The 60,948-nt window shown below is 41.9% G+C and overlaps 1 protein-coding gene and 1 non-coding gene across 8 annotated transcripts; one reads left to right on the top strand and one right to left on the bottom strand.

The window, feature by feature from the left end:
• Positions 1-2,125: 2,125 nt before the first annotated feature.
• SERP2 (stress associated endoplasmic reticulum protein family member 2) lies at positions 2,126-34,535 on the bottom strand. 7 transcript variants are annotated; one of them, XR_009550751.1, is made up of 6 exons: positions 34,168-34,533; positions 27,068-27,140; positions 22,273-22,377; positions 12,537-12,627; positions 11,940-12,190; positions 2,126-3,408 (listed from the first exon to the last, which is right to left on the bottom strand). XR_009550751.1 is itself a non-coding variant. In XM_060194806.1 (5 exons), the coding sequence occupies exons 1-5, from the start codon at positions 34,249-34,251 to the stop codon at positions 12,028-12,030; spliced, it is 516 nt and encodes a 171-aa protein (XP_060050789.1). In that variant the 5' UTR covers positions 34,252-34,533; the 3' UTR covers positions 10,488-12,027. The 7 variants fall into 7 exon arrangements, 5 of the variants coding, with proteins under 5 accessions (XP_060050792.1, XP_060050789.1, XP_060050790.1 ...); XR_009550750.1 differs by lacking the exon at positions 2,126-3,408 and adding an exon at positions 3,829-4,258; XM_060194806.1 differs by lacking the exon at positions 2,126-3,408 and having other exon boundaries at positions 10,488-12,190.
• LOC132539605 (U6 spliceosomal RNA) lies at positions 22,896-23,002 on the top strand. The gene has a single exon (XR_009550945.1). It is a non-coding gene; the product is annotated as a U6 spliceosomal RNA (small nuclear RNA).
• Positions 34,536-60,948: the final 26,413 nt, after the last annotated feature.

Here is a 60,948-nt window from a genome sequence, read left to right as displayed (position 1 = left end):
TTCATTATTTATCCATATAGTTGTTTATATTTTATTTTATTTTTGCCTCCAGGGTTATTGCTGGGGCTTGGTGGCAGTACTATGAATCTACTGCTCCTGGTGGTCTTTTTTCCCCCCTTTCATTTTATTGGATATGATAGAAAGAAATTGAGAGAGGAGGGGGAGATTGAGAGGGAGAGAAAAAAATAAGATACCTGCAAACCTGCTTCACTGATTGTGAAACATCCTCCCTGCAGTGGGGATCCAGGGGCTCAAACTCAGATCCTTGTGTGGGTCCTTGCACTTAGTACTATGTGTGCTTAACTGAGTGCACCACCGCCTGCCCCATTTGTTTGTTATTCAATTTTTTTTCAAGTTTATTTGACTTGATAGGGCAGACAGAAGTTGAGAGGGAATGGGAAGATAGGGAGAAAGAGAGACACCCACAGCACTGCTTCACCACTGTTGAAGCTTCCCCCTTGCGATGAGGTCTGGGGCTTGAACATGGGTCCTGGTGCTTGGCTACATGTGTGCCCTACCACGTGCACTATTAACAGAGTGAGGATCTTGCACATATGTGAATTCACTGTTTCCAGGTTACCTTTCAATTCAGAGACAGGGGGAGAGAGAGGGGGGATGGAAGGGAGGGAGAGAGGAAGAGGGAGGATAGAGAGAAATCACAGCTCCCCAGTGTCACAGCATGTATGTGCAACCCAGGTCCGAGCCTGACCCCCACCACACGGGGCGACACCCCAGAGTTATGGTTTCTTTCCCTTTCTCCCTCTGCCTCCATGTGTCTCTGTTTCTATCTGAAAAAGTCATCCTGGAGTAGTAAAGGTCTAGAGAGGACAAAAATAATAACTTGAAGGGTTTTATTAGATAAAGTAATGAACAGGGCTAGGGATGTAGCTCAGTGGTATAGTGTGTGATCTGTATAACACCCTGGGTTCAGTCATGGCACTCACAAAACACCATGACACAACAAAAATCTAGGAGGAAAAATTGAGTGTTCATGCCATGTGCTAAGGATGAGTATTGTTCTGTTCACTTATTTAGCTGGGTGCGGTGAGCTTTGTGTTGCTGTGTAATCCTTACAAGGTGTAGTGGTAGACAGTATTCATCTCTGGCCAGAGTCCCGATCTCTCCAGGGAACATTAAGCTTTTTTTGGAGAGGACAGAGGGAACAACCACCCATAAAGGCAAGCACTGACCATCAGGGAAGCTACTTGGAAACTAGGAGAAAACCAGCAATACTGCTCCTAGGTATGTATTCAGAGGACATGAAAACACTCATGTCAAAGGACATATACACCCCTGTGGTCACTAGCTGCATTATTCACAGCAGCCAAGGGCGGGATGTAACCTAAATGTCCATTAGTGGATGAATAAATAAATAAGGGTTGAGATATATACTCAGTATATAATGGTGTACTCAGTGCACTACAACTCTACAACGAAAAAAAAAAAAGAAAATATTGTGTTCTTCAGGACAAAATGGATGGAACTGGAAGTGATTATGTTTAGTTAAATAACTAAAAGAGCTAAAGACAACTACAGGACAATTCCACTCATACATGGATGGTAGATAATCATGGCACATGAACTTGCAAAACAAAACCATGTAACCAGCTATCTCTCATACCTTGTGAGAACTATGGTGGTAACAGAGCTGAGCGAGACACAGACCTTTGGAGGCTGTGGTGTGGAACTACACCCCTGCTATCTTATAACTTTGTAAACCGTTATTACTAAATCATTAATTAAAAAATGGAAACCAACTTGTGTGTGACCACATAGCCTGGAGGTGACCAAGCAATCCTGACAGCTACTCAGCCACCATACCTGCCACTTGAAGACAGCGGGCTTATCCGAAGCTCAGCTGGTCAACTCTCAGTTTCCCTTTCCTTAATGATTACCCTATGAGGGTCAGGCAGTTAGCATACACAAGGATCTGGGTTCAAGTCCTTGGTGCCCACCTGCCAGGGGCAGGGGAAGCTTCATAAACAGTGAAAAAGTGCCATAGGTCTCTTTGTTTCTTTCTTATCTCTCCTGTATCTCCCTTCCCTTAATTTCTTGTTGTCTTATCAAATAGATAAAGAAAAAAAAGCCGGGGGGGGGGGCAGTGGCACACCTGGTTAAACACATATATTTTTTAATTTTTCAACTTCTTTTTAAATTATTATTATTAGTGATTTAATAATGGTTGACAAGACGGTGGAATAAGAGGGTTACAATTCATACAATTCCCACCATCAGAATAAGCATACATATTACCATGCGTAAGGAGTTGAGTTCAAGCCCCTGCTCCCCACCTGCAGCAGGGATGCTTCATGAGTGGTGAAGCGGGTCTACAGGTATCTTTCTTTCTCTTTCCATACCTCCCCTTCCTATCTCTCAATTTCTCTCTGTCCTATCCAATAAAATAGAAAGAAAAAAAAAACATGAAAAGTAGTAGCTGGGAACAGTGGATTCATAGTGCTGGCACTGAGCCCTAGTGATAAACCTGGTGGCAAAAAAAAAAAAAAAAAAGAAAGAAAGAAAGAAAGAAAGAAAGGGCCCCAGGAGCCCTTTCACAGGCACTGAACCCCAGCAATAACACAGGTGACAATTAAAAAAAAAGTTACCCTATGGAGTACTGCTGTTGTGAGGCAGACCCAGTTGGTGTCTGTGTGTGTGTGTGTGGGGGGGGGTGGCGGTGGTGAAGACTATCCAGTAAACGACAAGCTATACGGTTCAGCCCATCAGGGATCTTTCCTGATGGCTTACTAGCTGACTTATTATTTATTAAAGGGGAGCAAGACAGAGAGGGTGTGTGTAGGAGTGCAAGCCTGTGTCAAGGGGCCTTTTGCCCCTTGATCCAGCACTGGGGCTCAATTGCACTGGGCAGGGTGAGTGCCTGATTTCAGTTTGGCCAGTAGTCTCTTCTGGACATTTCCTTAGGTCCCAGCATAGTCTGAAGTGCAGAGTAGGCTAGAGCTCACTCACTCCTGCTTAAGAGTGAGTGTCTGCTGTTCTCAATGTTTAGGGATAGGATCTGTCTTTCTTGGGCTAAGCACTCTGGGAATTGTAGTCCTCAGTATTTAGAGCACCTAAAACCCTTCATGTAGGGAGCTGTACCAGATGTCTTATTTTGGCCTTGGATTTAGTAGGTATTTGACATTCATCTCCCCAAGCTACCTACCAACCTGGAGAGGGGGAATGCCAGCACAACATAATTTTTAGTGAGGGTGGGGTGGGGCTGGAGGCAGGTTAGAAAGAGCTTTCATCTCTCAGCTCTGGGCTTTACCTGCTTATGCTGCCCATGGACCACCTAGAGCAATGTGACTTTTTGAGGCCCTGAGGCTAGATGAGGCTTCTGCTCTGTGTCGGGTCCCAAGACCAACCACAGAGGTCAGAACGTATCCTGGATCTTAGTATGCATCTTCCTTTCTGGGTGGGGAAAGAAAGTATAATAAACCAATAAGTAAAAATAAGTAAAACATTAAGAAAAGAAAGCTGGGATTGGGTGGTAGCATGCCTGATAGAGCACACATGTAACCATGGGCAAGGAAGGACCTGGGTTCAAGCTCCTGATCACCACCTCCAGGGGGAATCTTCACAAGTGGTGAAACAGTGTTACAGGTATGTGTGTCTCTCTGTCTTCCTCTCTATCTCCTCCTTCCCTAAAATTTCTGTCTCTATGAAGAGGAAGAGAAAAAATAAAGCTAAAAAAAAAAGATCAAATATGTGTAAAATACAAAGCCTTTAGAGCCACCCTGACCTTGAGGGGTTACAGAGAGAGGTAAGTTCTTATGCCCCAAGACAGCTCTGTGTTTTCTTCCATTTTTCCATTGTAACCCACACACAGTGTATGTTTAAAGAGAGACATTTATTTGTAAAAGCAATTCCCAGTAGAGGAGAGGTTGCATTCATGGAAAGTAAACTGGAGGGTCACATGCAAACATTAGAGACTAAGGGAGAAGCAGCAAACAGAGTGACTGAAGATAGATGCCCAGGCAGCCAGCAGCAACGCCAACAGCAAAGCACAATGTCCTTTCCGCTTGAGAACCCGGATGGACCAAGATGTCCTTGTCAGAAGGCAATTTGGCCTGACATCCACGATGAAGTGGCCAGGGAACACTTGAGGAAGCATTTTTTTAAAAAAAAATTCTTTCCTATTGTGTGTGGTTTGCTTGCTTCCCACAGAGACCCAGCTAAAATCTTAAGTGGTCCTCTACCCTCCAGCGGGAGGGGCCTCCTCACATGCCCATCCTTATGCTCTGAATGATCTGAAAGATAGCTGAAAGGAAAACAGAACAGACAGCTCAGAAACCAGGCAGCAAACAGCTGGAAACCCAATCCCACCATGAGCCTGCCTTCTGCTGACCCCAGGGCCCTTGACATGTTAGGCACAGCTGATTAGATATTTCCTAAGAAGGAGTTAAGTTAACAAGAGGTCAGTGAACTTCTTTGAAAAGGCAGCCTTGCTAAGATGCCTCAGGGATTTACAGATAACTCTGGCTAATTCCTCAGGAGATGGGGCTAACGTTTCCTCAGGCACTGAGTGATCTGGTCCCCTTCCCCAGAACTACTCTGTTCCTGTGGAGAAGAGGGGTGCAGGCCTTCTGCAAGGCTACTGTTTTTCAAAATGGCTGCCACCTGGAAAACAAGCAACCCCTGAGCTGGTGAGGAAGGCAGGATTCATGGAGCAGACACAGGAAGTCAGGCCCCTGCTGCAGACAGCCCCACTGCAACCAAGTCCTCTGCCTGTCTGTATCTCAGAAACATGACTGTCATTGACAGAAACTGATTTATCCTGGGCTCAGTCTTCACCAAGTGAGCCTCCTTCCTGTTCTGGGGAGGGGGTGGGTAACTCAGGGAATTCCTGAGTCCTGAGCCCCTCAGCCTAGTTTACATGAGCTGGCTAGATCACTTCCAGTCTACTTTTTCCTACTGGGCTTACATGATTCCAGAAGACAGTCAAAAAGTTTCGGTTTCATTTCCTCTCCAGCTGGCAATATTAGTCCGTTTGGATGAAGATGAGAATGACTGGAATTAGCAGTTACCTGCTCTGAATGACTCTGTGTGTGTGTGTGTGTGTGTGTGTGTGTGTGTGTGTGTGTGTGTGTGTGTGTGTGTGTGTGTGTGTGAAGGCTGTGTACCATCTCATTTACTCATGTGTAAAAGTCAACAGGGCTCCTGAGGTTTCTCTCCAACACACAGTCACTCTGGGATGGATTCAGACTAGAGGTTCGTGAAGGAGCAAAGTGAGAATAGTAATCCAATCAGTCAGAAAAGAAGCTGTGGGGCATGTAACCACATAAGGTTAGTGGGCATACACCAAGTCAGGCACTATGTTTCAGGGATTCAAAGATCAGTGACACCTATCCAATCCATATTATTGCACCGAAGCGAAGGACTCTGGGGAGGCGGGGAAGGAAGGGCTTGGAAAAGACTTTGGGGTCCTGGTACATGTCAGTAGAAAAGTACCCAAGTTGGGAACGAGAGTGTTTTTCAGATAATATCATGGGGAGATGAGAAATTGTATGCTTGTGTAAACAACTGCACTGTAAACATGATTCCTTCCAATTAAAAAAAAATACAGAAAGAAAGATCAGTGACACCAAGGGCCCCAGGGGAGCTCCCTCAGCTAGATCTGAAGAATAGATAAAGCACTCATGTAGTTGCTTTTTTGTTTTCTAACAAAAGAAAATTGCACACACCATCACTGTTTTCCTAAACTGAGTCTATGCCAAACAAGGTTTGATGTTAACCTTTCCTGAATGTTCTGTGTGAGCACAGTAAAATGCAGTAGCTGATGGGACTGACATCCTGCTCTGGAGATCACAAGGCATTTGACCTGACAGGAGAGAGCTCTGGTCATCTGTGCTGTTTGTGTTCAGTCCTGCTTTTTGTCATTTGCTTTTGTCTCAGATTATTGTTTCTGGTCACATCTCTCAGCAGTGACTTTTCTTCTTTTGTTATGTTGCTAAGTTGAAAACCAAGACTGATGGAATTGTATGTAAAACAAGAACAAGTGGGGGCTGGGTGGTAGCGCAGCAGGTTAAGTGCACATGGTGCCAAGCGAGGGACCAGCTTAAGGATCCCGGTTCGAGCCCCCAGAGGGGTCGCTTTACAAGCGGTGAAGCAGGTCTACAGGTGTCTCTCTCTCTCTCTCCCTGATTTGCACTCCTTTCTCGATTTCTCTTTGTCCTATCCAACAACAACAGCAATAACAACAATAATGATAAACAACAAGGGCAAAAATAGCCTCCAAGAACAGTGGATTCTTGGTACAGGCACAGAGCCCCAGCAATAACCCTGGAGGCAAAAAAACAAAAACAAAAAATAAGAGTAAGCTAATTCTATGTGAAAATCCAGATACAGTAATGGGGTAAATTCAGCTACTTGTGATAATTCTGGGTGTATTCAGAAGTTTTCTTAATTTATTCTGGGGTTCTGGGTGGGTAGTGATAGGAGAGGTTGCTAGACGGATGAGAATGGGACTTCACCAAAATGTGTAAACTTAACAGAATAGCTTATGTTCCTGTCTTCCTCTCTTTTCAAGGCTGACTAGCAGCAAACATCAAGCAAACATTCTGTATTCTGGCTGACAGTAGTGCTGAGAGGCAGTAGTATATAGTATATTCAGCAGCATAAGAAAAAACAATCTTCACCTGCAGGCGAGTCGCTTCACAGGCGGTGAAGCAGATCTGCAGGTGTCTATCTTTCTCTCCCCCTCCTCTCTCCATTTCTTTTTTCTTTTTTTTATATTTATTTTATTTATTTATTCCCTTTTGTTGCCCTTGTTTTATTGTTGTAGTTATTATTGTTGTTGTCGTTGTTGGATAGGACAGAGAGAAATGGAGAGAGGAGGGGAAGACAGAGAGGGGGAGAGAAAGATAGACACCTGCAGACCTGCTTCACCGCCTGTGAAGCGACTCCCCTGCAGGTGGGGAGCCGGGGTTCGAACCAGGATCTTTATGCCGGTCCTTGTGCTTTGCGCCACCTGCGCTTAACCCGCTGCGCTACAGCCCGACTCCCTCCTCTCTCCATTTCTCTCTGTCCTATCCAACAATGAACAGCATCAACAATGGCAATAAAAATAACCACAACAATACAACAACAAGGGCAACAAAAAAAAAAGAAAAAACAATCTTGAACCAAAGAGATAACTCACTGGGTAGTGTGAGTACCGTGCCATGTATGTGGCCCAGGTTTAAACTCTGGCGTCACATGGGAGCTGCTGAAGCACCAGGGAAGCTTTTCTATTGTGGTATCTCTTTCCCTTTCTGTGACTCTATGAAAAAAAAAAGTTGCCCTGGGTATTCTGGATGTGCTGAGCCCTGCAATTTCCCAAAATGTGGAAAACTCAGCTGCATAATTTTGGTAGTGGGGAACTACATTTGCCTCAGGTTTTATTCTGAGAATCAGGAAAATACTTCTGATTTTGATGAAGTTATGTTGGAATAGAATGTTAGGGTCAAAGACCTGAGTTTGAATTCCAATTCTTCAATGACTAGATGTGTGACTGGATGGATAATTTAACTTCTTTGAGCTTGCTACTGCTTCTGCTGTGTGTTCAAAATGAAGACCATGGCACTTGTTGGGTTTTGTTTATTTGTTGGTTGGTTGGTTGTTGTTGTTTTTTTAATTGCCACCAGGGACATTGCTATTTCTGGCACTATGAATTCATTTCTTGTGGTGGCTATTTTTTTCTTATTTTATTTTACTTTTTCTATTATATTTGATAGGAAAGAGAGAGACTGAGAGGAGAGAAGGAGAGAAAGATAGATACCTGCAGAACTGATTTCACTTCTTGTGATGTGCCCTCCCCTGCAGGTGGGGAGCAGGGACTCGAACCCTGACCCTGGCACTTGTAATGCTCTTATAGGGAGTGAACCACACAACATATATGAGACTTTTCTCACACTGGGCACATGAATTTTCTCCCACACATAGCATCCAATACATGGGGCTACTGCTTTTGTTACTATGACTGTTCTTACAACAAGTGCTGCTTTTCCTGTGTGAGTGATAAGACCAGAGTGCAGGTTCTAGCCACCAAGCTCTTTGCAGTGAACATGGGGAGTTTGCTAGGCATTCCTGAGCCTTGATTTCTGTGTTTACAATACTGTACAGAATAGCACACTTCAGAGGATCACTAGGAATATGCATGATGACATAAGTAAGAGATCTTCCCATAAGAGATGTGAAGAAATGTTATTTCTCTCTGTTTTATCCCAAGGCAAGTAGTCATTATCAGCAAGATACAAGGTCAGTGAACAGGAAACAAACACCCTGTGCTTTGGCCCATCATACTCCATTAAGTTAACTCATGACTTCAAAATCTCAGCTAATGATAAGACCACTTCATTCTGTCAAATGAACTGCTACAAATTTCTCTAGAGAGTCTTATTTGAAATTTGCTTATCTTAAAGTAGAAACACTCTGAACAACTTACCTATGTCTGAGTTTGCATTTAATGCTAATTAAGCATCACCCCTGACCCTAACTGAACCCATAAATTAACCTGTAACAATTTGTTGGCCCTTAAGATACTTAGCAGTGACTTTTTAAAAAAACTGAACCTTCTTAGAACAATTACTTCAATAAACTCTGCTTTAAGTTCATCATTTGTCTCTATGTCTAAGATAATGGAAAGATGGTTGTGCTTGTCATTCCTTTTTCAATTTAATGGATGTTTCTGAGACACTGTCAATGTCCAATACCAAATGTGTGCATGTCCATAACCACTTGCTGAGTAATCCCAGCCTTCCAAATGCTGGCTTTCTGAAGCAGGGAACAGGAAGAGAGCCAGCAGTGGTGCAGAGTGAGGAAAGGAAGTGAGGAGTCTGGACCCTGACAAGTTAATAACTTAACAGCGGGTGACCAAAGCTGAGAAAACAGCTGAGCAGGCAGTAGGCCAGGACCTGAGGGCAAGAGAGGTCTCAGGGAAGAGTGGTGCCAAGAATGGGAGGGACAGGTGCTCAGGGGGCTCAGGCCCTGGGCAGGTCACAACATTCAGAGAAACCCTGGTTAGAGTGAGAACCACGAATCTGTGAGCCTCTGCACTCTCCCCACCAGTGTCTGGGATCCTGGTGCTCCCTCTCTTATTCAACCAGCCCTTTTCCACTGAACTGCTTGGACTTTGAGAGAACTCCTCCCATATATAGAAAATTACCCGTTCTCCCTCCTTATAACCATTTTAATTTCTTTACTTTTCTATTCTTGCCTCAATTCATTGCATTCTAGTTTCTGCTGTCTCCACACCATTGATTATCTCTTGTTAAAGTCACAAATGAGCCCCCTTAAATCTGACAGGTGAGTTTTAGCTTCCAGTTGCCTTAATTTCCTGTGTGCCAATATGGTACACTCCCTCCTTGAAGCTTTTATTTTTATTTATTTATTTATTTTTGTCTTGGTGACATTCCTCCTTTCTTTTTTTTTTTTTTTTTGGTTTCCAGTTTCCTCCTCCTCTTTAGCTTTAAATATGATTTATGGGGTCATTCTCTTCCATCTGATAATTAGAAAAGAATGCTGAAGCTCCTTGGTGAACAATCTGGATTTCTCTTCATTAAATTCTTTTTTAAAAATTTATTTATCATTGGATAAAGACAGAGAAATTGAGAGGGAAGGGGGAGTTAGAGGGAAAGAGACAAGACACCTGCAGCCTTACTTAACCACTCATGAAGCTTTCACCCTGCAGGTGGGGGCCAGGGTCTTGAACCTGGGTCCTTCTGTACTGTAAAGTATGCACTTAACCAGGTGCCCCATCACCCAGCCCCTCTTCATTAAATTCTTGATCCTTGGACCATCTCATCCTGGTCCACAGTCTCAAGTGGTGCTTAGCTTCTGATGACTCACCAGTGGGTATAACTAGTTCTGAACCTTTCATCCAAGTTCTAGAACCACACCTCCCACCATATAGTTGGCTACGACACTCAGGCGACTCCATAGGACCTTTTCATGACCTCTTTGCTCTCTCAAGTTGGCATCACTATCCTCTATCTTACATGTAAGCCAAAAAATGACAGTCCTCTTCAGCACCTCCAACTGATACCCAAGACCTGTAGATTTTACCTAAGAATATTGTGATTATGCCACACCCTTCTCTCCAGACCCCAGAAACTACCATCAATCACCTTTCTCAAGACCCCTGCAGTGAGCCCCAGCTGGTCTGCTCTTGCTGCTTTTCAGTCCTTTCTCTATACCTTAGGGACTTGAGTTATTCTTTCATCTTTTATTTTTGGTGCTGGGGATCAAATTCAGGACTGTAGACATAGGAAGCATATGCTTTATTGCTGAACTATACCCCAGATCTGCAGTAATTCTCTAAATGAAAACAAATAAGAATTTTGTTATCTTTTTAAACCAGCACATCAAAATTTTCCTGTCCGTTAATCTTTGATTAGGTCCCCATGCCAACCTGTCTACCTTTAGCTCTCACTATTATCTTTAGGCCAATCACCTGTTTTAAAACACTTCCTCCATATATATATATATATATATATATATATATATATATATATATATATACACATATATGAACCAAATCATCATAATTGCTGGGGATGGAACTCAGGACCTCACGCTTGCAAGTCTTGTACCCTTTTGCTACATTAGCTCCAAAAAAGCTCCCTGTTCTTACTGTAGAGCTTTTACACATGCACATGGCATTGTTTCTGTCCAAAGCATTTTTTTCCACCCTTCCCTCCTTGCCTAGTGTGTCCTTCATAATCCTAAAGTCATTTTGTAAAAAAAAAAAAAGAAAGAAAAAGAAAAAAGAAAGAAAGCCTTTTGTGACCACTTGGAATAAGAATTATCAGACATAAGTATGTATATCACAGTCTCACTGATGCTCTCAGTTCAGAGGGTAAGAAGCAAAAACGTGTATTTCTAGGTGTTTCATAGGTCATGTTGAGGCTGATGGATTTAGGAACACACTCTGCTAATCACGCACCCAATGCAGCCCCTTCCACTAAACTGCAGGCCTTTCCTTCAAAGACCTCACAGCTGAAATTTCACATTCTAATTTGATTTTTTTTTTCATCTTTTTTCCTCGCTAGACTTCAAGTTCAGAAGAGTAGGGACTATATGAACAGCTCTGCTTGTTATCTTACTGGATCTTACTAGTTAAACCCTAGGCGCATACTATGTCCTCAGTAAATACAGAATGAATGAGAATGAATAGCCAAGTTTTCAAAGTGCAAAATTTATATTACAGACCTCAAATAATAACCTTGAAAACAAAATAACAACAAAAAAGTATCAAGTGGACACTTTAGACTCAAATGTCCCAAGAGCTCAGACCTAAGGCATCTCAGCCCGCTTTTTCCCTGGGGACTAACTTTCACAGCTCGCTGGAAGTGCCAGGAGACAGGGACAACACAAGTGAGCCCTGGGAAACTGCCAGGAAGCAGGATCCCTGCCCTACAACAAGAGGCTTCAGAAAGTCATTTTCATTGAGAGTAAATAGTTTGTAAGAGAGATGAAAAGAGTAGTTGAGAAGAATGGTTGACAGGTCAGAGGAATATCCTTTAAAGGGATAAGACAATTGTAGAAATCATCCAACTTTGATTATTTTTCATGAAAGAAGATAACAAAAGAAAAAAAAATCTGGTAAGAAAAGTAATCCTGAAGAGAGAAGTAGAAAAACCAGGTGACAGGACATTCTGACATTGCCGAGGTGGTTTGTTAGGCAGAATTGTTATATTCATATAAAAATCAAAGGCAAGACACCAATTTCTGGTGTAATTTCATGGTTGTTTCTCCAGAGATGGAGATGAAGGGAAAGAGAGTGATGCCATGGATAGACAAAGGCAGGAGGCACCATGAAAGGAGTAAATATTGGTAGCCAAGAATGAAGCCCTCTAGCCAAGTTAAAATGGCAGACAGCAGAATGATTCTTCTGAGAAAGAGATACAAGAACCATCTGCTCTGGGAGCACAGAACAACGAGCACAGGAGGCTGAGGATCACCTTGAGTATCCCAATGGCTGGTGAACTGTCTTCTCCAGGTTGTCCATGTCAGATCCCCAGGAGAGAATTCCAGAAGGGGCCTATGTCCTCAGGCCCTCCTTTGTGGTGAAACAGAAGGTTCCCTCCCGGGACTGCTCAGTTCCTTATACCTTCCACATACCAGTCTCAGGGGAGGGTGAACCTCTTTGGATATTATAGCTTCTAGAAGGTTCCAGCAGTCTCCAGGAAAGGCCAGTGTTTGTGTGGTTGACCTGCAAATGTGGTGAAGTCAAGTTTCTCCTGGAGCCAAGTGTCCAGAAAACAATAAGGGGCCAGGGAGCCCCCAGTGTTCAGATTAGGAAGCAGCCCGGGCTGGGCTAAGACTTTCTCTGTCTGGGAGCAGTTCAAGAGGGCTGTTCATCTGGAACTGCTGAACAACTCATCTTTCTAAGCAGAGAAAGGAAGGGACATTTGAACAAGTGCTCTTTTCAAGACAAGTTGGATACTAAAGGCATAGAGGTGTTAGGAGAGTTGTAAGAGAGGAACAATCCAGGCTGACAGAAAGCATGTGGGCTTTGAGTTTAGCTTTGGGCACTAGTTTTTTCTCTCATTTCTTACCTATGGGATGCTGGTCTTTTTCCTCTAAAACCTGGGTTTGGTGAGCTGGGAAAGCAAGTAGTTCCAGGGTGTCTTTGTAGGGACTGCATGGCTAGAAAAGAAATGCATGTGCAGGACCCAGGGTTTTACATACTCCAGAAACAGCAGCTCTGGTGATTGTCTTAGTAGATGCTGCTCATCTAATGGTCTAGTTTATAAAGAGTTTTTTCTATAGGTAGAAAGGAGGAGCCAGGGAACCACTGACATCTGGATGACAAAGCCCTGTGCTCCATCTGTCTAGGTGGTACTGGGCTGGCCCTGTTCCCTCCTGTCTCAGAGTCCAGTTTTCTTACCATTGCAGTCACCAGAAAGGTCAGAATGTTATTTCTGGTTCCTTGGAGGCATGCTTTTGCATTCCTATTCAGAGCCTTCTTAGGGATACCAAGAATTAGGGAGACAGAGCTGGCAAAACAACAAAATAGCTCACTGGGGTAACACACTGTTTTGTTACGTGAACAATCCAGGTTTGAGCCTGGCCCTCACTGTACTAAAGGAAACTTCAGTGCTCTGCTCCCTTTCTGCCTTCTCTATCTCCATGTTAAAAAATAAACAACAACAACAGAAACCTAGGGAAACAGTGTGATCCAAAATGATAATGATGGTGAACACCTGTAAAAGCATCACCATGGCTCCATTAAACATCTGCCATGTGTGCTTTCACTTGATCCCTGGAATTAGCTTTTTTCCTAGGAGTCCAGGAACAACACCACTCCCTTTCGAGACTGTGAGGCCTGAAGGTCAGAGTAATCCAGACAAGGCCACACAGTTTAGAGGAGGCAAAGTCAGGTTTCAAACCCCAAAAGGCTGGTTCTGAGCTACACATGAGACTTAGGCCTGTCCCTCTTTCAACCATCCTTAAAAAAAAAAAAAAAAAACCAGTCAATCCTAGGTGAGGGGTGGGTATGGGCCCATCCAGATGTGAAGAAGCATCTGGCAAATGCATATAGGGAAAGAGCCAGGCCACCTGAGTGGGAGACTGGGAGTTCAGTCCTGCCAAGAACGCTTCAGAGAATCACATCTTCATGAGTGCTCTGAAAAGGCTGTCCTGAGAAAATTGACCTGTCTGTGACTTGTTATCTTTTCCCCCAGCCCTGCAGGCAGAGCCTCTGGACAACATAGGAGAGCAACACAGTCTGTTAATGGGAAAAGACAGTGGCCCTGCCCATAATAGTCCAGAAACTTGCAACTTGGTGCCCAGTAAACCCAGCAGGCTCTTTGCTAAGAAAATCTCTGCTGCTATAGTAGAGGCCAGCTCTGTGCCAGACAAAATGTCTTGCTTGATGGGCACAGAGGACCCAGATGTGTGTTCTCTTCTGGGGAGAGGGAAAAAAAATCAGAATATCCAACAACACAAATAGGCACTGTCAACACACACACACAAACACTCTCTCTCTCTCACTCACTCACATACATGTATATGTAGACACAAACACAGACACACAAGCATTTAGAAAGACATACACACAGTCTACCTATTTCAACTAGAACAGCTGTACTTTCGTTTGTTTTCCTATAAGGTTTAGTCAGACTACTGCTGCTTAAAACAAGACTAAGCTGAACTGAAAACCAGTGGTTGAAAACCTAAAGAATCCAGCAGGAAGCTCTTGGAAATTAACAGGCAATATAGTAAGCTGTCAGGCTACAAAATTAACATACAAAAGTCAGTGGCATTCCTTTATGCAAACACTAAGGTAGCAGAAGAATAAATCCAGAAACCAATCCCTTTTACTACAGCAACAAAAACAATAAAATACCTAGGAATAAACCTAACAAAAGAAGTGAAAGACCTGCATACTGAAAATTATGAGTCACTATTCAAGAAAATATAAGAAGAAACAAAAAAGTGGAGAGATATTCCATGTTCATGGGTTGGAAGAATTAACATTATCAAAATGAATATATAGCCTAGAGCCATATAAAAATTTAATGCAATCCCCATTAAGATCCCACCTAATAGTTTTAGGAGAATAGAACAAAAGCCACAAATATTTATCTGGAACCAGAAAAGGACTAGTTTTGCCAAAACAATCTTGAGAAGAAAACATTCTTGAGAAGGAAGAACAGAACTGGATCTCAAAATTATATTATAGGGCCATTGTAATCAAAAGTTCTTGGTACTGGAACATAACTAGACACACTGACCAGTGGAACAGAATTGAGAGCCCAGAAATAAGCCACCACACCTATGGACATCTAATCTTTGACAAAGCTACCTAGACTATTAAATGGGGAAAGCAGAGTCTCTTCAACAAATGGTGTTGGAAAAATTGGGTTGAAATATGCAGAAGAATGAAACTGAACCACTGTATTTCACCAAACACAAAAATAAATCCCAAATAGATCAAAGACTTGAATGTTAGACCAGAAACTATCAAATACTTAGAGGAAATATTAGCAACACTCTTTTCCATCTACATTTTATCGGTATCCTCAATTATATGAATCCAATTACAAAGAAGACTAAAACAAAAATAAACCAATGGAGCTACCTCAAATTAAAAAGCTTCTGCAGAGCAAAAGAAACCACTACCTAAACAAAGAGACCTCCTTACAAACATGCCATATAGCCGACAAGAGGCTAATAACCAAGTTATATCCAGAGCTTGCCAAACTCAACAACAAGAAAACCAATGACCCCATCCCAAAATGGAGAGAGGATATGAACATTCCCCAAAGAAGACATCAAAAAGGCCAACAAACATGAAAAAAAATGCTTCAAGTCATTGACTGTCAGAGAAATGCAAAGAAATACAACATTGAGATACCACTTCACCCCTGTGAGAATGACATACGTCAGGAAAGGTAGCAGCAACAAATGCTTGAGAGGTTGTGGGGTCAAAGGGACCCTTTTGCACTGCTAGTGGGAATGTCAATTGATCCAACCTCTGTGGAGAGCAGTCTGGAGAACTCTTAGAAGGTTAGAAATGGACCTTCCCTATGAGCCCGCAATTCCTCTCTGGAGGATATATCCTAAGGAACTCAACACACCCATCCAAAACGATTTGTGTCATACCTAAGTTCATAGTAGCACAATTTGTAATAGCCCAAACCTGGAAGCAACCCAGGTGTCCAACAACAGATGAGTGGCTTAGTATGTTGTGATATATATACACAATAGAATATTACTCAGCTATTAAAAATGGTGATTTCACTTTCTTCACCCCATCTTGGATGGAGCTTATAGAAATCATGTTAAGTGAGATAAATCAGAAAAAGAAGGATGAATATAGGATGATCTCACTCATAGACAGAAGTTGAAATATACTAATATGACACTGGCCTGCCTTCTCTGGGCAGATGACCTCACCATGTGTTCTGGAACCCCACCTCCCCAGAGCCCTACCCCACTAGGGAAAATTAGAGACAGACTGGGGGTATGGACTGACCTTTCAACACCCATGTTCAGTGGAGAAGCCATTATAGAAGCCAGACCTCCAACCCTCTGCACCCCTTAGAGATCTTTGCTCCATTTTCCCAGAGGGATAAAAAAAATAGGGAACCTTCTAATGGAAGGGATGGGATATGGCAAACTGATGGTGAGAATTGTGTGACTGTACTCCTCTTATCCCACAGTCTTGTTGATTATTATTAAATCACCAATAATAAATAAAAAAATAAGTTGAAAAATAAGAAAACAAAGCAGAACTTGAATTGGTTTTGGTGTATTGCACCAGTGTAAAGGACTCTAGGGTATGGGGGGAAGGTTCAAGTCCTGGAACATGATGTCAGAGAACCTAGATGGGGCTGAATTGTTATGTAGAAAATTGAGAAATGTTATATATGTACAAACTACCGTATTTTATTTTTTGTTACTGTATTTTATTGTTGACTGTAAATCATTAATACCCCCAATTAAAAAAAACCCACCGTTTGAGATGTTTAATTTTTAAGATACAGTTTTTTTCTCTGATTAAATATTTACTCATTGACAAAATTGGGAAACATATGGAGAAAATAGGAGCCACTAGTTAATCCTATTGCTCTAGCATTTCCCTTTGATGGGTAATGTAACCTGTTGATTTCAAGAATACTCAGGCTTCAATGACCATTGAAATTCTCACACTCTTTCTTTAGGAAACAAATATAAAGCTTGGCCAGAGAGAGAGAAACACAACTGAAATTAAGAATGTAAGCAGGATAAATACTTTGAATGAGAGGACTTAGGAAAGGTTCGGATGTCATAGTTTTCCTCTGAGAACAAAGAATAATGGTAATTCAGTGGGGACTCCACTAATCCCAGCTGAAACTTGAATGTGGGTAAGGACAGAGAGTACAGTAATGTGGCAGAGTGCTGCCTTCACTGCTGCTTTCTGTAACTGTGTTAGAACTCATCCGGCTCTGAAGAGTAAATAATATTACAAGAGCACAAGAAATGCCTATATAGCGAACAACCAAGTTTCTGAAGAGATAGCACTTTTAAATTTCATCATCATCATCATTATTAATTATTATTATTATTAGTGGTAATAGCAAAACCAGCAGCAGCATTTTTACCACCAGAGTTATCACTGTGGCTTGGTACCTGAATGACTCCACCATTCTCAATTACTTTTTTCTTTTTTAAATTTTATTTATTTATTTTCCTTTTTGTTGCCCTTATTGTAGTGGTTATTATTGTTATTGTTGATGTCATTCGTTGTTGGATAGGACAGAGAAATGGAGAGAGGCGGGGAAGACAGAGAGGGGCAGAGAAAGATAGACACCTGCAGATCTGCTTCACCACTTGTGAAGTGATCCCCCCTGCAGGTGGGGAGCTGGGGGCTCGAACCAGGATTCTTATGCCAGTCCTTGTGCTTTGTGCCACGTGCGCTTAACCTGCTGCACTACCGCCCAACTCCCCCTTTTTTTTAACTGAAGATGAGAGACAGAGAGAGAGAAAGAAAGAGAAGGAGAGAAACACTGCTCCACCATTTGTGCAGCTACCCTTCCCACCCCCACTACCTACCTCCCCAGGTGGAGATGAAGGGCTTGATTCCAAGCCCTACTTCATGGTAACGTGTACTCTCCTGCATGAGCCATGAACAACTGGCATTGTAAGGAAAAGACCTACTTTCACAAAGCATTGTAGTCAAAGATGAAAGGTGAAAATGATGAGTATGGGCTGAGAAAATAGCACAGCAATTTATGCAAGTCTTTCACCTGTGAGGCTCCAGAGGTCTCACATTCAATCTCTGGCACCAACTGAAGCCAGAGTTGAGCAGTGCTCTGAAAGAAGCCCAGCCTCCACTGCACAGGGGGAAGCTGCAGTGCTGTGGTGTCTTTCTTTGTTTCTATCTGCCTCTCTGTCTTTGCCTCTTTCAATCTGAAAAACATGGGCCTGGAGTGAGCCTGGAATGATAAAGCCCTAGTGATGCAAAAACAAACTAACAAAAATAAATATATAAATAAAACTGAGGACAGAAAGGAAAGGGGGTCCAGGAATCCAGGAATCTAGGGGCGAGAGCTCTGAGCACAAACAACAGTGAGTGACTGTCTTCAACAGTGGTCTGGGCAGCTGCGAGTGTCTCATGGAGATAGCAGCTCGTATCTGTGTGACAGCATCTCTGCTGTCTCAGACAGACACCCTGGGTCATGCTTGTCTCCAAGTCTTAAGATAAAAGCCTCCAGAAGTGGTCACACAGATCCTTAAAGAGGCAAAATTTTAAAAGTGGGAGTTGAGAGAGCAGGAATGGGCTGTTTATCTGGAAAGAGTTCCACTGCCCACAGAAATGAAAGTTGACTTTTTTTTTTTTAATGAAGAGAGAGAGAGAGAAAGAAAAAAAAAAAGCAATCTTTCAAGAAGTTTCTTATATCCCTTGGGCTTCAGTATGTCTCTGGGAACCCAAAAGACCAAGAAAAGACAAGTGCAACCAGTGAAAAGAGCTCCAGCAAAACTCAGCACCAGGCCAAGGCTGAAATAAGAAAAGGTACTGGTCTGCTGTGAAAAATCCTGAGGGGTGTCTACAACAAGTATGGGACTGAGAACAGGTTGTATTTATTTATTTTTAATATTTACTCACTAGTTTTTGATTTGCTAGGACAGAGAGATATTGAGAGGGGAGGGGGATAGAGAAGGAGAGAGGAGACACACCTACAGCTCTGCTTCACCGCTTGTGAAACTTCCTCCCTTCGGGGGGGCCTGCGGCCTTGAGCCTGGGTCCTCACACATGGTAACATGTGCATTCAACTTGGTACTCCACCACCTGACTCCAGAGAACAGATTTCATGTTCTGACACTGTAATTGTAGCAGCAGCAAAGCTGGCTACCAAGTGACAGAAATTAAAGCATGGGGTGGCTCTGGTGAATAATACTGATTCCAAAAGAACACGCTGTTCTCTGAGCTTCCGGATTTCACCAAGATGACTGTTGCAGAGCTGTGGTGCATTTGGGCTGACTTAAAGAGAGAGAATATTTTTTATTTCTGATAGTTAACATCAAGTACAAACCTCAGCCACTGGTTTTTAGTCTGCATGTGGGTGCTTCCTCTTTGCGGTGTGAGGAAGTCTGAAAGATCTGGATGCTTCATCATGTACCTAGAGTATCAGCACCTAAGTTGCTCACATTCATCTAGAGTTGCGGGGGCAGGGCCTACTGCTTCTGAAGGATGCAGACTTTCGTGAATGGCTGAATCAGTTGGGCTGTTGGAAAAGTCATGACACATCTTTGCACAGAAAAAACAGAAAAACAAACAAACAAACAATCATCATGACTTTTCTAGGAACTCACTATCAATTAAATTGCGCAGGGCTTAACTGGTAGAGCACACGGTTTACTGTTTGTGAGAACCTGGTTCAAGCCCCTAACCACCACACAGAAGCACCTGCATGAGGGAGGCTTCAGGAATGGTGGCAGAGTTGTAGTGTCTCTCCACCTCTCTCCCTCTGTTTCTTTCTCTCTCTCTCTCTCCCTCCCTCTCTGTCTCTTACCTCTCTAATGTTCTCTCTCTAGTCTAAAAAAAGAAAAAAAAACTCCACTAGGAGAGGTGGAATTGCATAGTCACAGAGCCCCAGCAATAACCCTGACAATAAAGAAGATTAAAAAATAAAACAAGGGGAGTCGGGCACAAGGACTGGCATAAGGATCCCGGTTGGAGCTCTCGGCTCCCCATCTGCAGGACAGTCACTTCACAGGTGGTGAAGCAGGTCTGCAGGTCTTTCTCTCCCCCTCTCTGTCTTCCCCTCTTCTCTCCATTTCTCTCTGTCCTATCCAGCAATGGCAACATCAATAACAACAACAATCATAACTACAACAATAAAAAATCAACAAGGGCAACAAAAGGGAATAAATAAATAAATATATATAAAAAAAAAGATGCAGCCAGGGAGTAGACGGCAAATGGAAGTCTAGCCTAAGAAGGACTATTTTCCATGGCCTGTTTTTCATAATTACTGGGACAGAGCTGGTGATGGTGATGACATAAGCTGCAGGTTTCCAGCTTACTAGAGACCAACAGTAATCCCTGTAACCTTTCAATGCCAGGAAAACCTTTGGAGGGGCTCCTGCTTTTCCTGTGAGCTGATAAAGAAATCAGTGCAGAGATAGTGGTTTATGCATCTAAGACTATTCAACTGTCTTTAAGGTTTACATTCCTTACTGTTGTCAAGATCATATCTGACAGATTCCAAAGGTACCATCTCCTCTGAGGTTTCTAATTCCCTTACTGCTAACTGGTCAGGGTTCAAAGAAGTATCTTGCCCAAGAGACCTTTTGCAATCATGGACAGTGGAAATTTCCTTAGCCTAAAGAAGGGAGCTTTTAGAGCACCCCTTCCATCTACATTCAGCAGATCATGGATTAAAGGTTGGCACCATAGTCTTAAGTGGGGTTAAAAGCAGGGCTGGGGGTGTGTGTGGTGGGTGGTAGCACGCTGGGTTAAGCGCACATAGAATGAAGCGCAAGGACTGGAGTAAGTATCCCGGTTTGAGTTCCCAGCTCTCCACCTGCAGCAGAGTCGCTTCACAGGCAGTGAAGCAGGTCTGCAGGTGTCTATCTTTCTTTCCCCCCTCTTGTCTTCCCCTCCTCTATCAATTTCTCTCTGTCCTATCCAACAATGACAATAGCAGCAACAACAATAGTGTAAAAAAGATGGCCTCCAGGAGCAGTGGATTCGTAGTGCAGGCACCATGTCCCAGCAACAACCCTGGGGCAAACAAAACAAACAAACAAACAAACAAGCAGGGTTGACATGGAGTAGGGTCTGCTTGGGGGCCTGAGAACAATCCCAGGAGACCCTGCACTCTTGTCTGCTTTCCTGGGGAGTTGGCATTGCCTGTGTGTATTGTTTGTTTGCTGTACCCTTGCTGCTCTCATGGCTCCTCTTCCTTTCTTTTCCTGTCTCCCTCTTATCAGCACCCTAGGCATGAAAGGTATGTGCAGTGGAGGAGGAAGGCCAGGAAAGGAGGTGAGAAGCAGGGGCCAAGAATCTGTTGGGACACATCACATATCATAAGAAGTGGGTCTGGGACCTGTTGGAGATTGATCAGCCTGCTTTCCCACATACAACAGAGCAATGGTACCCAAGAACTTAGCATAGAGTCAAATGTCCACATTTTACCATCTCTGATTCTTTCCCAGAACATAGCTAGGAAAACAGATAAAAGGAACATCCCTGACTGCTGTCCAGTCCTGGATATGCATTTGCCCTTGGCAAATTGACACTGCTTCCAAAAAGAACTGTCTGTCCAATTGATTATCAATTAGTAAAGTGGGTTAATAGAGTAGGAGAATGAAAGTGAGTCTTTCTAGAGGGGCAGATCAAGAATCAATGCCTTCAGGGCTGGGTACTGGCTCATGCAGTACAGCACACACAGTAACAGTACCATGCACAAGAGCCTAAACTCAAGCCCCTGGCCCCCACCTGCAAAGGGGAAGCTCCATGAACACTGAAGCAGGAATGCAGGTGTCCAGGTGTCTCTTTTTTTCTTTCTCTCTCATTTCCCTCTCAAATTTTCTGTCTACCAAAATGAGAAAAGAGGTGTGTTGGTAGTATAGTTGTGAGCATAGCTGCCTTCCTAAAAGGAAAAAAAAAAGGCTGCTAGGAATGGTGCAGTCATTGTATTGTACAGGCATTGAACTCCAGTAATAAACTTGGTGGCAAAAAAAAAAAAAAAAAAAAGAAAGAATACCTTCATCCACATTAGAAAGATTTATAGTCTTCCTTAGTGTCTGTATAAAAAGAAACAAAGGAATAATGAAAATAATGTAGTAATGTTATTTTCATCAGAGGACAAGTGACTTCAGAGGTATCACTGGCACATGGTGACTGAAAACTGAAAACTGTTGTGTGGGTCTGTCCTGTTCCAAGGGAAGAGGCCTGGCAGAAAGGATGGGTGGGGGACCTGCAGAGGTCTGGGTTATGTTACATGAGAGGTGTAGGTGAGGGCAGGAGGGAAGGTTCTGGGGCACATACTTTAGCAGGATATGCAGAGGGTCTTAGCTACTCTAGATTATGAAAGTCGGGGATGGAGAGGGAGAGAGAGAGGAAGAGGGAAAAGGAGAGGAAAAGGGAGGGGGGAGAGAGAGAGAGAAGAAGAAGAAGGAGGAGGAGGAGGAGGAAGAGGAGGAGGGGAGGACACCTGTAGCACTGCTCCATTGCTTTTGAAGCTTCCCCCTGCAGGTGAGAACTGGTGAGTTTCAGAAAACAATTTCTCTTCAAAATTTCATGACCTTTTATGATCCTGATGGAATCTCTATGCTAGAAGGCAGAACAATGGTTACCTGGATATGGTGGGCAGCGGAGTTGCAGATGACTAAGAGAACACACAGGGAGGCTTGAGGGGAGGGTGATATCAAGAGGCCACAGGATGCCAGTGCAGGTGGTATCTGGATATATACATTTGTAAAAATTCATTAAACTCTACAATTAAGAGAAAGAAAGAAAAGAAAAGGACATGTACAAAGATAGACAGAAGGACACATTGAGAAGAGTGACACATTTCTGTGAGAACAGTGCCTGACTTTAGCTGAAGCTTGCAAAAATAAATGCCAAAAAAATGCTTGGTCAAAGAGAGAACAGGGGAGGGGAGGGCAGAGCAGGGAAATAGCTCACCTAATAAAGTGCAAACATTATCATGCATGAGGATCCAGGTTTAATCCCCCAGTTACCACCCAAGGGGGGATGCTTCATGAATGGTGGAGCAATGACCCCCTCCTTATTAAGAAAAAAATAAAAATAAAAGGTTGCTCCACAACTGTGGATTTCTGTGATCACTGAGTCCCAGTGATAACCCCTGGTGGCAAAAAAAAAAAAAAAAAAAAGGAAACAAGATTTTAAAATAAAGGATGAATATTATTTGGTTGCTGTAAAAGCCATGACACATTTTTGCATAGAAAAACACAAAGTGCTTGCTTTAGCAGCACATATACTTTAATTGGAACCAAACAGAGAAGATTAGCATGGCTCCTGCACAAGGATGACGTGCAGGCTCGTGAAGCATTCCATATTGTTTATAAAAAACTCACCAAACTTAGCAACAACAACAACAAACACAAATGACCCCACCTCAAAGTGGGAAGAGGATATGAATTGAATATCTCACCAAAGAAGATATCCAAAAGGCCAAAAGACATATGAAGTATACTCTAAGTCATTGATTGTCAGAGAAATGCAAATAAAGACAACAATGAGATACCACTTTATTCCTGTGAGAATGTCATATAGCAGAAACAATAGTAACAAGTGCTGGAGAGATTACAGGAGTATAGGACCCTCCTGCACTGCTGGTGGGAATGTCAATTGATCCAACTTTTGTGGAGACAGTCTGGAGAACTCTCACAAGCCTAAAAAGGACCTACCCTATGACCCAACAATTCCTCTCCTGGGGATATATCCTAAGGAATCAAACATGCCCATCCAAAAAGATCTGTGTATATCTGTGTACATAGCAGCACAATTTGTAATAGCCCAAACCTGGAATCTGCCTAGATGTAAAACAACAGATGAGTGGCTGACTAGATTGTGGTATATACACATGATGGAACAGTCTCAGCTATTAGGAGTGACAAATTCACCTTCCTGACTTGGACTGGAGCTTGAAGGAATCATGTTAAGTGAGATAAGCCAGCGAAAGAAGGATGAATATGGGTTGATCTCACATACAGACAGAAGTTGAGAAATAAGAACAGAAAAGGAAACACAAAGCAGAACTTGGACTGGGTTTGCTGTATTGCACCAAAGTATAGGGCTCTGGATGTGTGGGGCTTTCATTACCTGGTGCATGATGGTGGAGGAGGAGCTGGACTGGGGATGAGAGGATTATGTAGAAAACAGGAATTTTCCACATATACCAATAACTGCATTTACTGTAAACCATTAACCCCCGAATTGAAATATATTAAAAAGAACATAGAAAAGTATGAAAATATGTCATGCCTTTTCTGACAACCTAATAATATCTAGTAGAATTGGCATGGGCTTGAAAAAGCATACCAGACCAATAACTTGATTGATTTTGTGCTCTCATAGACTACTTAAGGGCACAAAGTGGGGAGGAACCAATAACTGTAGCTTGAGGTGAAAAGGGGGGGAACCACCACCACTAACAACAACAAAACCAACTGGCTCTGTATCTGTTTAGACCCTGATAACTTGGGCTGCAGATGGCAGAGCCCACAGGAACCAGTGATTGGGCTTTCATACTTGAGCCCAGGGCACTATCTCATGTCTTCCAGCTTCATCACATAGTGCTCCTTCATGAGGAATAACCTCCCTCACATCCTTGGTCTTGCTGTTGTTCATCTTTCTAAATTTAGCTGCACTGGCAACACCTCTGGGTAACTTTCTCCTGCTAGGACTGAAAGTGAGTGCCCCTGCAAAGCTTCCTTGTTAGAATTCCAACCAGGGATTGTTGTGATATTCTTAGAAGGTGGAGTGGTTAAGTCAATGAAGTCCTCACAATTGAGGTTAATGCTCTCATAAAGATGCCCTACAAAGGCCTCAGCTCCATCCCCACTGAGGTTACCACATGAGGACACAAGGAAAAACATCTGTGACTGGGCACAGGGCTTCTACCCAGCCATGCTGATACCTCCAATCCGACTTTCAACTTCCAGACCTATGAGCAAGAAATGCCTGCTGATTTTTGAGCCATGGGCTTGAGGTGTTTTGTTTCAATAGCTCGAATGGAGTAAGCTGCTCTCTTATCCAGGCTTTCCCAGTGCTCTGGACACTCCACTATCTCAGTGCTCTCTCCTGGGCCTACAACTGACATTCTCCTTATCTGCCTCCCCCAGTGCCCACAGGCTCTTGAATAGCTTTGTGCTTCCAAAGCCTGGCACTGTGCCAGGCACATGGGGGCATCTGGGAGGGTAGCCCTCAAGACAGGATGGTTGTTTGAATGGGTTTTGCCAAGAGGTTCAAAGGCAGCCTGAAAGGCACTCACTGCCTATAACTGTGCTCCGTGGGCTTCTCTAAGTTTAGAATTTTATCAGTGATTCTGAAGTCTACTTTCAGGGACTACAAAGCTGGGAATAAAAGATAATCAGATGAAGGCTCAAGATTCACAATCTGACAGTCTATAGGCTGGTCACATAGATGCCATTCTTACAGAGATCACTATCATCCCCCTATCCTTCCTCATGGCCTGGTAAAGGCACCGTTTTTTTATTATTACTTTTGTTTAGGGGGACAGATCAAGCGACAGCTCCTCTGAGGCCATGTGCTACAGACAGGTGTGCAAAGAACAACAGGAATCTGCGGTAATTGGTGCAGCTGTGTGCAGTGCATCGAGTTATGCATTGTGACCATATTACACATTGTAATGCAATGCTAGTAAACCACTGTGTATGTCAGTCTGTCTCCAGACTTAATGGCTCCCCTGAAGAGAGACAACCAGTAATAACATTTGTTTTCTCCCCCCCGCCCAGGGTTATTATGGGGTTTGGGTCCTTCACAACAAATTCACTTCTCCCACTGCCATTATTTTCCCTTCTTTTTCTCTCCTTCCTTCCTTCCTCCCTTCCTTCCTTCCTTCCTTCCTTCCTTCCTTCCTTCCTTCTTCCCTTCCTTCCTTCCTTTCTTCCTTCCTTCCTTCCTTCCTTCCTTCTTCCTTTCCTTCCTCCTTCCCTTATTGGATATGACAGAGAGAAACTTAGAAGGGAGGAAGAGATAGAGAGGGAGAAAGAGAGACACCCGCAGCCCTACTTCATCACTTATGAAGCTTCTCCCTTGCAGGTGGGGGTTGAGGGCTTGAACTTAGGTCTTTGTACATGGCACTGTGTGCACTCTACTGGATATACCACTGCCTGGTTCCAGTCAGCAATAAAATTATAATAGAAATGAAGCTTATGGTGTATTACACCAAAGGAAAAGACACTGGGATGAGGGGAGGGTTCAGGTCCTGGAATATGATGGTAGAGGAGGACCTAGTGGGGGGTGAATTGTTATGTGGAAAACTGGGAAATGTTATGCATGTCTATTATGTTTTGCTGTCAACTGTAAACCATTAATCTCCCAATAAAGAAATATTAAAAAAAAAGAAATGAAGCTTAATATTAGCCTCTCACCCCCCCCAACTGGATATTGAAGGCATGAGAAAATGGCTGGCTTTATTTATCCACCTAGCCCTTCTCTCATATCAAACATTCACTGTGTACTAAATGCTGTGCTAGGCTTTACACATTAAGTGGAAAATAAATGCAATCTTTTCTAAGCTTATCCAACTGGATAATAAAATAAGCAAAGAAGGTGATTTCAAATGCTAATAAAGGCCATGAAGAAAAAAAAAAAAGGAAATGATGTGTGACAGAAATAGTTGACAACGTCGGATGGGAGTGGGGGGCATGTAGAGCATCTCTGCAGTTTGCTGGAAGTTTGTGTGAAGAAGAGCTTGATGGTGATGGTGGTGAGGGCGATGGCTGGCCATATGAAGTCAAGGCAAGCTGAGGATATGCTGTAACTGTTGAAAAGCAACTGCAAGCCCACTTGCAATAACAGAAGCAGAATGATATGACAAGGGCAGCGACGTCGCCACCTCTCTGGAGGTATCTCACCCCTTGCAGGCCAACTTTTGTAGATGCAAATGCTTTTACTTAAGAGAATCATGGAGTGTATGCAGAAGAGGGGATTGGAAACCACAGATGATGAAACTAGGCTGAGCGAAGGAGGGAAGTTTGGTATTCCGAAGGAACCACTAGGAAGACATGCTTCAATTCAAGAAGTCCAAAAGACGATGAGTCTATTCTGTGTGATTCTATAATTCCATACCTGAACTATCAAGTAGATGGTACAATGTAGCGTCAAAGAGAAGAAACAATTCTAGTATTGGGTTGTCAGAAAAGTTACGACACGTTTTTGCTCATCATAACCACCTGATTATGATTAATGACTGGTAGTCTATCAGTTCTCTCTCTACCCACACTTGGTCTTCTAAAATAGTAAGAAAATAACCAAAATGCATGACAACAGTGCTTCAGGCAGCTATTGAGTTTGATCTTGGACTAATAAGTGCTTTGTCTATTTACCTTGTAACATGTGTTTCTGAAGGACAGGGAGAAGTCAGTGAAAAACCCATACCTGAACCACAGACAACAAAAACAAACAGCGCCAACAGCCATGGTCCCACAGGATACTTCTCTTCTTGTGGCCTCTAAAATGGAATGGGAGAAAGTAAGACCAGTTCATTCTCACAATAAGCAAATATTAAGTACCATTAGGGGCTGTGCTAGGGGCTGGGGACCTCATGGTAGGTGACACAGGCCCAGGTTCAATGCCAAATGGGTGGGTCTGGATATCTAGTGTAAAGGAAGGAGATGAGCTTGAAAAATCAATCCATCACCATATTAACTCAATGACCTAGGCTACCTTAAATATGTTGGGGACAGATGGGGTTATAAGTACGTAAATGAGTGGAGTTATTTGGGAGTAAAAATAAGAATATTACTAATAATTGCTTCAATTTGTTGAAAGCATACACTCTTTTTTTTTGAAAGTCCCCAGTCAAAATTTTAATGAAATGAATATTCACTTTGATTACATATGTTCAATGTATTTACTAAAGTGGAGAGCACTCCCTGCACTCTCTGCAGGCCGTACACTAGCAGTCTATAACCACTGCTTTCAGCTTCCATCACTCCATGCAGGGCAAGCATTAGCAGCTCCAATTTGTAGTTGAGAAACTGAGGCTCAGGGCTGGGCGGTGGCTCACCCAGTCAAGAATACATGTTATAGTGTGCAAGGACCTAGGGAGAAGCTTCACAAGCAGTTAAGTAGTGTTTTAGGTATCTTTTTTTCCTCCCTCCCTCCCTATTTCCTCCTTCTCTTTCAATTTATGTTTCTACCCAATTAAAAAGAAAAAGATAAGAGAGAGAAAAAGGAAAGTAAATAAAGAAGGAAGAAACGAAAGAAGGAGAATAACAGCCACCAGGAGCAGTGGATTTATTGGGTAGGCACTGAGCCCCAGGAATAACCCTGGTGGCAATAAAAACAAAACAAAAACAACCAAAAGCATCATTGGAAATACATTATTTTTCTGAGAAGGACATTTGAAAAAGAAGTAAAATTTGAAGATGGGAGATGGCAGAAAGAAAGAAACAACAAAACCAGAACTCACTCATTCATGTGAGCCAAAAATAGGTTGTGGCTATTATAAGTTAAGGAATCCATTTTATTACAGATAAGCAGTAAGCCTTTGGTTCTTGACCTACCTGATACATTTTTTAAAGTTATTTATTGATGAAAGGGAGATTGGGGAGGGGGGTGCGCACAGGGAAGAGAAAGAGAGAGAGTGTGTGTGTCAGGGAGAGGGAGAGGGAGAGAGAGAGTGTGACTGTGTCAGACAGACACAGACCTCAGAGCACTATTCAACTCTGGCCTCAGGTGGTGCTGGGGACTGAACCTGGAACCTCCAGAGCCTCAGGCATGAAAGTCCTTTTGCATAACAACTGTGCTATCTTCCTAGTCCCTGCAACATTCTTAGCCTTCTTTTTTTGAACCTCAACCAGATTCACTTATCACTTATAGTACTGTGTACTTTTTCTTGATAGCATCTGTCTCAGCTTGTAGCTTTATATGTATTCCTGTGATAATGTGTTTACTGTCTGTTTCTCCACTAGTCGATGGGCCACATAATGGCAGGCACTATTTCTCTTTCATGTATTGATGTATAGCGGTTTCTGACATGGGATTTAAATATAGTAGATGCTCAGTAAATGTTTTTTGAATAATGAACAAGCATGCAAGTTTCATTAAGTACTATTTTTTTTTCATTGAGCAAAAGCTAGGAAGGATGTTAGTATTTTTTATTAATGCTTCCTAGCTGCTGGTAGGGATTCTGCTGCATTTTTGCTACTATAGAATTGTGGGTAAAAATGTAGATTTTGACATCCACATCGCTGTCTTTGACAAGCCTGTATACCTCTGACCACTGCTGGGTGACAAAATCACACAGCAAGGGTTTCAACAGTTGGTCTCAACCAGAGGATACAATCACTCTTTAATTGTTGCTTAAGATCATTCTAATCAGTTTTTTTTTTTTTTTTCCTTTCAGGGTTATTGCTGGGGCTCGGTGCCTGCACTATGAATCCACTGCTCCTGGCAGCCATCTTTTTTCCACAGTTGTTACTGCTGTTATTGCTACTGCTGTTGTTGTTGGATAGGATAGAGAGAAATTGAGAGAAGAGGGGAAGATATAAAGGGGGAGAGAAAGATAGACACCTGCAGACCTGCGTGAATTCACCCCTTGCAAAGTGACCTTCCTGCAGGTGGGGAGCCAGGGGCTCAAACCGGGATCCTTGCACCAGTCCTTGTGCTTTGCATTATGTGCACTTACCCCTGTGCTATATTGTCCCCACCCCCATTTTAACCAGTTTTTTACTGTCATTCCTTGCCACTGAAGACCAGGTCAAGGTCAGATAAAGTAAATAACAGAGATATCATTTAAATAAGTTTTCCTGAACTGAGTGTGCCATTCACCTCTCCCCACCATCTTTCACCGACTCCCCAACAATCTGTCATAGCTGACCAGAAGCCAGTTGTGTTGGTGTCTTCCCTCCAATACTATATACAAAGGTCATTTAGCTGCGCCTTCAGCAAAGCCAACAAGTGAATGAAGGGGTCTGTAAATGAATTATTGGTCTTGAGCAGATGACAAATGAAGTCCTTTATTTGTAGAAAAATACAAGTTATCAGCATTCAGAGCTTGAAGCATATGCATGAAAGTCTTTTAATTATTATTTTTAAAATAACATTTCCCAGTCAATTGATGTAATTTGGGAACTTTCAGAGTTTAAGAACACCTGGCTCATCACAAGACCAATAGGTTCTTTTAGAAAGCTTTGGGTTGCTTCTTTTGGGAATAGGAGCCCAACATAACTTCATTGGAATGATACAGGTAAGCCTGAATTGTCGCTGGGGAGGGTTTAAGAAAAATTAGTTAAAAAAAATTAGTATAGCCACTGGCCCTTTGGAATATAACTAAAATATGCCTACTAGCTAGCTACAAAACAGAGACCCCCCCAACTCTTCATCTGCACTACTCCAACCTTTAGGTTCATGATTAGTCAACAACTTGCTTGGCTTTATATGTTAACTCTATTTTCAGCCACCAGGTTTCAGATGCTACCATGATGCCAACTAGACTTCTTCCTTGGACAGACATCCCCACCAATGTGTCCTGGAGCCCCACTTCCCCAGAGACCTGACCCACTAGGGAAAGAGAGAGACAGGCTGGGAGTATGGATCGACCTGCTAATGCCCATGTTCAGCGGGGAAGCAATTCCAGAAGCCAGACCTTCCACCTTCTGCACCCCACAATGACCTTGGGTCCATACTCCCAGAAGGTTAAAGAACAGGAAAACTATCAGAGGAGGGGATGGGATATGGAGTTCTGGTGTTGGGAACTGTGTAGAGTTGTATCCCTCTTATCCTATGGTTTTGTCAGTGTTTCCTTTTTATAAATAAATGAAAAAAAAAAAAAGAAAGAAAGAAAAGAAAAAAAAAAAGCAGTAGTGAAAAGGACCTAAGCTGGGGGTGAGAGTGTTCTGCAGACACCTGTCATGGGAAGATGAGAAATTGTGCCCATATGTCAACAACTGTACTACATACCATTAACCTCTCAGTAAAATAATAAAAAAAGAAAGAAAAACGGTAGCAATTTTGGAATTGACATGGTTCATTTCAAATAGAAGTTTGCCACTTCTCAAGGTTCCAAAATGTCAGTTCTGATACTTCTCTGCTAAGATACCAGCAGGGTAACTCAGATGTCTCAAGTCTAAACTGCTCATTCATTCTGAAGAAACTACTATTGTATAATCATGAAATGATTATTCAATTATCTGTTTCTTGGATTTAACTGCTGTCTGGGAGAAAAATACTGACTTACCTTACTGTTACTAGCTGATAATGAACACCATAGCATCTGCATACAATTGCTCATTTCAAAGTACTTATTAGAATGGGTAGTTAGAATCTGTTTGTATTCCCCATTTACTGAATTTCATCCTAACAAGTTATTTCTTGCGGATTAATGTCTTTCAAGAGCTAAACACATGTGACTGCAATTGGGGCTATGGAGCTTAAAGTGTAAAGTTTCTGTATGGCAACCCATTTTACATTAAAGTTAATACAAAGTCCTTTTAATCAGTTGAAAAGTACACCTACATTGTGGCTTGGTTTGGAAACCTTTTAACTACAAATTTTGTAGAGCCATTTAAAAACTTCACAGGCGCCAGGCACTGTTGAAGGGCCTGCCTCATGGTATATCAGAACCCAATAAAATTCACTCATATAGTACATTAAATATAATTTGAATGTAGCTCTAAAAGTTGATTTGAGCTGAAATGAGTTGCATGTGACTGCATCATTTAAATATTTACCCCCCCCCAATTTTTTCATTTTCTTTCTTCATTTTGAAGCCAATAATTTTTGTTTCAGGTACCACATATTTCCCAGTGGTCTTGAAAAGCTAGAGATGGCAGACACTACTTTTACCAAGCCTAATAGATAAGACAGTTCTGAAAATAGTTCCTGTATGGTTGCTACTTTTTGCAGTCAGATATGTTGTAAATTGAGTTCAGTTCAAAACTAAACTGATTTTTTGGTTTGTTGAAAAGCCCCAAGCAACTAATGGCTTTCCAGTAATATCCTGGTTTACATAATATTGTGGAAAAAGGTAACTTTCCAGAAATATAAAACCTCAGATGCTTTAACTTAAATAAAAAAATACTTTTAAAGAACTAGGAGCTAACATGAAAAAATGCTCCAAGCCTTTGATTGTCAGAGAAATACAAATCAAGACAATGAGATACCACTTCTCCCCTGTGAGAATGTCATACATCAGGAAAGGTAGCAGCAGCAAATGCTCGAGAGGTTGTGGGGTCAAAGGGACCTTCCTGCACTGCTGGTGGGAATGTCAATTAATCCAACCTCTGTGGAGAGCAGTCTGGAGAACTCTCAGAAGGTTAGAAATGATGATCCTGCAATTCCCTTCCAGGGGATATATCCTAAGGAACGCAACACACCCATCCAAAACGATTTGTGTCATACCTAAGTTCATAGCAGCACAATTTGTAATAGCCAAAAACTGGAAGCAACCCAGGTGTCCAACAACAGATGAGTGGCTGAGTAAGTTGTGATATATATACACAATGGAATACTACTGTGCTATTAAAAATGGTGACTTCACTGTTTTCAGCTGATCTTGGATGGATCTTGAAGAATTATGTTAAGTGAAATAAGTCAGAAACAGGAGGTTGAATATGGGATGATCTCACTCTCAGGCAGAAGTTGAAAAATAAGATCAGAAGAGAAAACACAAGTAGAATCTGAACTGGAATTGGTGTATTACACCAAAGTAAAAGACTCTGGGGTGAGGGTGGGGGAAGAGTACAGGTCCAAAAATGGATGACAGAGGACCTAGTGGGGGTTGTATTGTTATATGGAAAACTGAGAAATGTTATGCATGTACAAACTATTGTATTTACTGTCAACTGTAAAACATTAATCCCCCAATAAAGAAATTTAAAAAAAATAAAAGAACTAGGAGCTAGCTCAGTGGGTTGACTCCATACCTTAGCTTATAATGAGGCCCTGGAATTGAATTCCTACCTACATAGGTACATTGTGGAGAGTTTGACTGGCTACGGAAGAAGGGCAAACGCTAGAAGAAGATTGTGGAGAGTGCCAAGGGAACTCCATGGATGCTGCAATTTTGCTTTAATGTCTCTTTCTCTCTCTGTCCTTCTGTTCCTTTATGAGCATCTACCTTTAAAAAAATCAAACCAGGAAGGCTAATCAGCAGTATTGCACATGCACAAAAATCTTAGATTCAGTCCCTGGAATAAAAAAAAAAGTTTTTTAATGTTGATTTGTTAGCAAGCTTTCCTTCTGGCTAAAAAATAAGTAGGAAAAAATATTAGACCTATATGGAAACTGGTCCCAAATGCACATAGACATTTTGCTGTCAAATTACAACAAAATGATCTAATTCCCAAATGAGATAATTTCAAGCACAATTTAAACATGGAGCTGTGCGTGTATAAAGGCCTGAGAAAAGTTGAGTCTGATCTGAAGGTTTCTCTGTCACTACTGCTGAGTATTGCACAAATTCTGGTGTGACGACTGCAGATCCTACTTAATCACACCAGAAATCTTTCTTTGGCTAAAAGGAATTGCCTCACCAAGTCTGCAAGCTATTCGGGCCAAAACCCAGGCTTAGGCTAGGTTTCCACTTAACTGTCAGAGATAATAGATTCCGTGTGTCTTTGCTCTCAAACTTGGAAACCAACAGTTCATTTGGATGTAAGCTTCCAAATGCCCAAATTCACAGGCCTGGCACTTTCTGTTGAAGATCATCTGCTTTGCTAAAAAGAAATCCTAGTGTATAAGGCACCGACATTTGTATTTATAAGTACAATTATAAAGCCCGATCTCCAGGGTTTTTTTTTTTTTTTTTTTTTGGGTGGTGGTGGTGTGGTGTGGTGTGGTGTGGTGTGGTGTGGTGTGGTGTGGTGTGGTGTGGTGTGGTGTGGTGTGGTGCAGAATGTCTGCCAGTAAACTCTGGATCCTGTCGTTAGAATAAATGTTCGGTGTGTGCAAGAGTAATGTTGCATTCAAACTTTAGCCCAGTGGTGAGAAGGCTCACTGGAGAGAAAGCAAAAGTGAGGCAAGGCAAAAAGAAAATATGGGTCTCAACCGGCATTTCCAGTTTATACAGGAAGACCATTACAAAAGGAACTGGAAAGAAACCCTTATGTAGTGTGTCTTTGGAGATGGAGTTCAGGGGGTGGAGTTAGGGCAGGGGAGAGGAGAAATGGTCTCCATTTACTCATTCATTCGCTCACCCATTCATTCATTCATTCATTCATTCATTCATTCATCCATCCATTCACTCATTCATTCATTCATTAAACAAACATTCTAGCACCAGCTAGGTTCTGGGCCCTGTGACAAGGAGGTTGGTTCATCGTTCCCTAAAGGATGAGACTGTTTTTCCCAGAGACAAAGATCCAAGTCACTCCCGGGGAGATAACCCCAGTGGCCACTCCCAGAGGGGCCACGACCAACCAAGCTCCTCTCCGCCCACCAGTCCCGCGCCCACCTTCTTGCGAGCCCCACCCGAGGGGAGGGGCGGGCAGGGCCAGAGGATCCTGCGGGCCCTGCCCCCGCCCGCGCCTTACCAGGGTTTTGGCGACGTTCCCCCTCTGGGTGATGTTTTTGCTGTGCTTCTCGTTGGCCATCCGGATCCGCTGTTTGGCCACCATGGCTGGGGCGCCGGGAAGCGCGCTCGGCTCCCCCCTGCCAGGCTTCCTGGAGCTGCGCCCCGCGCGTCCCGCGCGCCCCGCCCCGCGCTGCAGGTGTCCCCACGCGGCCCCCCAGCCCCGCGCGCCGGCGCTAGAGCGAGGCCAGAGCCCGGACGGAAGTAATCTTTCATCTCAGGAAACCCTCTGCTACTTCCTCGCCATCCTTCCGGCCCCCCCCATCCCAACCTGCGCGGCCCCGCCGCGTGTGCAACGCGCCCTGTGTCGCGGGAGGGGGCTGCGTTTGTGCGCGCAAGCTGTCGGGAACCCCAAGGCCTGCAGGTGCGGGGCCAGGGCACGGTGGCTTAGGGCTGGGCTGGAGGTGGCACTCAGGGTCCTTCAAGGGCCAGTGAGACCAAGGATAGCCACAGGGGAGGAATCTTGCTGAAGGCTGAGAAGAGCCAGCCCTCCCCAGGGTGGGCATGAGAAGTCAAGTTGTGGAACCATGTCACTTGGAAGAGATGAGGTCTTGGGCCAAGGTGGTGGCTTTAACTAGCTTCTGCTCTCAGGCACCCAGGCAGCCTGGGCCTCCTTCAGTCATGGGTGGCCCAGGAGGTCCAAACTGAAGCTCCTGGGGAAAATAGTTTCATTTATAGAGCAACAGACCTGTATGTATATCTGGTTTGATTCCCAGCGCTGCGTATACCATAGAAGTGTTCTGGATTCGCTCTTTATCATGTGAACTCCCTCTCATACATAAGAAGTTAAATAAATGACAAAAAATAAATAAAAGTACCTTGAAGATTCTAGGTAACTTCAGATGCTGGTTTGATCCCACAGGTTCCCTAGTCCTTAGGGCAAGGGATAAAGGGTGCAGCCCTCCCTGAAATGCAGCTGTGTTGCTGGCATCTGTGGCTAGGATCAGCCCATCTTTCCATGCTCCCTTCCTTTCTTGTATCCCTCCATCCTTCCATCCTTTCTTTCTAAATAGTTTTTATTAGTGAGTTAATAGTGATTCCTAAGGTTTTAAGATAATAGGGATACAAATTCTACAACACTCCCACCACCAAAGATCTGTGCCCCACTTTGCTCCAAGAGTAACCACCATAGCTCTCCCAAGGTCATAGATATGTCTTTCCTGTCTCTTTTTAAGTTTAGTATTTCAATTCTTTATATTCCACACATAAGTGAAATCATCCCATAGTTGTATAACTAGGCTTCTTAAAACATTTTTTCTAATTAGTGATTTACTAGTGGCTTACAAAATTATAAGATTACAGAATATAGTTCCACACCCCACGAAAGTTCTGTGCCCTCACCCTCCCAGTAAGAACCACTATAGTTCTCACAAAATATTAGAGGGTTTGGTTATTTCCCCCCTCCTTTTTTTTCTTTGCAAGTTGATGCATTTTGCATTTTGATTCTGTAGATTCCATATCTGAATGAAATACTAAGGTAGTTGTTTTTCACCTCTTAGTGAAGTTCACTAAGCATAATCACTTTTAGCCTCATTTATTTTGCCCCAAAGGACACAATACCATCCTTTTAAATTGTGGAGTAGTATTCCATAAAGTATATATCAAATATCTACTACCAATACTACTCCTCTTTATTTTGATAGAGACAGAATTAAAGAGGGAAGGAGTAAATAGGGAAGGGGGAAAGAGAGACAACTGCAGCACTACTTCACTGCTTTTGAAGCTTCCCACTTGCAGGTGGGTACCGGAGGCTTGAACCCAGATTCTTGTGCATAGTAATGTGTGTGTTCAACCAGGTGCATTACTGCCCAGTCCCTATTCTAGAACTTCTTTATCCAGTTTCTGTGACTGAAATTCCATCATTTGGTCGAGTGTTAGAGGTCCTTTTTTGGAGGTCTTCTACAAAGCTTGTCTCCATTTTATTTCAATGAAGTTTTCATACAGTCTGTTTGGGTGATAGTTTTTTTTGGAACCTGAAAGACAGGCCCTTCTAAATTATTAGTAGAGGCTGGCCACTGTTTTGCTATTCCAGAGGTCAGAAAAGTCACTCAACAAGCTTCTCTCAGTTCATAACCACTGCATCTTCCTTTATCATAGAACTGCAAACCAAGTACTAAGGTCAACTCTAGTTCCCTTCTCCTTCTCTTTCTTCACTAGAGCACAGCTCTAGGTGTTGAACCTGGGACATCTGAAACTCAGGCAAATTTTTTTTTTACACAACTATGTTATCTTCCCACCCTTCTAGATCCATTCTTTTAAAAGGTACTTTTGTGTGTGTGTGATGAGGTGACAGATATTCATTCTTACTTCAGTGATTGCTGCTGAACCTGACTGTGGTATGAAGCCCAGAATGTGTCTCTTCTTGACTGGCCTCACTCAGGTTTTAACCAAATGCCTGGGTGGGAATTGGAAGGCAGGTGTTTGCCTGAGTACAGACCTGGCACTGAATAACATGAAGGATAAGTGACAGACTGACATGGTTTCTCTCTTTTGACCTTCAAGCAGAAAAGTGTCTCCCCCCCCCCCCCCGGGTTATATCTGGAGTTTGGTACCTGCATAATTCCATCACCTTTCCTGGTGACCATTTCTTCTTGACAGAAAATGAGACTGAGAGATTCAAAGGAGCAGAGAGACAGAGAGAAGGAAAGGCACCTGCAGTAGTGCTCTGCTGCTTGTGAAGATTCCCCCCCCTCCCCGTGAGGAATGAGGACTTGAATCTGGGTATTTGGGCTTGGTAATGTGTGTGCTCTACCAAGTGCACTACCACCCAACACTACAGAAAACGATTCTTTAATTTTTAAATTTGTATATTTATTACTAATTGGATAGGGACAGAGAGCAATTGATAGTGCAGGGGGAGATAGTGAGAGAGAGAAAGAGACAGAGAGAGACCTACAGCTCTGCTTCACCACTTGTGAAGCTTTCCCCACTGCAGGTGGGGACCAGGGGATTAAAACTGGATCCTTACACATTGTGAAATGTTCACTCAACCAGGTGTGCCACTGCCTGGTCCAGAAAAGTATTCTTAACTGAAAGAAGTCTACCTTGTTTGGGCAGAAGATTCTTTAATGCTGAATCATGTTTGATAAGGTTCCAGTAGGAAATTTTTCCTATTAGGCTTCACTTTTTCCTGCTGTGTTTGCCTTCAAATTTTTAGTTTCTTTTAATTGCAAACAGGCCATATGTATATTCACATAAACATTTAAACGGAAATAGTCTCCTTACTCTAGATGATTGTAATTGTTTCTAGCTTACCTTTCCAGTCTTTTTATATGTATATATGTATACATATTTCATACATAAATGAAATCATCCTATATAAATTGTTTTACCACTCTTCTCAAATTACCAGAAATATTGTTATATCTACTTATATACCTCTTCTTTTTCCACATGCTTAATACCTAATAGTATCACTTATTGAATTATTACTGGACACTTATTTCCAAGGTTTTTTTTTTGTTTGTTTGTTTCTATTTCACTGGTACTGATATTGCCTTAGTGAACATCCCTGTACATACACATGTGCTTGTGCAGGTCCATTTGTGGACTTTCTTGAAGTCAAATACTAGCACCTTTTTCTGTTCCATCAGCCAAGTTACTGCTGCTGTTTTGGGATGAGGCTGTTTCCTGCTGCTGCTTCCTTTATACTCTTTTGCCCTTTGCACTCAAGCCTGTTCCTCTGTAACTTGCAGTTCCATTTATTGCTTTGATAATGACCATTTACTTCTAAGAGGTGTTTTTCCTTCCAGCCTGAATCCTGTCCCTGTCATAAAGTGCAAGTTGAGCTGGCTCATCTCAGAGGTTCTTTAGCTGGGGAGCTGTAGTCCATATCTGAAGCAGTGCTGAGTTCCATAGTAAACGCTAAAGGGACCAGGTGGTGGCAAACCTGGTTGAGTGCTCAATTTATATTGTGCAAAGACCAGGGTTCAAGGTTCCAAGCCTCATCTGCTGGGAGGAAGCTTTAGGAATTGTGTCTCTCTCACATCTCTCTATATTTTCCCCTTCTCTCTCAATTTCTCCCTCTGTCTAATCAAAGTAAAATAAAAATATTGAAAAAAGAATCCTCTAAATATAAAATAATAATAACACTGTGCTAAGAAGGATCAAAGCCTGGAGTCCTCTTGCTTCTAGGAGTTGTGAGGATGCAGAAGAGGAGTGGAAATTTGAGCAAGAGTTGGAAACTGCTGAGGATTAATCTGAACTAGTGGCAGGAATTTTATGACACACTGGTTGAAAGCAATGCTCAACTACAACTTCTAAAATTGCTATGGGTAACACAGCAGGAAACTGATCACTGATTACAATTTTTTGGGGGGCTGGTAATTTTTTTTCCTTTAGGACAAGTATTCCTATCAAGGTTATATGCAGTAGTCATGAGTCTGCCCCCACCTTAGGGTTCTGGGTTTATGACTACAGAGCCTGTCTTTTTTTCCTTTTTTCCTCCAGGGTTATTGCTGGGGCTAAGTGCCTTCACTATGAATCCACAAGCTCCTGGAGGCCATTTTTTCCCCCACTGTTGTTGCTTTTGTTATTACTGTTGCCATTGTTGTTGTTGTTGTTGGATAGGACATAGAGAAATCGAGAAAGGAGGGGAAACAGAGGGGAGGGAAAGATAGACACTTGCAGGCCTGTTTCACTGCTTTGAAATGACCCCTGTGCAGGTGGGGAGCTGGGAGTTCAAACTGGGATCCTTGTGCCCATCCTTGAGCTTTATGCCATGTGTGCTTAACCTACTTCACTACCACCGGACCCCTAGAGCCTGGCTTTTGCCCAACTTTATAAATGATGTTTTAATAAAAGCATACAGTTGCTATACTTTTGAGCTGTGAGGTCATGGACACCTGTCATTTTTCTGTGATTGACCTGCAGGTGAATATTTTTTCTATTTTGTGCTCCCCCACCCCGTCCCCCACCCTGTCCCCCACAGTGTGAGTTTTTATTTTTTTATTTAAGAAAGGATTAATTAACAAAAACATAGGGTAGGAGGGGTACAACTCCACACAATTCCCACCGCCCAATCTCCATATCCCACCCCCTCCCCCGATAGCTTTCCCATTCTCTATCCCTCTGGGAGCATGGACCCAGGGTCATTGAGGGTTGCAGAAGGTAGAAGGTCTGGCTTCTGTAATTGCTTCCCCGCTGAACATGGGCGTTGACTGGTCGGTCCATACTCCCAGTCTGCCTCTCTCTTTCCCTAGTAGGATGGGTCTCTGGGGAAGCTGAGCTCCAGGACACATTGGTGGTGTCTTCAATCCAGGGAAGTCTGGCCCGCATCCTGATGACACCTGGAACCTGGTGACTGAAAAGAGAGTTAACATACAAAGCCAAACAAATTGTTGAGCAATCATGGACCCAAAGCTTGGAAAAGTGGAAAGGAAGTATTAGGGAGGTACTCACTGCTAACTCTAGTATACTTCTGCTTTCTTACTTTGGTGCCATACTCCAAACTCAGTCAATTTCTGCTTTGCGTTTCTACTTCTTTTTTTTTTTTTTACATGCATAACATTCCCCAGATTCCCATTTAGCAATACAACCCCCACTATTTCATTCATCATTTTTCATGGACCTGTATTCTCCCCACCCACCCACCTACCCCAGAGTCTTTTACTTTGGTGTAATACTCCAATTCCATTTCAGGTTCGACTTGTGTTTTCTTTTCTAATCTTGTTTTTCAACTTCGGCCTGAGAGTGAGATCATCCCGTATTCATCATTCTGTTTCTGACTTATTTCACTCAACATGATTTTTTCAAGGTCCATCCAAGATCGGCTGAAAACGGTGAAGTCACCATTTTTTACAGCTGAGTAGTATTCCATTGTGTATATATACCACAACTTGCTCAGCCACTCATCTGCTGTTGGACACCTGGGTTGCTTCCAGATTTTGGCTATTACAAATTGTGCTGCCAAGAACATATGTGTACACAGATCTTTTTGGATGGATGTGTTGGGTTCCTTAGGATATATCCCCAGGAGGGGAATTGCAGGGTCGTAGGGTAGGTCCATTTCTAGCCTTCTGAGAGTTCTCCAGACTGTTCTCCACAGAGGTTGGACCAATTGACATTCCCACCAGCAGTGCAGGAGGGTTCCTTTGACCCCACATCCTCTCCAGCATTTGCTGCTGTTACCTTTTCTGATGTGTGACATTCTCACAGGAGTGAAGTGATATCTCATTGTTGTCTTGATTTGCATTTCTCTGACAATCAGAGACTTGGAGCATTTTTTCATGTGTTTCTCGGCCTTTTGGATCTCTTCTGTGGTGAATATTCTGTCCAATTCCTCCCCCCATTTTTGGATGGGGTTATTTGTTGTCTTGTTGTTGAGTCTGGTAAGCTCTTTATATATGTTGGTTATTAAACTCTTATCTGATGTATGGCATGTAAAGATCTTCTCCCATTCTGTGAGGGGTCTCTTGATTTGGGTAGTGGTTTCTTTTGCTGTGAAGAAGCTTTTTAATTTGATGTAGTCCCATAGGTTTATACTTGCCTTAGTCTTCCTTATAATTGGATTCGTTTTATTGAAAATGTCTTTAAAATTTATGCGGAAAAAAGTTCTGCCAATATTTTCCTCTAAGTATCTGATAGTTTCTGGTCTAACATCCAAGTCCTTGATCCACTTGGAATTTACTTTTGTATTTGGTGAAATACAGTGATTCAGCTTCATTCTTCTGCATGTTTCAACCCATTGTTTCCAACACCATTTGTTGAAGAGACTCTGCTTTCCCCATGTAATAGTCTGAGCCCCTTTGTCAAAGATTAGATGTCCATAGGTGTGGGGCCTCATTTCTGGGCTCTCAATTCTATTCCACTGGTCAGTGTGTCTGTTCATGTTCCAGTACCAAGCAGTTTTGATGACAATGGCCCTATAATATAGTTTGAGATCTGGCAGTGTGATGCCTCCGGTTCTGTTCTTTTTTCTCAAGATTGTTTTGGCAATTCTAGGTCTTTTCTGGTTCCAGATAAACATTTGTAGCATTTGTTCTATTCTCCTAAAAAATGTGCTTGGGATCTTGATGGGGATAGCATTAAATTTGTAGATGGCTCTGGGTAATATATTCATTTTGATGATGTTAATTCTTCCAACCCATGAGCATGGAATATCTTTCCAATTCTTTGTGTCTTTTTCAATTTCTTTGAGTAGTGACTCATAATTTTCAGTATACAAGTCTTTCACTTCTTTGGTTAGGTTTATTCCTAGATATTTTATTGTTTTTGTTGCTATAGAAAAAGGAACTGATTTCTGGATTTCAATTTCTTCTAACTTAGTGTTTGCATAGATGAATGCCACTGACTTTTGAATGTTAATTTTATAGCCTGACACATTACTGTATTGCCTGATGATTTCCAAAAGCTTCTTGCTAGATTCCTTAGGTTTTTCCATGTATACTATCATGTCATCTGCAAATAAGGAGAGTTTGACTTCTTCTCTTCCAATCTGTATGCCTTTAATTCCTTGCTCCTGCCTGATTGCTATGGCAAGAACTTCCAACACTATGTTGAATAGTAATGGTGATAGTGGGCAGCCCTGTCTAGTACCTGATCTGAGGGGAAATGCTTCCAGTTTTTCACCATTGAGTATGATGTTGGCTGTAGGTTTGCTATATATAGACTCCACTATCTTCAGGAATTTTCCATCTATTCCTATTTTCTGTAGTGTTTTGATCATAAAGGGATGTTGTATTTTGTCAAAAGCTTTCTCTGCATCTATTGATATGACCATGTGGTTTTTGGTCTTGCTTTTGTTGATGTGGTGGATCACATTGATTGATTTACGTATATTAAACCAACCTTGCATGCCTGGGATAAACCCCACTTGGTCATGATGAACAATCTTTTTGATATACTGCTGTATCCGGTTGGCTAGAATTTTGTTCAATATTTTCGCATCTATGTTCATCAGAGATATTGGTCTGTAGTTTTCTTTTTTGGTTGTGTCCCTGTCTGCTTTTGGTATCAGGGTGATGTTGGCTTCATAGAAGCTGGCAGGGAGTATTCCAGTGTCTTCAATCTTCTGGAAGACTTTTAAAAGTAGAGGTATTAGTTCTTCTTTGAAGGTTTTGTAGAATTCATTTGTAAAACCATCTGGTCCAGGACTTTTATTTTTGGGAAGATTTTTGATAACTGTTTCAATTTCATTAGCTGTGATGGGCCTGTTCATGTTATCCACTTCCTCTTTACTTAGTTTTGGAAGTTGGTAGGTATCTAGGAAATCATTCATTTCTTCCAGGTTCTCTAACTTGGTGGCATATAGTTGTTCATAGAAGCCTCGCATGATATGTTGAATTTCTGCAGTGTCTGTTGTGATATCTCCTCTTTCATTTACTATCCGATTTATTTGGGTCTTCTCCCTTTTTTGTTTTGTGAGTCTGGCTAAAGGTTTGTCGATTTTGTTTACTCTTTCGAAGAACCAACATTTACTTTCATTGATCTTTTGTATGGTTTTCCTATTCTCAATGTTATTTATTTCTGCCCTAACTTTAGTAATTTCTGTCCTTCTGGTTGCTTTAGGGTTCCTTTGTTGTTCTTCTTCTATGTCTTTAAGATGTGCAATCAGGCTGTTTATTTGTGCCTTTTCTTGTTTCCTAATGTGTGCTTGTATAGCTATGAACTTCCCTCTTAGGACTGCTTTAGCTGTGTCCCAAATATTTTGATAGCTTGTGTCTTCATTTTCATTGAACTCTCGAAACATTTTGATTTCTTCCTTGATTTCCTCTTTGACCCAGAAGTTGTTAAGAAGTGTACTGTTTAGCTTCCACATTTTGACACTGTTACTAATCTTTTGTTGATTGTTAAGTGTTAGTTTAATTCCACTGTGGTCTGAGAAGATGCTTGGGATGATGTCAGTGCTCTTGAATAGGCTGATGCTGTCTTTGTGGCCTAACATATGGTCTATCCTTGAGAATGATCCATGTGGAATTGAGTAAAATGTGTATTCCAGTTTTTTGGGATGAATGACTCTGAAAATGTCCAATAGTTCTAGTTTATCTATCTCTTCATTTAGCTCCCTTATGTCTTTACTGATTTTCTTCCTGGATGATCTGTCAAGTTGAGATAGTGGGGTGTTGAAGTCCCCTACTATGATTGTGTTACTGTTAATATATTGCTGTAGCTCTTTCAGTAGAAGTTTGATGTATTTAGATGGCTTCTCATTGGGTGCATAGATATTAATAATTGTTAAGTCCTCTTGATTGACTGATCCTCTGAGCATTAAGTAGTGTCCATTCCTATCTTTTTTAATCTTATCTATTTTAAAGTCTATCATGTCAGATATGAGAATAGCTGTTCCTGCTCTTTTTTGTGGGCCATTGGTTTGTATGATAGTTTTCCATCCTTTCACTTTAAGTCTGTGTTTGTCTTGTTGCGTTAGGTGAGTTTCCTGTAGACAACATATTGTTGGGTTGTGTTTTCTGATCCATCTTCCTACTCTGTGTCTTTTAATAGGTGAATTCAGGCCATTCACATTTATTGATATCAAAGATTGAAGATATTTTAACGCCATTCTTGTAGAGTTTTAGAGTGTTTTGATATATGTTCTATTTGTGGTGGTCTGGTTGTTTATAGGAAACCTTTCAGAACTTCTTTCAAGGCAGGCTTGGTGATGGTTGCTTCCTTCAACTGTTGCTTGTCTGAGAAGGTTTTGATGCTTCCATCTAGTCTGAATGACAATCTAGCAGGATATAGTATTCTTGGCTGAAAGCCTTTCTCATTGAGCACTCAATAGATATCTTGCCATTCTCTTCTGGCCTGTAGTGTTTGTATGGAGAAGTCTGCTGCTAATCTTATGGGTTTTCCTTTGTAGGTGACTCTTTGTTTTTCTCTTGCAGCCTTGAGGATCCTTTCTTTATCCTTATTCCTTTCCAATCTAAGTATGACATGTCTTGGTGTCTTTAGGTCTGGGTTAATTCTGTTTGGGACCCTCTGGGCTTCTTGAATCTTTATGTCTTTGGTGTTGTCTAGACTAGAGAAATTTTCAGCTATTATGGCCTGGAGAACGCTTTCTTCCTCCCCTTCTCTTTCTTCCTCTGGTAAGCCAATAATGCGTATATTGTTTCTTTTGAAGTCATCCCATAGGACTCTGTTGTTGTTTTCAGCATCTCTTAATCTCTTTTTGAGGTCTCTTACTTCTTCTTTAGTTGTCTCTAATTCATCCTCAATCTTGCTAATTCTGTCTTCAGCCTCATTGATTCTATTCTCTCTGCCCTCTACTGCTTTCTGGAGTTCATCTATTTTGTTGCCCTGCTCTGATACTGTTTTAGCTTGTTCAGCTAGTTGCCTTCTTAGCTCAGCAATTTCAGCTTTCAGCTCTCTAATAACCATGAGATTATTAGAATTTTCTTCCATATTCTCATTTGTTGTTCCTGCAGTTCTGATTACAATTTTTTCAAATTCTTTACTCACTCCTGTTATTATTTCCTTAGCTAATGTTTGGATGTTGAACTCGTTGTTTTGTGCTTCGCCCTCTGGAGGACTTTTAGCTGGACTCTTGTCCTGGTTCGAGTCTCCATTATTTTTTCTTGTTGTTTTAACCATTTTATATAAGTTAACAGTTTTTTCAATCCCTGAGTTGGAGTTCAGTGGTGTAAAAGCCTTTTTTTTTCCCCCTGTAGGCTATGGTAGCCTGAGGGCTTTTAAACTATCAATAGGCTTCTTGGCTTAATCAATGACTCCTGACCAAGAGATAAAGCAGGGAGTGGCAGAGATAATCCAGTGGTTATGCAAAGAGACTTTCACAGCCCTTCAGCTATGCCACCGAGGTATAGGTCTTCTCCTGAGTTTCCCGGTTAGATCTCTGTGCCCTCCCTGTTGCTGCTCCAGATTCTGAGGGTAGTAGCAATGGAGACTCAGAGTTGTACTTGGTGAGTCTCTGGGGAGTCCTTTCCTCCCTTCAGCTGTCCCCTTGTTGGTGGAGCAGACTGGAGGTGGTGTCTCCACTGACAAACTGTCGAACTGTTAGCAGTCACTTAATCTCTCCTTAGGCCCCTCTCTCCTCTCTGTCACCAGCCACGCGTGTTTGTACTCACGGGTGATTTACTGGGTTTCTGTGGTCATTCTAGTCCTGTCTTGTTTTGGTCCGGGTGGTCTCCTTTGGTATTCCTAGTTGATCCGGGAGAGGAGAGGAGAGGAGAGAAAGCGATCTGCTGCTCGTAGCCCACTGTGTGAGTTTTAGGAACTTCTCTTCCATTATAGGTGCACAATGGAGACTGATAGTTGATGTCGTAATCCTTGACGACTAGGATGGGAATGTGTGACCCAGCCTGAATAATAAAATACTTCCATTTGGAACTCTGAATCTTGAGCAGGCAATGCCAAGTCAAAGGGAAAAAGTTAAACTCCCCCCGTGGTGGGTTCGCAAAGACAGACTGTACTCAACCAACATGCTGGAGTCAGCAGGGGCAGAACCAGTGTTGGCACCCCACTCATTCTGTGCTACCTGAAATTCTTACAATAGATCCCTCTTCTATGGGTTTAATGTGTTGCTTATAACCAAGAACCTTGACTAGTGTATATGTAGACAAATAAACACACAAGAAAAACCAGAACTCCCCCTTGGGCATTTTCCCTTACTGATCTGGAATAACTGTCATGCCCCTTGACACTTTCTGAGATTGCTGCCAGTGGCCTGTCTTGAATTGATGTCACCAAGGGAAAGTATGTATAAAGACTTTGGGGACAGATATTATGGTCCAGCTCTTGATTATGGAAAGGAGTGATTGACAGGCATACCTTGCATAAATAGAACCAAACAGATCGCTGACACCCCTAACTGACATTTTCAGTTTCTTCCATATCCAAACCATTTCCAATACTGTCAGCAAAGAGGAAAATTTGGCAGTTTTCATCATCTGCTTCTGTAAAACTTAAGTACATGCTGGTGGAAATGTTCATGAAGATGTCCCAGCAGTGGGCAGGGCAACAGAGAGCTGACAGCCAGTGTCATCTGCTGCATGTGGTGGAATCAACTACACTGTGCTTTGATTGATTTTGGGCAATCATTCCACACAGTAGCTGGCAAGAAACTCATTCTTTGAGTGTTTCTTGAGAATCTACCTTATGCCAGGCACTATTTAGATACTGGGGATTCAATGATTGAGACATGATTTTCTGCCTTTAGGAAGCTCTCAGTTGAGTGGAGGAGCAAAGCAGTAAACATTGGAAGCCTGCCCTGACTTCAAAAATGAGTGAAAGTCAGAATCACAAAAGGAGTTGCAGCTGAGCTGAAAGAAGAATTAAGATCATGGCTTTCTCAAAAGCAAAAAGAAATATTTGCCAGGTAAACATGAGTGGGACTCAGGGTGGGTGACAGGGATCCCCTCAAGCTGAGCTCTGGAACAGCTTATTGCTACACACACACACACACACACACACACACACACACACACACACACACAGCAGAACAAAGGTGACTTACATTTCAGACCTCTAAGGCTTGAACTTTAAAAAAAAATTATTTATAAAATGGAAATATTAATAATACCATAGGATAAGAGGGGTACAATTCCACAGTTATTACCACCTGAACTCGGTACCCCATCCCCTCCCCTGATAGCTTTTCTATTCTTTATTCCTCTGGGACTATAGACTCAGGATATTTATGAGGTGCAAAGAGTGGAAGGTCTGGCTTCTGTAACTGCTTCTTCGCCGAACATGGGTGTTGGTAGGTCAACCCATACTCCCAGTAAGGCTTGAACTTTTAGCCATAAGTTGTAATACAAGACAGACTTCAACCATTTTGATTACTATGAATCCCTTGACCCTAGAGGTGATCAGATTAAGTTGCAAAATGCAGGATCTTCAGCCTGTAATTGCTAGACCACATCTGTTATTATTTTTTAAAAAAATATTTATAAAATGGAAATATTGACAAGACTATAGGCTAAGAAGTGTACATTTCCACATAATTCCCATCACCAGAACTTTGTATCCAATCCCCTCCCTTGATAGCTTTCCTATTCTTCATCCCTCTGGGAGCATGGACCCAGGATCATTACAGGATGCAGAAGGTGGATACAGAAGGTGGAAAGTCTGGCTTCTGTAATTACTTCACAACTATTATTAATAGCAGCATCAATATAACCTGAGGGAGAGTAAACATACCCCCGACTCCACTGTAGTACTTTCCCTCCTCACCTTCCATCACAAGTCACTTGTGTCTGGACAGGTGTGAGGTGTTCCCACAGGTTCAAGCTCAAGTGTGACTTTGCATCACTCAACCATGCCCCTGCTAAGAGCACTTTCTTTTTCAACCAGTGCAACACTTTCCATTACTTAGAACTAAAATTTGCTTGAATGTAGTTTTTAATTGCTTAAAAGTTTTTATTATCACTCCATTACAATTTTCTAGGGGGAAAATGTGTAAAAATTTTAAGTTTTGCTGCCAGTTATTACTTGTGCTCAAATGCCTGCACTACTCCACTACTCCTGGTGGTCATTCTTTATAGAGGGTGAGAGAAAGAGTTAGATAGAAAGAAATAGAGGAAGAAATAGAGATAGAAAAAGGAGGAGGAAGAGGAGAAGGAGGGCAATGACAATGATGATGACAATATACCTGCAGCACTGTCCCACTGCTTGTGAAACTTACCTCTTGTAGGTGGGGAGCAGGGTCTTGAACTCTGGTCCTTATTCATGGTAATGTGTATGATCTACCTGTTAAATCACCATCTCACTCCCAAGTTCTAACAAACCCCAGGGAATAAACATTTAAGTTCACAAATATGAAAGTAATTTCTTCAGGACTACATTACAATCATTATCAAATCTATAATTGCAAAAGACAATATAACTATATTGTGAATTTTAATCATTGCAAAATATCCAAAGTGTTATTGCATATGCAACACTTTTTTTTTTACATAGAGGCTGAAACGTGGAGAGGCAGGAAGACACAGTCACAGAGTGAAAGAGACCACAACACTGAAGCTCCCTTCAGTGCAGTGAGGGCCAGGCTCAATTCTGGGTCATGCACATGGCAAGGCAGCTTACTATTCAAGTAAACTACTTTGTAAACCCTATGGTGATTTATTTTTAAATTTATTATTTATTTATTTATTTATTTTTGCCTCCAGAGTTATTGTTGGGTCTTGGTGCCTGCACTACGAATCCACTGCTCCTGGAGGTTATTTCTTCCCCTTTTTGTAGCCCTTGTTGTTTGTCCTTGTTGTTATTGTTGTTGCTGTAGCTGCTGTCATTGTTGTTGGATAGGACAGAGAGAAATTGAGTGAGAAGGGGAAGACAGAGAGGGAGAGAGAAAGATAGACACCTGCAGACCTGCTTCACAGCTTGTGAAGCGACCCTACCCCCCGCACATAGGTGGGGAGCCGGGATCCTTGCACCTGTCCTTATGCTTCGCACCATGTGCACTTAACCTGCTGTGCTACTGTCTGCCCACCTATGATGATATATGTATATGCTTTTTAACACAAAACAATCTTGTTTCTCTTCAGGTGGGTGCCTTAAAGTACACAGATTCCACTGACCAAAAAACCCTAACCCCTCTACCTATAAACTTGGTGATGTAAGCCTTTTTCTTTACTCTTAAAATGGAGACATTATAAGAATGCTTATTAATTGGTTTTTTTTTTTTGAGTTGAGATGAAATAATCTGTGTTAAAAGTGCTAAACATAGACTCTAGACCCAGGATCATACTTAAAGGGTAACAGTTACCTCTATTATCATTAAGTCTATATACCACTGAGGAAACAGGTATATGAAAGTTAAGTGATTTGCCCAAGGAGTTTCAGGACAGGTGAGTCTTATTTGATGGCTACCCTCAAGTAGTATGGAGTCTACTTGAGTATACAGAAACACACACTACTGAGTGCTCTTAGCACAGATGAGTATTAGTAGTCATTGAATGGGGACATACAGCATGCCAGTAATATTTCCAGGTCATTTCTTTTCAAATATTTGAAAAATGTTCAAGTATAACAATAGAATCTACAGAAAAAATCAGTCTTTCTAATCCTGGACCAGAAGTTCAAAGCAATTAGTTATGTGTCTTTGTATGTTCAAACATGCGTGCACGATACATTTCTATATGTGCATAATATATTTAAGTTAGATTTTTTACAAAATCCTTTAAAAATCTCAAATAGTATATTAAAATTTTTAAATTATTGTTATTATTTATTGCCACCAGGATTATCACATCCAAAATCATTAACAACTTACACCTTCATTTAATTGCTTATGCTATTTTCCTTTGATCTAAATTAAAAATCAAAATGCTTTTAAATATCAGTAGCATGCACGTCTTACCAAGCCAATTTTCCGTATTGCTCATTATAGTTGTTATTTTTATTTCTTTTATGTCAAGTTTAAAGAAAAGTTTAGTCCTTGCAATGTCTTCATCACCAGGTTGCTTGAAAGGAGTGTTGTGGATGATCAGGAATGCTGCCGGCCTTTTTGAATATCAGCACATTAAACCTGGCATCCCAGCTTCTGGAAATCTGTCACATCTGATACACTTTAAAAGGGCTTTGTAAAGAGTTTATTGGCAATGATATGTATGGATTAGTAAGCCATCTGCAGAAAGCCCAGATGTTTGCATGGAATGTCTTCACCGAAACCACAGCAGCTTTTGCATCCTGCAACACCCTGGTATGATTTTGCATTCGGAAAGCTGCCCGTGCATCTGGTTCCCCCAGCTTCATCTGGGTGGAACTGAAAGCTAGGCAGGGCCTGCCCTAAGGTTGCTAAAATATCAAAATGGAAACTAAGCCAAGGTTAGGAAATCAGTGTGGGAACAGGAAGCGGAAGCTTTGAAGGGAGTTTCTATTCCGGTCACTCTTGAAGCATTGGAAGCCCCCATGCACTTTATGAATATAAGCCTGAGGCCAGAAGGCAAATTTCCCCCTCCTTCCCCACATACCCACATGCACACCCATTTCATCTAGGTTCAGGAATCAGGAAAAAGCCAATCAATCTGTGGGAAAGAGAGGAAATGATTCAGAGTAGTTGACAATCATCAGCACTAAGCTGATTCCCAGTAATTCCTCTGAGGGTGATATTGGGTGTGTGGTTGAAATTGCCCTTTGACCCCACAGCTTTTTGTCCCAATAGTGACAAAATACCAGTAGAGTGACAAGTGCTGCTACAGCATCCACCCAGGATCAGACTTTGGGGAATGGTGTGAATTCTTTCTGACACAGAGGCAGGGCTTTCTAAGGTCTTTTTTCCAAGGTCTTTTACAGGGCTTAATTATTATTCTTCCAGGTTTACAGCTGAGGAACTAGCACACAGATAGTGACCACCACAATGTGTCACATAGGCGGGCTTTGGGAACAACAAGGTGGTTAAAGGCAGATGGAGTGGTCTATGTCTTGCAGTCACACTTGTATAGCTTTTTATATAAAACTGAGAGAACCTCAATGGTCCAGCTTCTACCCCTGGCCAGGCACTGTCACCTTAATACCACTTCCTGCTGTGACTGATGTGACTTTGCAGGAGAAAGACTGTCTCATTTATGTGCTGGTGATGGCATTGGGGACAGTTCAGTTTGCTTTGTCCCTCTGCATTTTGTCAGCTCTCTACTGGACAATTCATAATCCCACCTCCTGCATAGATGTATGGGGATTTCTGGTTGCAAAGAACACTGGAGATGATCCAGTCCAACTCCCCCTGTTAAAGGTGATGCCAAGGAAACATCAAACAAAAGAAAACTTAATCATGGGTTGCTTGGTAACAGAGAATTTCCATATGCAAACATTGCACTCACTGAATTTGAGTGTGTGTGTGTGGGGGGGGGTCATTTTTTTTGTTGCTTTTTCCAACATTTCCATCATATGTAGAACATGTTTTAAAAATGCATTTATTCATTTTAACTCAGCCAATTATTCTTGAGCGAAAGTTGTAAGTGGAATTTGGCAGTTAAAGGAACAAAATCTAGAAGGAGGAAAACATGACTAGCTTGATGTTTTTTTATTCCTTTGCTTCCAAGGAACAAAAAAATGTTTCTTTCAGATTAACTGTGTTTAACATTAGTGTTACTGTTTTAATAATAAGCATCCCTCTATTTTTTTTTGGGGGGGCAAGCCTGGTAACTCAGGAACTGTCCATGATTTATTCCTTCTAGGCTGTTTTTCTTTCCCCCAAAAAGCATTTGAATATTTTGGTGCTCCCTTTGTGTTTTATCCCACTGTCATAATTGCTTTTCTCTGAGTGTCTTTGCTTGGACTGTGTTTACATAATTTGTTTTCTCTTTCTCTGGTCACCTTTCCTACAGTGCTTTTCCTACAGTGCTTTTCCTACAGTGCTTTTCACTGACAGGTTGGCAAAGTTGTTCTATATGTAAAAATAGTACTGATTGCCTGGATGAATGCACATCCAACAGCCTAACTCCATGCAAGGAAAGAGATATATACTGCTATTTCCCAAGAGGGAATACTCAGCCTATGGTGTACTGAGTTCATTCTGCAGCAAGAGCTCTGAGAAAACAAGGATTTAATCAACTGCATCTATAACAAACCACAACATTTTTTTTTAAGGTCCTGGGTGCCTTTTTGCTCATGGCCCTATGAAGAGTTCACAGAAAGACAAAAAGCATCTGGATTTCTATCTCTTGATGCTCAGACCTGTTCACCTGCCCTCAGCATCTATCTCCCCTGCTATTCTAGCCTTCATCTTGGGATGCTCACATCTGGGCAGCCTGTGCTATCTCTCTAAGAGTAACTGGGTAGTTTTGTGACCTCTGTGCTTGCTTTGCCTCAACTCTAGCTCTGCTGGGACAAAGGGAGAAGGTGACATCCTAGGACTAGCATTTTGTCCTTTTTTCTTTCCTGGCCTAAACTCACAGAATCTAATCGGTACCCAACAAGTATTATTACAGATTGGCTTTCCCAGTGACAACTTAATGAAAAAGGGCCTTGACCCCCCTTCTTATTTCTCTCCACTCACCCCCTTAATTGGGACTCTGCCCCCTTCTATGTCACTCTGTTCAGAGATAAGATTTGCTCTCTCCAGCCTGGTCCATTGAGATCTGGAAACAATTGACTCCTCTGATGCTTCTTTTCCTAGCTGAACTTGTCTAAATCAAGTTGTGGTTTTTCCCAGTATTGGCTATTTGTTTTCTGAACTCAGAACTGTGGTTCCTCCTCATCACCCGCCTTCATCCGGTGTATTTTATTTATCCAATGTGGGTGGTCTTATATAGCCAATATAAAAAACTAGCTAGGGCTCTGAATGCTTCAGGAGGATGGGGAGGGAGAAGAGGAATTGAGGATAGAGAACAAGGGACTGGGCCACTTGGAAAGCTTCCTGCTGAGAAGTTTATTGACTACTCACTGCCTAAGCTGGTAATAGCTCTGTTCATGAAATATAATTTAACCTCCCAGCACTGATCAATTTTTTTGATTTTTAAGAAATAAGTAAGTAGGGGAGAGAGAGAGAGAGAGAGAAGACAGAGAACCAGAGCATCACTCTGGCAATGGGCAATGACCTCACGCTTGAGAATCTAACACTATGCACTGTACAACTTCCCAGGCGGCGGCTTCTTCTCCTTCTCCTTCTCCTTCTCCTTCTCCTTCTCCTTCTCCTTCTCCTTCTCCTTCTCCTTCTCCTTCTCCTTCTCCTTCTCCTTCTCCTTCTCCTTCTCCTCCTCCTCCTCCTTCTTCTTCATTCTTCTTCTTCTCTTTTGAATGGTCATTATATATGTTTTAATGACTTATAAGATTATAAGATAACAGGGGTATAGTTTCTTACCATTTGACCACTGCCAAAGCTCTGGCCTCCCCCTTCTCCCAAACAGCCCCCCATAAGAATAACCATCACAGTTCTCCCAAGATCTTAGAGATGGTTGGCCACTTTTTATTTTTATTTTTTTTTTTGCAAGTTCATGTGTTTTAATGCTCTAGATTCCACATTTGAGTGAAACCAACTGGTAGTTGTCTCTAACTTCCTTCTTTACTTCACTAAGCATAATTACCTCCAGCTCCATCCATTTTGTCCCAAATGACACAATCTCATCTTTTTTTTTTTTTTTTTTGCCTCCAGGGTTATTGCTGGAGCTTGGTGCCTGCACCACGAATCCACTGCCCCTGGCTATTTTTTCCCTTCTTGTTTATCATTGTTATTATTATTATTATTGTCATTGCTGTCATTGTTGTTGGATAGGACAGAGAGAAATAGAGAGGATGGGAAGACAGAGAAAGGGAGAGAGAGAGACAGACACCTGCAGACCTGCTTCACTGTCTGTGAAACGAACTCCCTGCAGGTGAGGAGCTGGGGGCTCGAACCAGGATCCTTATGCCGGTCCTTATGCTTTGTGCCATATGCACTTAACCTGCTGCGCTACAGCCGGCCTCCACAATCTCATCTTTTAAAATTGCAGAGTAGTGCTCTATTGGATATATGACCCATAACTTCTTTGTAATTTTTTCCTTTATATTTTATTTGATAGGATGAAGAGAAATTGACAGTGAAGAGGGTGATAGAGAAGAAGAGAGACACCTGCAGACCTGCTTTGCCACTCGTAAAGGGCCTTGAACCTGGGTAATGTGTGCACTTAACCATTATTTTTTTTCTTATTTTTTTCAGTTAGAGACAGAGAAGCGGCAAAGCAGAGAGATACAGTAAAAAATTCTAGAGCACTGAAGCTTCCCTCAGTACCATGGGAGTGGGATTCAAACCTGGGCCATCCCTGGGCCACTTACCTGGCAAAGCACTGCACTATCCATTGAGCTCTTTTGCCAGTCTGTCCCATAGCTCTTTATCCAGTCATTTGTTGATGGGCATTTAGGATGCTTCCGTATTTTGGCCATTGTGAACAATGTAGAAGCTTCTAATTCTTTACTAATCTTTCAAGTGACTGAGATGGTTAATCTTGTTTTTTCTTAGTGGTAAAATACACATAATATAGCCATTTTATTTATCATAATTATTTATATTTCTACAGAAGTGACACATGCATGCTTTCACCACTCCTAGGCCAACCTTTATTTTTTTATTCAGAAGATAGAGAGACAGAGAGAGAGAGAGGGAGAGACTATACAGAACTGCAGTTTCCCTTAGGGCAATGACAACTCCCAAGTAGTGTTGGGCTTTGAACCTGAGCTGCCTCTGTGGCAAAGCATCCTTCCCTCTAGATTATCTCTCCAGTACCTATAACCAGTTTAATGTGCACAATTCAGTTGCTTAATTAAGTGCAGTGCACTAACTGCCCCTATTTTCAGAATTTTCTCATCATCCCAAACAGATACTTGATTCACTAAAACAGTAGTGACCATCCTCAACCCCCTCCAAACCCCAAGTCCCAATAACCTTTATTCTATTTCTTCCTCAGTTGTTGCCTACTATTATGTAAATAAAGCTTTGATATCTTCTTTTAAATGGGCAGAAATTGGCTCAAGGCCTTCTGCCACTAGATTGCTGGGTGAACATCTGGGGACTGAGGTCTTCCTTGAATAATCCAAGAACATAATAATGGCTCATCTATCTAACTGCAGCTCTTAACAAATGCCCCAATTTTTTCTTTTTCTTCTGCACTTCAGAAGACTTATTATCTCTCTTTCCTCCATATATGGTATTTTAAAAACAGTTTACTTCAAATCAGTCTGTTATAAAAACATGTAGTTGCCCTGTCAATAGTAGATGATTCTAGTAACTGATTTTGAAACTAATTCCCTTTACTCTTTTGTTTTTAAATTGTGGTAAACATCCATAATATGGGTTTAAAAATAGTGCTATTTTTAAAATGGCAAAAGAAGGGCTGTGGAGACAGCATAATGGTTATACAAAAAGATTTTCATGCATCAGGCACCAAAGTCCCAAATTCAATCCCATGTACCAGCATAAACCAGAGCTGAGCAATGCTCTGGTCTCTCTCTGTATCTCTCATTAAAATAAAACAAATAAAAATATTTTTTTAAAAGAAAATGGAAGGATTTCATTCTTAAAAAATAGTAAAAGAAATTTTGTGGGGGTTGGGCAGTAATGCAGTGGGTTAAGCACACATGGCAGCAAGAAGCACAAGGGTCCTTAGGATCCCAGTTCCAGCCCCTGGATCCCCACCTACAGAGGAGTCGCTTCACAAGTTGTGAAGTAGGTCTGCAGGTGTCTATCTTTCTCTCCCCCTCTTTCCCCTCCTCTCTCGATTTCTCTCTGTACTAACCAACAACATCAACAATGGCAACAATAACAATAACAACAACAACAAGGGCAACAAAAATGGGAAAAAATGGCCTTCAGAAGCAGTGGATTTGTAGTACAGGCACCATGCCCCCACAATAACCTTGGAGACAAAAAAAAAAAAAAGAAAAAAAGAAATTTGTGGCATTAAGTTCATTTGCATTATTTGTGGGGCAACTACTACTTTGCCGCCAGAACATTTCTATCATTCCATACTTAAACTTCACATCCATTAAGCAATTGCTCCCCATTTCCTATTTCCCTGTCCCCTGGAAATTACCATTCTACTCTCCCTGGCTATGAACTTGCCTATTTCAAGTGCCTCCTATAGCTCCCTTTAATTGACTCACTCTCTATAAATCCCATTCAACAGCAGAAGTGGGATTCCACATCAAGAGGGAAAGGCCTTATAAAACAATTGGCCTGTATTTCAGGGCTTGGAGAGATTTAAAACCCCAGGGGATTTTTGGTCAGTGTTTTGAAACTGACTTATAGTGATGGTGAGGGGAAAAACCACTTTAACATATGTTGTCCACACTAGGTTAAATTTTTATTATTTTTAATTTTTGTTTTTTAAGGAAACAGAAGTTACACATGCTGTGCTTTATAAACTGTTGGGTCTTAAGCCAGCTCCCCTGCTCCATCCTCCATTGCTGACACTATGGCCTATTTACATAATCATTGTTTTGCCTGAAAGATTCCCCACCCATTCCTTTGATCTATCTTCTTTCTACCTCAAGACCCGCCCTGCCTGCAGGATAACATTAATCCCACCAGTTAAAACTGTTGCAAGGGCAACAGTTGCTAAGGAAGCTTCCATCTTCCCAGCATGCTTTTTCCTTTCTCCACCCCCTTTCCTAGCCATTTCCATTTCTGACTTGCCACTTTCGGTTTTATCCTATAAAGCCACTTCTGTTTATGGTTTCTCTCTCTTCCTCTCTTCTGTGTCCTTTCCTAGCCATTTCCATTTCCGACTTGCCACTTTCGGTTTTATCCTATAAAGCCACTTCTGTTTATGGTTTCTCTCTCTTCCTCTCTTCTGTGTCCCAACCTAGAGGAGGGCAGGCCTGCAGGGGGAAGTGGACACCGGCCATTTCGGTTTTTGGATCTATGTGGCTTAACCCGTTGCACTCATGCCCGACTCTGGGGCATCTGCATGAATAAAGATTTGTATTGCTACCACCACGAGCTTGGTTTATCTCTCCCACCCATGACGCTAGCCCGGCAATAAAGTATACACAGGACTTGCTGATTTCTAAGAGGGAGATACTTTCCAGGAGGACCACTGACTTAGTTAACTGTGTAAGGGTGGGGAAGAACTCTTAGGTGCATACAGAGCACTTTCAAATTCCTTTGGGAGTGTAAATAAAACATATTCTTGTAGCTTGGTAAGGTGAGTTCCTAGAGCTGAAACTGACAACTCAGGTAAGATCAATATTGTGACTAGAGAAATTGACATTATTTTTCACTCTTAGGAGAGTGAGATAGGTAGGAAAGAGGGAGAGATTTGAATTTGTGTTCCCTTTACCTGGGTCCAGAAAGGATCAAGATAAGTATGCAGATGTTATTAAAAATAAACAGGAGAGGGGGCCAGGCACTAGCACACTGATTGAGTGCACACATTCACATGTGCAAAGAACAGGTTTCAGCCCGACTCCCCACCTGTGAGGGGATATTTGACCAGTGGTGAAGCAGGTACTGCAGGTGTCTATCTTTCTCTCTCCTTCTCTAACTCCTCCTTCTCCTATCTCAATTTCTCTCTATTCTATCAATAAAAAAATAATACCAAAAAAAAAAAGAAAAGAAAAAGAAAAAAAAAAAACCGCTGGGGCAGGTGGATTCATAATGCTAGCACCAAGCCCCTTCAATAACCCTGGTGGCAGATACTTCAGTCACTCCAAAGCTAACTTTATCAAAGTAAGGACGGCAAAAGCTGAATAAGGGCAAGAGACTGGCACACTTTAACAATGACTCTTTAGTCACTATCAGGCCACCCCATCAGCTGGGGCCTTTCTTAATCGGGGAGTCCTGAGATTCCCAAACAGACATGATGGGCCTAGACCTCAAATAAATCCCTCTCTCCATGGGTAGGGTACCTATCATCTATATCAGGAACAACACAATAGACTCCTTTGTGGTCCCCCATATGACCTTGCCCTCAGTGTGGATCAACAACAGCAGAGAATGTTCCATCCTCTGAAGGGAGGCAGGACAACATACTCTATGCCACACCTGAGGAAGATGGGTTCTGAAACCAAGATAGCTTGGAATGTCCCTACTCATGACCACAGAATTTAAGCTCAGATCTACAGGAATGCAGAGGTCACATAGGCTCCCAAGCTGAATATGGGCCCCAGATCAGATCAAATTGATGGAGTTTACAGTCAACAATATTTATACACCTTTCCCATATTTGGGAGCTACTCCCTTCTCTGATACAGCTTTCTGGCCCTTTTTCCAGCCATGATATCATCTCCCTAGACAATAACTTGGATCCATCTGCATATCAGATGTCAGGCTCAGGAGAAAACTAGTATAGTCATGGACACTTTGGAATATAACTTAAATAGGCCTACTAACTATCTACAAAAACAGAACTCCCCCCCACCAACTCGTCATCTGCACTATTACAGCCTTTAGGTTCATGATGAGTCAACAACTTGTTTGGCTTTATGTGTTAACTCTTTTTTCAACTACCAGGTTCCAGATGTTAACATGATGCCAACTGGACTTCCCTGGACAGACAACCCCATCATTGTGTCCTGGAGCCCTGCTTCCCCTGAGCCCCACCCCACTAGGGAAAGAGAGAGACAGGCTGGGAGTATGGATCAACCTGTCAATGCCCATGTTCACCAGGGAAGCAATTACAGAAGTCAGACCTTCCACCTTTTGCATCACACAATGACCTTGGGCCCATGCTCCCAGAGGGATAAAGAATAGGAAAGCTATCAGGGGAGGGGATGGGATACAGAATTCTGGTGGTGGGAATTGTGTGGAGTTGTACCCCTCTTATCCTGTGTTTTTTGTCGGTGTTTCCTTTTTTATAAATAAAAATAAAAAATAAATTAATTAAAAACACCACAAAACTATTCTCTTTGTAGGTCCTGTTTTCCCTCACAAAACTTTTCTTGGCAATTTAGACCTTTCATCTCTTCTTTTTTTTTCTTTCTTCTTTTTTTGTTTTTTGTTTTTATTTCTTTTTTACTAGAGCACTGCTCAGCTTGTGATGTAGGGTACTGAATTTGGGACTTTGGAGCCCCAGGCATGAGAGTCTCTTTTCATAACCATCATGCTATCTACTACCCTCCCTTCTTTTCTGAATCATTCGACAGAGACTGCATAAGTCTGTGGAAAGTTCTTTATCTATGTGTAAGATATGACTTGCTCCCTAGCAAGATTGTAACCTTATCAAGGACAAGAATCAGATTGTATTCACCATTGCATCTGCCCTTGGGCAAGGTTTTATTTATTTATATACTCCTTAAAGATTTGTTTTTATTTATTGTATGAGAGCACACACACCAGAGCACTACTCTGGTGTATTTGGTGCAGATTCTGAGTATCTAGCCTCATGCTTCAGGCTTGTGATTCCTTTGCTGTACAGACTACCAGCTTGGCTATTTCCCAAGCTGCAAAGGTCAACTTTCATCAAACACCAAACATAGCTATTTGCTCACTGCAGGTGGTTGATCACAATTGGGTGAGGTCATTACCATAAGGGAAACTATCTTTTTGGACCCTCTGAACAGTGTTAGTTTTTCTGAGTTTTCATTATTATTTTTTTCAAGTGTATCTTTTTCTTATGGTTTTTATGTTTCAAAGAATTCACCGCTAAAATACAATTTTTATTGTGGATAGTATCACTATATCTCCTTTTTTTCCCTCATCACTCCCATCATCAAAGGTCTGTGTCCCCATCCCCACCTCCATAGATAACTATAGTTCTTAGATATAGTCTTAGATATAGGTTGACATTTTTATTTCACATCCATATATTCAATTCTCTATATTCCACATATGTGTGAAACCATTCTATAGCTGTCCTTTACCTCCTTACTCGCTTCACTAAGCATAGTCTTCTCCAGTTCCATCTGTTTTATCCCAAAGGACACAATATCTTTTTATTGCTGAGCAATATTCCATTGAGTATCTATTCCATAGCATTTTTTACCCAGTCATCTCTTGAAGGGTATTTTGGTTATTTCCAAGGTTTTGTTATTATGAATAAAGCTGCTATAAATATGGGGGTGCATATATCCCTTCTATATCTTTTGGGTAAATGCATAGGAGTGGAATTGCTGTATCATAAGGTATTTCCATTTGTATTTTAAAAAGGATTTTCCATACTGTTTTTTAATTTTAATTTTTTTTTTTTATGATGATGATGATTTTTTTTTTCCCTCCAGGGTTATTGCTGGGCTCGGTGCCTGCACCATGAGTCCACCGCTCCTGGAGGCCATTTTTTCCCCCTTTTGTTGCCCTTGTTGTTGTAGCCTCGTTGTGGTTATTATTATTGCCATTGTTGACGCTATTCGTTGTTGGATAGGACAGAGAGAAATGGAGAGAGGAGGGGAAGACAGAGAGAGGGAGAGAAAGATAGACACCCACAGACCTGCTTCACCGCCTGTGAAGCGACTCCCCTGCAGGTGGGGAGCCGGGGGCTCGAACCGGGATCCTTAAGCTGGTCCTTGCGCTTTGTGCCACATGCGCTTAACCCACTGCGCCACCGCCCGACCCCCGATGATGATTTTTTTTACCAGAGCAGCACTCAGCTCTGGTTTATGTTGGTTCAGGGAATTAAACCTGGGATTTTGGAACCTCAGGCATGAGAAACCCTTTGCATAAAAGTTATGATATTTACCCCTCACCCCTATACTGTTCTCCATAATGGCTGCACCAATTTGCACTCCCACCAGCAGTGTAGTAGAGTTCCTCTCTCTCCACATCATCTCCAACACTTACCTTCTCTAGTTTCATTGATGGAGCCCATTCTCACAAGTGTGAGGTGGAATCTGAATGTGGTTTTAATTTGCATTTCTCTAATGATGAGTGATTTGGAGCATTTCTGCATTGTTTGTGGGCCATGTGTATCTCTTCTTTAGAGAACTATCTATTCATATCTTCTGCCCACTTTTTTTTATTGGGCTGTTCTTTTCCTTTTACTGTATGAGTTCTTTATAGATGTTTGGTATCAACCACTTGTCTGAAGTATAGTGGGCAAATATCTTTTCCCATTTACTGGGTTTCCTGTTTATCCTTATGGAGTTTTCTTTTGATGCATAGAAGCTTTTCAATTTGATATAGTCCCTTTTCTTCATTCTTGTTTTTGTTTCCCTTGTCCATGGGATGAAGTCTCCAAATATGTCTTTAATGTTAAGATCCTGAAAAGCTTCACCGATGTATTCTTTAATGTATTTTATAGTTTCAAGTTTATTCAGATTTTTGATCCATTTTGAGTTAATTTTGGTACATGGTGTTAGGCTGTGGTCTAGTTTCATTTTTCTTCATGTGGTTGTCTAATTCACCCAACACCATTTGTTTGAGAATTTCTTTTTCCCATTAGGCAGTTTTGGTGCCTTTATCATATATAATGTACATAAACATGTGTGGGCTTAGTTTTGG

The sequence above is a fragment of the Erinaceus europaeus genome, chromosome 7, assembly GCF_950295315.1.
Source record: "Erinaceus europaeus chromosome 7, mEriEur2.1, whole genome shotgun sequence".
NCBI classification, from domain to species: Eukaryota; Metazoa; Chordata; class Mammalia; order Eulipotyphla; family Erinaceidae; genus Erinaceus; species Erinaceus europaeus.
This window is presented reverse-complemented; position numbering and strand designations above follow the sequence as displayed.

Excerpts from the sequence above, each read along its gene's own strand:
- SERP2 (XM_060194806.1), bottom strand. The coding sequence starts at position 34,251 with ATGGTGGCCAAACAGCGGATCCGGATGGCCAACGAGAAGCACAGCAAA. Across the intron at positions 22,378-27,067 it reads TTTTGTTGTCTGTGGTTCAG|ATACCACCTGCACTGGCATC; the intron begins GTATGGGTTTTT and ends GTATATATCCAG. Across the intron at positions 12,191-12,536 it reads AAAAGACCAGCATCCCATAG|GTCAACCACACAAACACTGG; the intron begins GTAAGAAATGAG and ends CCACATTTGCAG.